The 72089-nt window shown below is 38.1% G+C and overlaps 1 protein-coding gene across 1 annotated transcript; it reads left to right on the top strand.

Annotated features, from left to right (window-relative positions):
- The first annotated feature begins 23297 nt into the window (after nt 1-23297).
- On the top strand, nt 23298-71470 carry Tmx4 (thioredoxin related transmembrane protein 4). The gene is made up of 8 exons (XM_052183716.1): nt 23298-23607; nt 30701-30816; nt 49966-50011; nt 50739-50867; nt 59582-59627; nt 65390-65491; nt 66294-66357; nt 67317-71470. The coding sequence occupies exons 1-8, from the start codon at nt 23444-23446 to the stop codon at nt 67655-67657; spliced, it is 1008 nt and encodes a 335-aa protein (XP_052039676.1). The 5' UTR covers nt 23298-23443; the 3' UTR covers nt 67658-71470.
- Nucleotides 71471-72089: the final 619 nt, after the last annotated feature.

Here is a 72089-nt window from a genome sequence, read left to right as displayed (position 1 = left end):
AGCAATAGCTTTTATCCACCCAGCTATCTCACTAGCCCTCTTTCTTTCCTTAACTGACTATTTCCATGTCTGAGTTCCCTTCAGCAACCAGCTGGGTATATCCGATTCAGCTCCGTGTTTCCATTTGTCCTGTGTCCCGACTCTTTTGTTCTTCTGGTGCCAGATTTTCATCTCCTCATCTCCTAGCTCAGTCCTTTCAGCATGGCCTCAGTCTTTCATATTTTCTAGAGAGTTTGGGTTCAAATAGTTTCCACTAGTGCCCCCATTTTATAGATGACGACTATACCAGGAAAATTTCAAAGAAACTGATTAAATGTGAAGTCCATTGGATAGTAAGTAGCCACATTCAACCCCATGTAACTCTATCAGACTTCCATCAGCCAGTAGTCCCGCATCTGAGTCAAAGATACAGTGTGTCTTGCTTGAGCAGTAAAGTGGCACAGGACTAGTTTGGTAATATCCTAAAACTTGACCATTATTTCAAGAAGAATACGGGAAAATGATATGTTTCACTAATACATTTTAGGAGATGGAAAGGGAAGTCTTGTATTAGGCAGGGCTCCAAAATCAATCATGAAGATCTGTGCTGTTCTTAGCTAAGAGTTTAAGCTAGTCACACTCTGTAACTAGATCTCAATCTTCCCCATGCTAAATACTCCATTATTAAAATTAAGTTGGCAAAATTTTTGTACAGCAAAAAAGCACTTGCCATGAATATAAAACATGAATCCAGAAGAATTATGTTCTTTTGGTTTTAAATTGCATGCTTTGTCCTCACTTTTTGCTAATTGTGTGTTTAAATTATTTTAAATTAGATAACCGATTCACATCATAGAACACAAAGATACTCAATTAAAAACCTCCACTATCCCCTGTTCTTTCCTATCCATCAAGCTGCCTTACATGCCATTGTGTTATCTTTCTAGGAGTATTGGTTCCTTGTGATCCTCTCACTCAGTTTGCAAGGAGCAGGTTGTTATCGGAAAGGCAGAGTGTCAAGTATCTGCTCAAGAATCTGATGTCATGAGGGTCTGATAAATTGATTTAGTGGTATATGTTCAGAGGAACAGGCATTGGCTTCAATTATTTTTGAACATATTTAATGGGTATTTTTTTTACTTCATGTTTAATGGGTATTTTTGCCTGCATGTATGTCTGTCACATGACTGCAGTACCCATGGATGCCAGAAGATGGCATCTGATCCTCTGGAACTGGACCTGAGTCCTCCAAGAACAGCAAGCGCTCATAACTGCTGAGCTACCTCTCCACTCACAGCCGCTAACCGACTCTCATGCACCTTCTAACACTTTTTATAAGAGTGACAATACTGCAACTTGAAAATCTTACAACAACAAGAAAAGACGAAGACTACTCAGCGTATCAGCAAAATATCTGAACCAGATTTGTGGGGGGAGGGTGGCAGCAAATATGAACTCAGTTGAGAGAGGAGTAGAAACAGCTTCTACCATATAGTGCTTCTGGAAGTATGTATTGAGAAAACTCCCTATGGAGGGTCATGGCTATAGGGCACCAGAGTAGCCCAGGTTGCAAATTCCCATTTCCTTCATCCCCAGTAAAAAGTTCCTCTCCAGATGAACTCATGTATATTTAACACAGGGTATAGTTGACATTGCTCACTGAAGCATTGTTTATGAGTATGCATTTCTAAATAATCAAATTCTATCTATAGAAATTTGCTCCTGTGTATCATGTATAGAATAGTATGCTTATATACATCAGAGCTGCTAAATAAGGACATACTGGGAATATTAGCACAGCTTCTGTTAGACATTGTAAGGCTTTATTAACCACTAGAAAATTACTGGTGTACAGACTTCAAATATTTCCTTCAAAAATACATACCCAGCCATGTATTTTTCCAATAGGTTATTTTATTTTAGTGTATTTTATTACTTTTCTAAGATTTTATACAATGCAATGTATAAAATGCAATGTATATAGTATATCATGTTAAGTATGCTATTTTATTATACTTCCAATACAGCTAGCCTGGGCATATGTTGGTAAACCACATTGAAATGCTCCAATTAAAGTAACAAGTGTTTATGAGGAAAAAATGGAGCCTGTGGCTTAATGAATCAGTACAAAGTAGAAAAACACACTTCTGAATGCCTAAGCCTGTCAGCCCACTCCCTCTGACATGTTAATGAATTCATCATAAGTTGTCTCTGAAACAGAATCCTATCAATACTTCATGTTTTCAAGACCACAATATATTTTTCCTTTAAAAAAAAAAACAGAGCTTTAGTATTTATGAAATCATTTATGTGAAACTGAAGCTATTCATGTCTACTTAAGCTCACATGTCTAAGGTCTCAAAGACTTCTACCCAATTAAAGCTACAATTTCTGGGGCTAAAGAGATGGCTTAGTAGTTAAAATACTTTCTTTTCTTGCAGAAGATACAGATTTGGTTCCCAGTATCCATACAGGGCATCTCAAAACCATTTGCAACACCAGCTCCAGGGGAATCCAACCTGTGACCTGTGTGGGCACCTGCACTCAGGTCCACAAATACATGTGCACATGCACACACACATACACACACACACACACAAGATAATTAAAATAGATCTTAAAATATTGAAGCTATAACTTCTGAATAGTTTTTGCATGTTTGATATTAGGACAAATACCAGGCTTAAAAGTGTTAAAAATTATTATTTATCATTTAGTAGACTTTTACACTTTCAACAAGAATATCTATATAAGTCACCATAAAGATGTCAACTTGAAAAAAATTGATGAAGAAAGGTGGTTAAGCAGGTATGGTGGTGAACCACATCTTTTAGTCCCAGCCGTCAGGTAGAAGCAGGTGGATCTCTGAGTCTGAGTACAGCCTGGTCTACAAAGCAAGTCCCAGGGACAGACATAGTTACATGATCCCTATCTCAAAAAACAAAAAACAAAAGAAGAAAGAGAGGTGGTTAAACATCAAGCAATGTCTTGAGAAAGAGCACATTTCTTTAAACTTACGTTTCTTGGAAACTCAGTTTCAAAACATTCCATAGAAATTGATACCCACATGTCTAAGTTAGGATCTCTATTGCTGTGATAAAACACCATGTTTGAAAAAAAAAAAAAAAGAAAGAAAAGGCAACTTAGGGAGCAAGGAGTTTATTTTACACTTCCAGGTAACAGTCCATCCCTGAGAGAAGTTGGAGCAGGAACACAAGTGAGAGACCCCAACTCAGTGTTTTTAGACCCCTAAACAACTAGCCCAGCACAGAGTAATTTGTTTTTCTGCTTTCAGCTTGAGAAAAATAGCCCACCCTGTTCTAGGTCCAATGTTTAACTATACAATGCCCCAAGGACAGTTGCTCCAGATAATCTCTAACCTTCCTTAAGGCATAAACTATTGCCTGACTTCCCCATTCTGTGCATGTTTTGTCCTCCACCCCTTGCTTTGTGACTTTTCCCCTTTAAATACCCTTGACTTCAGTTGCACAAGTTCCCACAGTCCTCTACCCCTGTGCAGTATATGACTGTGGACCCCAGAGCTCTGGAATAAAAAATCCTCTTGCTTATTGCATTGAGACTGTTTCTCGCGAGTGATATGGGTGTTGCCTTCTGAGGCATGGGGTGCTGGGCCACCCTCGTTTTTCGGGTCTTACACAAGCAGGGCAGGGACTGGAGGCAAGAACTAGAGAAGTCATGGAGGGTTGTTGATTACTGGCTTGATCATCAATGATTGCTCAGCCTCCTTTCTTTAGCACCCAGGCCCAGCAGCCAAGGGGTGGGATTGCCCGCAGTGAATTGTGCCAAGGACCAGCTTTGGCTTGGAGAGGGGTCCTGAAGAAGGGGTGTTTTGGAGAGCCAAAAGAAACAACTCAAAGTCAATGAGGTGGGAGCAATTTGACAGTCTTATGTTGTGTTCAACACAGCTCTCCAGAGATCACCAGACAGTTCTGCTCTTGTAAACCAAAGCCCAGTCTTTTATTTACATATCAACTCAATCTTCCACCCCAGGTTCCCTTTTGATTATTCCATAAATCAGCATTTTATGAGCTTAGCCTCTTGATTCTTAGAAAACACAACAAGTACATTGTTTTTTGTTTTTGTTTTGTTTTGCTTTTTTCTTTTTTTGGTATTTTTCAAGACAGGGTTTCTCTATGTAGCCCTGGCTGTCCTGGAACTCACTTTGTAGACCAGGCTGGCCTCAGACTCAGAAATCCACCTGCTTCTGCCTCCCAAGTGCTGGGATTAAAGGTATGTGCCACCACAGCCTGGCTAAGTACATTGTTTTTAAACACAGCAAATGAATTTAAAGATTTGCCTGCCTTTGTAAGCATAAACAGTAAGGTAAATGGGTGGGATCTTGCTCTGAAATCACTATTTCCACCATGCCTGCATCTCTGTCCCACGCTGATCTTGAACTCAGAATCTGTGTGCCTTTGTAAATACAAACAATAAATTTAGCTGGTGGGATCTTGCCCTTTGATAACCACTCCCTAAATCTCTTTATCTCCTTCCTTAATATCTTTCTGAAAGTGGCTCACAGTACTGCTACCTCTGTTCTTTTAGGTCTGAAAAGCCCCTCATGTAATTCATATTACATCCTTATATTTTGTATAGTTGAGAAATTATATATTCTTTTAACTACTGTTTTCAGAGTTTGTTCTCCCAGCTTTAAGGGCTGTCCTGAAGGTCATAGCATTTACCATTTTGCTATTAGATACACCCTTACCACCCAGACTCATGCTTTTTCTAATTATCATGGAGTCCTTAAATTTGGCAGGGAGAACAGTCCCTGTTAACCTTGGCAGGGAGAATATTTCGAAAAGGAGGAAGATACAGTAAATTATGTACATCATTGTATAAGCAAGCCTCACACTGTGCAACAGTCAACACTCATGGAGGTCCACGCCCTGTCAGATCTGCTCCAGGGGCAGGAACAATGTCACCCTGTGCCTTGCTCGGTCATGCAAAATTCAGCAGAACTGGGCTCTTCTGCATTAATCATCAATCAAGAAAATGAATAAACACAGGCCTTCCCACAGATCAATCTGATGGAGCCATTTTCTTAACTGAGATTCTCTTTTCTCGAATGAATCTAGTTGTATCAAATTGACATAAAATTATCCAGAACAGTATTACAAAATGTTCTTAGAAATGATCATATATATATATGTACATGCTCTTGTTGCTAAATTTGCCTTTTTAAATGGTGCAATCTAGCAATGCGTATGAAAGTCCAGGACTTGGAGGAGTCTTTGATTTCTTGCTGTGTTAAGGAAAAGTCAGTTTCCCCCTCCCACTCTTGAGAGGAAGCTAGGTTTGGGAAAAGTGGAAATAAAGTTATATTTTATAGATACATGCCTGTGGGAGAATAGGGAGTGTGTGTGTGTGTGTGTGTGTGTGTGTGTGTGTGTGAGAGAGAGAGAGAGAGAGAGAGAGAGAGAAAGAGAGAGAGAGAGAGAGAGCATGGGAGGGAGGAAGAGGAAAAGGGAGGGAGGATGGAAGAGAGGGATAATTTCTCCAAATACCCTAAGTATCCAAGTTATTCTCAAGATCTCTTTCTCTGTCTCTGTTTCTCTGTCTCTCTGTCTCTCTGTCTCTGTCTCTCTCTCTCTCTCTCTGTCTCTCTCTCTGTCTCTCTCTATCCAACCCCCTTTCTCTTTTCTTTCTCTCAGGTTAACAGTTCATTTAATGATATGTGAGATACAAGTTTGGTTGCTCAGCATGACTTTGAGTGTGGTATCCATAGTAGAACCATGTGATTTGTACTTTCCTGTGAATCATGAACACAAAAATCTGAGCTTTGATACCTAAGTAATTTACCACATTGGCTCAGTATGTATATGTCCTCTGCCTTAAGATTTAGTGTGTTTGAAACATTGTGATGTCTGAATTCTTTCTATGGGTCTTTTGTGGCTATTACTGTTGAGAGGTAGCGTGGTCTTAAACTTGCAATGCTGCCCAGGCTGGTCTTGAATTTTTGATTCTCTTAGCTCAGACTCCTGCATGATTAGATTTTGGGCATCTGTTACTATGTTGAGACTTTTCTTAGATCTTTTAAAGAAAAAGCATTGGGTTAACAAAGCATATTTTACTTCAAAAAGTAAACTTGAATATATTTAGAATTCAGACAAGTTTAATAATTCAAGTAAATTTTAGAATATTGTTCAATCAGTCTCTCTAGATAGGTTTCTACAGTGGCAAAGGACTGAGAGAACAAGTGTGATATATGCAGATCTATCATTCTTCTGAGTGTTAGCATAGTCACCATATTTATCTTGATTATGTGGAAGATGCTATATCCAAACTTGTGTGCTCCTTTAGATTTAAAGAGTTTTCCACTCACATCTAAGATATTTGGAAGGTAAATAATTCAATCTTGTACAACTCTTCCAGAGAAGCCATCTCATGAAGCAAGCATATTCTTGGTGTTTAAATAGAAAGAAAGAAAACAAAATTACAGACAGAAGCATTGTTCTCAGATACAAAAATCTTTATCTAATATTGTCATATTATATCAAGACACAATACTGTGACTAACTTGCTTTTTTCAGTCCTGCCTCAAAAATAAAAGTTTGCTTTATTTTAGAATAAAGTATCTGGAACTTAAATTATATATTTTTTTTTTAAAATTAAGTTACTTTTAAAAGGTGCAAAAATACTGCTTAAAAACCCACCCATTGAGGAGAAGAAGGACCTTGGTCCTATGAAGGCTTGATAGATGCCCCAGGGTAGGGGAATCAAGGGTGGGGAGGTCAGAGTGGGGTGGATGCGTGGGTGAGGGTACACCCTCATAGAAGCAGGGGGATGGAGGATGGGATGGGGGCTTCCAGGATGAGGGGGATGGGAAAGGGGATAACATTTGAAATGTAAATAAAGTATCCAATGAAAAAAATCCCACCCATCCCTGGCAAGAAGGCTCTGGGAAACTATATTCAATCTAATTAGTATTTATAAACATCTCTTATTTTATAACAATATTAAAATGTAGAAGTGACACTATGATAAAAGATAATCAATGACAAGGCCTACACTCTAAAACCACTCTACTCCTTCTGGTCAAGTGTGAACTGGCTGTCTAAAGGGGTGGAATAAAAATTAAGTTGTGCCAGGCAGTGGTGGCGCACGCCTTTGATCCCAGCACTTGGGAGGCAGAGGCAGGTGGATTTCTGAAGTTCGAAGCCGGCCTGGTCTACAGAGTGAGTTCCAGGACAGCCAGGGCTACACAGAGAAACCCTGTCTCGAAAAAAAAAAAAAAAGTTGTATTAAAACCAGCAGGCAAGATATAAATTCCTCGTTATTTATTTAGATTAAATGAATAGGCTTAACATGTACAAAATGTGTGTAGTAAATTAGCACAAATCCAGTGGCTTAAAATTACACATGTAACGAGTTCAGTTTCTGCGGCTGTGAGCCACAGAAGGGCAGGAACATTTGCTGCGGATGTTCTCAGTATTACAGGGGTTCTCACAGTCCTTTTCCAAGCTTCAGGGGTGTCAGAGACTGGATTGCTATGGCTGAGGACTGAAGCACTCAGCTGCCAGAAGCTCCATCATTCAGTGTGTGCTTGCTTTCTTCCTCCTGGCCAGCAGGAGAGTGTCTCCTCAGGGAAAGCCTAGTCTCTCTGCTTTCAAAATCATTCAAAGCCTTATCTGCACAAACTGAATTTTATTGATTTGTCCACTTTTTTGTGTGTTTATGTGTTAGGGACTGAACCCAGGGCATTGGATCTACTAGGCAATAACTCTACCACTTAGCTATGTTTCAGCCAATACATTTCAGCTTGATTAACTAAAAATCAAATAATTGTAACTGATAATAATAACTGAAAAATAATGTCACCTTTGAGCTATAGCTCTGCCTCAGGACAGGTGTTGTCTCATTCTGTTTGTTGGCCTGCTCATACTCAAGGGGTGTGTTAATACCCCGTGGGAAGTACGGGGCCTTTTTAGAACTCTTCCTGCCTCTGAGGCTCAGAGGTTAAAAGGGAAAAGAAAATCAATAATCATTTAGCCAGGTAAGGTACATACAAAATTTATGTTCCAGGTTATTTGTATTTTAAGAGCTAGAAAATGAATTTAAAAAATTAAAGGGATTGCTTAAAGTGTTTATTTAAGATGGGATGATTGTTATTAAATATGACAGAAATGATGATATCCCTGTGGAAAAAATAGAAAATTTGAGTAATATTAACATATTCAATAGGAATAGCCTAGAAATTCATAGAAAAGATAGATAATAAAATAGTTCCAAAATCTGTAAGAATATATAACAAAAATAGCTGACCAAAAATATGCCTTTACCCGCAGATTCAGAAAGTGGAAGCAAGAAGATGACCATAAATTGAAAGCCATCTTGGTCGGCAGTAAATTCCAGAGCTACATAGCAAAATACTGTTTCATAAAACCAATGTAACTAATTAAGCAAGTAAGAGAATAGTGTTAATGCCATGAAGAAAGGCTCCGCAAAACAGTAGAGTCTCAGAAAGTGCACACATCAGCACAAGCACCAGGACAGAAGAGTAAACCCCAACCATCCCAGGGAAAGCTGAGATCATTCATTAAGTATTCCAGGGACAATTTTGCTTCAGCAAATATTAAAAAAGAGAACCGCAAGTTCCCGCGCTAGTGCTGGCACCGCGCCGGGCCACAGGGCTTCAGCTGGTTGATCTCAACTTGGCTGTCTCTCTGCCCACCAACTCTCTGGCAGGACCAGAGCCACCAAGTTCCTTTGTGGATCCCTGCCACTAGCCCCTCTCTCTGCTGCCAGCTTCTCTCAGCCTGCCAATTCCTCAGCAGCTTCAGACTGGCAAACTTCCGGCAATGACCATCCACCATTAACCAAGTAAATTAAAACTCTTGAACCTCATAATTAACCAATTAGATTTATGTATCAATAAATTTTCAATTTACAAGATGCCAATACAATAATACAATAATTTCGGAACCATTTGATAATGATAAAAGCTTTATCCCAATCGTTCTAACCTTATGATGTTGCAACTACCTGTGGCTGGTTAAAACCATGCTGGTTCATGTCTGCAACCTTCTTCCAGTCTTCTCTCTCCCCAGAGACACTTCCTGTCTCTACAACTCTTAGCTCTGCCTCCCTTGTCCTTGTCCAATCACAGGCCTCCTGCTGCCCTGATGTAATTGGGCAGGGAAAATTTTGTGACACAATTGGGCACATATATACCACCACATTCCATAGTTTCACAAAGCACTTAAAGACTATAAAGGTAAAAATACTAAAGGCATTACTTAAACGCTTTTAGAGGACAGTACAGAAAATACATGTATAACCTAACATTAAGAGAAATAGCACTGATGATAAGAAAAATATAGGTGACTTTATATGCAAATTTTTACTAATTACAATGGTGCCATGAATGTGAATAAATAACTTATGTGTAACGCAAAGAATAAGTTTACAAATATATAAAGATTCCTTATAAATCACCTAGAAAATGTTTGATGCAGTGGTTTGAATCAGAATGGCTCCATAGGCTCATAACTTAGAATGCTTGTTTCCCTGTTGATGGACTATTGAGAAGGATTAGGAGGTGTGGCCTTCTTGGAAGAGGTGTGGCCTTTGAGATTTTCAAAGCCCAAACCAGGCCCAGTCTTTCTCTTTCTCTCTGTGTCTGTGTCTGTGTCTGTGTCTGTGTCTGTGTCTGTGTCTGTGTCTGTGTGTCTGTCTGTCTGTCTCCCTTATATTTGAGGATCAGGATGTAAAGTTCTCAGCTACTTCTCCCGCATCATGCTTGCTACCCACCATGATCATGATGATGAATGACTAAGACTCTAAAACTGTAAGCCAGTCTCCATTTAAAATGCTTTTCTTTATAGGAATGCTTTAAGTGGAGCTTAATGGTGTAAGACTCAGAGGAGTCTTAACTTACTGGAAAGGGGGAAGATAAAATCTCAGAGTTGTAATTTTATACCTAAGGATGTTGAAGATTTTAAAAAATATTTCTTAGACATTTATATTTCATCTTTTGAGAGCTTTCTATGAAGTTCCAATTTTTATTTGTTTCATGTTTGTTCATTAGTGTTTTCTTGATATTAAGATTTTTTGAATTCTCTGTATGAAAGCTACAACAAGGAGGCAAGATATGTCCTTTGATTCAATAGTGGCATAAATATTATGGGAGTAAACAACCATTTTCTGGTTGGATTTGAGCTCAGTTCCTCATGGTGGAACCTATACCTGGCATGATAATTGGTATAAAGAATCTGTGACTGAGCTGGGTCTTGGCACTGAGAGGGAGAAGAGGACAGGAGCTCCCATCCCTAACCAAGACATAATCACTGTTGACAACCACATGCAAAGGAGAAATCAGTTTCTCCATTGAAGTCTCACTGGGTATATAACACCCAAGCGTAAACCTTATTCCCAAGAGTAAGGGGCCAACACAAAACAAACTCATTGGTGTTTTTGTAGGGTTGTTTGTTCGCTTGTTTGTTTTTGATCTCATTGTTTTGTTTGAACTTTTTTTGTTGTTAAATGGCTTGATGTGTTTATAAAAAGAGAGAGGGAATATGTTCTATGAGGGTGTGGTGAGGTATGGGGGAAGAGGATGTCCAAGGCATCCTTTATCCCTGAGGGACTAGCCTGGTGGCCTTACCCTGGACTAGTAGGTCACTCTTTAGTGACAGGGTCTTGAGGAGGAAGGACCAGGAGATCAGAGACAAAGGAAATAGAACACGTGGGATCAGGGGTCTTGCACAAACTATGAACAAGCATATTATTATCAGCCAAGCAGTTGCTTAAGTAGTATACCATCTTATATACTATTTGCAGGGTGGGGGTAAGGGTGAGACAGAGTCAGCAAAAAGTTATCATACAATGGGATGAACTCAGCAGGAGGCTAATCAAGTGGCTTTGCACCAACAGGACACCGGATACAGAGACAGGGTACATAGTGACCTTGGGACTGATAACTCCCGAGTCTTCAGGGGTAAAGCCAAATTCCCAGACTTTGGAACCTTAGCTTCTCTGAGCCTGGAGCTGCAGCCTCCAACCAGGCCTTGCCAAGTCTGCCCCTGGGCAAGAACACAAACCTGGATTCCTTTTGTTCTTTCAACAGGGCCTTTGAGAAAGCCTTTAATTGGCTAGTTCTCAAGAACAGGGTTTGGGTGGGGTGTAAAATGTCTTATTCACTGCTGAGAAGCTATTATTATTGGTGAATGATGCTTGTCAAGAGAGGGACACTAAGCGCTCTTTAAAAAAATATAACCCCTAGTAGATCAACTACATTCTAATGGATAGCCCTGCCCCAAGCATAAATTAGAATCAATAGTTTCACAACAACAAAACAACAACCCACAAAGCAGATTGGTTAGGGAAGGTATGTGGGTCTTGGAGGAACAAGAGAGGGATGAATATTATCAAAATACTATGACAAAAAATTAATAAAATTATTTTTAAAATTTAAAAAATATAATATCTAACAAATGTATTATATTCATACAAAATTCCATATATAGGAAATTGAAGACAAGTAGAACATTTGGGCAGTGCTAAGGATTTCTACAAACTGTGAAGGCAAGCCCATTAAGTAATTGCCACATACTTAAAGACAAAGATCTCTTTCAGAAGGGACACAGGGCCTGGTGATTGGGAGAATATGGGGAACCTCAGTGGTGCTCTTGATGTTCAATGCCTTTACCCACATGTTCTCTGTGTGTGGAAATGTTGGTGTGCCATACAAAGTTCCATTGACTTTTTGTCTTTGTGTTCATTGATAGTGTTCTGTCATCATGGGATATTCTATGGCATCTTCGGCTTCTGCCCACTACATACCCATACTTCTTACTCTAGCTATCTCTCAAAATACTCCAGATATTGACAAATGCACTTCCACCCAGGAAGGGTAAAGTCATCTCCTTTTTAGTAGAGGGCCCTTGGTCCTATAGTTTTGTGGTTTTTTTTTTTTTAATTCGATATATTTTTTATTTACATTTCAAATGATTTCCCCGTTTCTGGCCCTCCACTCCCCGAAAGTCACATGCACCCCCTTGCCTCCCCCTGTTCTCCCATCCGCCCCTTCCCACTTCCCTGTTCTGGTTTTGCCCTATACTGCTACACTGAGTCTTTCCAGAACCAGGGGCCACTCCTCCGTTCTTCTTGTACCTCATTTGATGTGTGGATTATGTTTTGGGTATTCCAATTTTCTAGGCTAATATCCACTTATTAGTGAGTGCATACCATGATTGATCTTTTGAGACTGGGTTACCTCACTTAGTATGATGTTCTCCAGCTCCATCCATTTGTCTAAGAATTTCATGAATTCATTGTTTCTAATGGCTGAATAGTACTCCGTTGTGTATATATGTACAGAGCCATATTGGGGCAGTCATGCAGATGGTTTGAGTTTGACTTTGGTCAAGGACAATTCCTGGCTTTGGGCAGGAATCTGCCTTTAGGACATAATAGGGAAGTAGGTTAAAGCAGGAATTTTTATCCTTGGGTGGAGTGCTAAGAGTGTACTTGACTATGGTCTAGGTTAGCTTCTCCCAGATAGCCAGGATCCTGCTCCACCTAGGGTGGAGTGCTTGAAGTAAAGGTTAAGTTCGTTGTTCCTCCAAGTCTAGGAATTCCTGAATTAAGCAGGTGACCCACCCAGCTGCCGGAGCAGTCCAGATGAGGACATCCAAGAGAAGCTAGACAACTTCCACCAGAACTCAGCCCGGAGTCTGGGGGGGAAGGGTTTGCCCAAACTGTTAAAAGGTCTGGTGCCATTAAAGTTTCTGGCTTTGATCAGTGAATATTGTCTTGGCCCTTCTTTTTTTCCCGCCCCTTCCCTATCCGTCCCTCAGCTTCTGTTCCAGAAACCCACTTCGTAATAGCTGCAGGCAGCTATGGAATCCAACACCCTAAGAAGTCAGAAGTTTAGAATGCTGTCTTGCTCCAAAGAAGCTCTAACTCCAGTCTTCTAAGGAGCCCCAAACACCTCAAATTCCAGAGCCCACTCTTTTTTAGAAAGGTCACATTCCTTGAGCCTGCTCTTTGTTAAAAACTAGGTGAAAGGTCGCATTCCAGAGCCCATCCTTTGTTAGGAACTAGGCAAAAGGGCCTTGAGTGTGTGATCCTAGCTCCTTAGGTAATGGAGAATGAGCTAACTAGCTGTTTATCTTGCTTCTGTAAACCACTTACTCCATCACCCCCACCCAGGAGCTCACATAGCTATAGACCTCCAAGAAAATAGGAAACTGATTGGTCCACGGATCTCGGTAATTTAAACTGATTGGCCTAAAACCTATGGAGTGATACAAATCAATTGGCTCGCACTACATGGGCTCTCAAATGATCGGTTTGTGATGTGCGGGTTTTGTTGTAATCCATAAAAGCTGTCCCGATTCAGTCCTCTACCCCTGCTCAGTGTACCACTGTGAACCCCAGAGCTTCTGGAATAAAAATCCTCTTGCTGTTGCATCAAGACCGTTTCTTGCGAGTGATTTGGGTATCACCTTCCTAAGCATGGGGTGCTGGGGCACCCTCACTTTTTTCGGGTCTTTCATTACCCCTGTACAATGTGCACAATGTGCACAATGTATGCTATGTGCACCATCTTCTTACAGAGGTAAAGAGTGGTGTGTTCTTTCTCTCAGGAGGATTTTCTGTTGTTCATCCAAATCCCAGCAGTTATGTCACCTCTGTTTCCTAGCTCTTTTATACAATGGGGACTTTAGAAGCCATTTAATTTACAAAAGAGGAATTTTAATCATGTATTAAGTGATTTGATGAAAATTCTATTTTGTATGGCAGAAAATAAGATAAGTGATTATGAGAAAGTGATTATGTTTTTAAAATGAACATCACAGAAGCTATCTATTATTTCTGGGCCTTCGGCATAGGAAAATTGGAATTTTTAAGTATTGGCAGATTTATTTTTATTGTTTAAAACAGGGGTAGGCATTGAACTTGTCAACAAAACACGATTCATATTGCAGGTGCTGTTAATGCATGCTCTCTTTTACTCAGATATACCCGAGAAAAAAAGTAGTGTTGTGTTTCATCAGGGTTTAGGCACTGCTGTAAACCTGCTATGAAACAGAGAACATGATGTTATATTGGAAAGAGGATCATGTAACCTGTGTGTTCTTTGGTTATGCTTTTAATGACACTTTAAAAGAAATCAGTTTAGTGAGTACCACAAAAGCATAGGTTTGAATCAAGTATAGAATTGCATGTCCGGACATATGCGGCATCTGCAGCTCCATCACATGTTTTGTGAGGCAGGGGGACTATGAAAAGAAATGCAGGAGACATGAAGAAGGAAGGAAACTCTTCAGTTTGCCTTTCCTGTTGATAGTCAAGAAAAATGTCAACTCCACTGGGAAATCAAAATTGCCTACAGAAATAATGCAGATCTCCCCCCAAATATGTTGCAAATCAAGATGTTACAAATGGCTGCTCGTGCAGGGCTACGGTGTTTGCAAGTTTGTGTTCTTTCATTTTAACAATGCGCTTTCCTCTTTAATCTCAATAATATAGTTCATAATTTGTCATAACAACTTCATGTACCAAAGGAAAATATTTTAAATAAGAGTATTATACAATCCAGCTAATGCCATTTTACTCAACTTTTAAACATTACCTTATAAAATTATGCTCTTTATAAAGTGGAACTTTGAAAACCATAGGAGTATATACATAGCCATTGTAAAGAAGGTAAAAGAGACATGACTGTTTCCTTACAAGTCAAACTCACACTTCCTCTATTAACTCATTAAACTCATTCTTTCCTCTATTAACCTCTGTGCTTAAGACCTGAAGCAGTTTAAAGTTACTCTGCTCTAAATTCCTGGGGGGGGGGGGCAGTCCATGAATAAAAGACATGCTCATGTAGCCTTCTATTTGAATATGCCATGAACAGCACAATGGTTGGGCACTTCCAAACGTCCCCAAGGCTAACACACTCTCCCTTCAGATTTCTCTGAGTTATTATTTATGAAAACCTATTTTTCCATCTAGGCCTCCACAGACCTAGGGCTACAGCTCTCATGGGCTATGACCCCAGACTCTTACATCTTGGCAGTGTCTCTGTCTCTCTGTCCTACACTTCTGAGTCCAGGATTTTCTCCTCTCTGGCAATGGTGATCTTCTCTTCCCTCTGGGTTCTTGCCCAGAAACACCAAAATCCCACCTCTGCCTTTCTGCCCAGCCATTGGCCTCTGGCAACTTTATTTACCAATTAGAACCAGTTGGGGGCAGGTATCATCAGTCTCTCATTCACAGAATGAATTCTCCTGTAATTTTGGAACCTCATTAACATAATATAATCAATAAACGAAATCCACAATATCTCATCCTTTTTGTCCAGTCAAAAAGCCTTTTCTATCAGATATATATTGAACATAGTTATAACACTTATATCAACTATAAGGTATGACATACACTAATAATGTTCAGTCAGTCCATCAATTTTTTCAATTTAGGTACATTATTCTGACATCTATCCTAACTTAAAGAGTTTACAATTCTATGCCTGAATTATGTTCTGACTTGCATTGCCATTTGAAAACCATCTTTCCAAATCTATACCATCTTCCACAATGCTAAGCATCTTAAGTTTGATTATGAGATTATAGTTATTCTTCAACCCCATCAGAGATCTGAGAATGAATTAAATATTACCTGGATATATAGGAAACACAAAACCTAGTTTCCAAAACTTAACCAATTTACAGAGATAGCCAACTACCTGGATAGTCTCCTATTCCTCAGAATTTTGGAGCATCTGTATACAGTCTTCTTGCATAGAATCATTTTACGGACCTTAGAGGAGGCCAAAACTATGAAGGACTAGCTTATTCTGTCTTGGCAGGGCTAAGATGTCAACTATCCTGCATTTTGTGTTCTTTTCTGGACAGTATTTTTTTGTTTATAGATGAATTAGGGAAATTCATTCTCAGTGGCCACAACTAGAGCAACTCCATATAGAGGTTATGATGCTCAATATCTTCTCTGAACTGTGAAGGGGACATGTCAGAAGATGACATGTCTCTTAGTCAAAAATATAATAATAATGAAATGGTTCTGGGGATTTCTAATGTTTTTGAAGACTATTTATATAAGATATATCTGAACTGTTACACTTGGACTGCTCTTAGCTATTTCTGTTTAAATAATATTGAAAACACTTTATTATAATTAAATCATGTAGCCACCCGTGGCCATATGTGAACTGGATACCTGGAAAAGAATTCTGGGGATAAATGGGAAGGCGACGAAAGAGATTTGAGTCAAGATGACAGTTTGCCAATCGAGACTGCCTTTACTATTATTTAGCCAATATATATAGTTTTTAGAAAACAACCCTGCCCCTGCCCCCCCCCCCCCCCCATGGCTGCGAATTCCTTGGTTCTTCTTCTCAGCGGGTCGCCTGCTTCCAGTCAGGCAGGTTTCTGCTGGTCTCCAGGTGAGACTGCCCTGAGGCTGCCTTGGTTGTTAAGGTGAAAGCAGCTGTATTGTTCTCAATGGAACAAGGGCTGGAGATAACACCAGCAGAAGGGTGGAGGCTGCCAGCAAGGAATGTTGCAGTTTGAATAGGATGGGTTGAGAAGTCCAGCTCAATGCTGTGGGGGAAGGGACAAAATCAGAATCTAACAATCCCATGAGTTTACTCTCTGTTCTTATGTTAATCATCCTAAATAGTTTGTAATAGCAGCTATAGAAGGATTGGGCCATCACCTTATATTCTTTAATGAGTTACATAAGCGCAATGCCCATCTAAGAGAAACAATATTAGTTTCAAATTTTGTATCAATATTCAAAGATTAATACCAAAGAAAATCTTAAATCTGTATCACTTTATGAATTCTGTACCAATGTAAGAAATTATAACTTCAATTTTGTACCAGTTATAAAGATTTCTTTCAATGTAAGATTATAGCTATACAACACTTTGTTCAAGAATAAATTTAGTAATCAATCCCATCTATTTCCTCCCTCTTCAAAATTATGACCATTTCCAAATTATCCCTTAAAATGACAACCTATCTATAATTTATGAAGTAACAATAACCAGACACCCAAACCCAAGAGACTGGGATAATGACTATCCACAACTTCTTCCTGTTGAATTGGGGCTGGCCATGAAATTTTTTTAAAGGGTTGGGGTGTAGAAAAATTAGAAACATTGGTTAGACATAAGAAAGCTAGCTTCAGTATATATTATTCAGTCTCTGTATGCTTAGAAGGCTCAAGACTTGACTAAAGTCCTGAGTGGATCTGTCTGAAAGGCTGGATGAACTGAGTCCATAAGGAATCAGAAGTTATTCCTGAAGTTGTTCTAGAAGCAAGTTGTTGGAAACAGCTACAGGAGTCAGGTAGCTGGAACAGCAGGTCATCCCAGCATCCCAGCAGATGAATCTTGTCAGAGCTACACATTCTGCACAGAGCTGTAATATATGAGTCATACAACCCAAATTTTAGTACTATTAAGATCTTCATACACATTGTACAAGGTGCACAGATTAGTTTGATCAGGTAAAAGACAGCTATCCTTTTATGAGTTAATCTGATCAATAACCAATTGTAATAAATCTTCAGATTCTTGGCTACCAGTATGGAATATCCCTATTATTATCAGTGTCTAATATTGAATTTCAAATCATATGTAAAAACAAGGGGAGAGAAGGCTGCCCTAGGGACCAAAGGGTAAATTAGAAACTGAAAGTTTTCATTGTGAACGATTGTTTTCTATATTTATTGAAAGGTAAGGAAATGCATTCTTAAGTATGGCTTGAAATATTTGGATTAAATATCAAGGAATATGACCTAAAATAAGGTGTATAAAATAAAACCAAATAAAACCAAAACCAGCAAGTCCTTCAGTTACTGTATGTTGCAGCATTGGAGCATGCCAGTACACTCAATGGATAGATAATGTCCTTGTTTTATTTAATTTCTTCTCTTTAGTAAAAATAAATCCCAAATGAATGTGTTATATGAGTAAATACAGGTAATGAGTTCCTAACCTTCAAATGTTAAAAGACAAACAAGGATTGTTCATAAGAAACATGATTAACTTCCTTGTCCGTTGGCATTGCCAGTTTGTGGTAAATGCTGTGCTTCTTATGCAATTGTCTTATGTAATTTCTCCATCCAAAATGTTCTCTGCACTCCCTTTTATCTGCTCCTTAACTATATTAACATAGGCAGAAGTTCAGTAATTTCCGCTTTGTGCTCTCATTGTGAACTGCTCCAGGTCACTGAATGCTGAGGACTAAAGCCTGCATCTCAGCATCCCACACATCTCTCTCTCTGATGATATTGTTTTCTTGATATTTTAAACTTATTATTTAATGATGTTACTATGCACAGAGAATTGTATCACTGGTGTCTAACAGAGCCTAGCACAGGCCTGTGCACACTTTATGGTCCATAAATTTTTTCGCATTAGAAAAAGCAGTTAGTATCTTCTGGTATCAAGGACATGTTGATGGGAGTTAATGCATCAAACATAAATAATTTGTATATGATAGAGATTTTCATTCTATTCATATGTCATTCACAACATTTGCTTTTTTCCTTTTTATTTAGCTGAATTAAAAAAAAAATACACACATGACAGGTTCCAAAACATTATGCTGCCAGTGAGCATAATCATGGAGTGGGGGCGGGAAGTTGGACTGCTATGATGAGACTGCTGAGGATTTTACCCAAGGATGTCAGGTTCTGATGCAGTGGGATCTGTCCTGAACAGAATCACAGAGAATCAGTAAGTATTAGCAACTCTCAGATAAGCTTTTCTGGCTTGGGGTATGCAGAAGCAGCTCTCCGTGCCCATCTTCTACAGGAGTTTGTACTTCACAGCTCCTGGCTGGCTTTGGATTTTATGTCCCTGCATGATTTGTAGGAGTTCTTGATCTTCAGATTTATGATTCTCCTTTCTTATTTTTCATACTAGTTCATGGGTTTTAATCTGCATTATCCTTCTTCATTGTGTAGTAAACCTTTAGAGTTCCTTTATGTCTTCAGTCTATCATATAATACTTAGGAACGTTTGTCCAACAAAGGAATATAAAATTATCTAAAAGCTCTCAAAAGGAGCATTGTACATTTGTCAAAAGTGGATCTGGAGCTCCTTTGGAGAATAGATAGATAATGTAGAAACTGTGTTAACGCTGCTGTGGGTTAGTCCAATTTCCCACATGGATTTGAGATGATGTTATTTATGGACATCATTGTGTTTATTTATTAGTTTCCATGAAAAAGCATTGCTTTTTTTTCCAGTTAGGAGGAGTTTTGTGATTTATTTGACTAAAGAACTAACAAGCTGAACTGACATGTGTTCCTGTGAATTAGGAAAAAGCTGTTTGTGGTGTGGTTCATTTCTTAATCCCTACTTGGTCATGGAGAGAGAGAGAGAGAGAGAAAGAGAGAGAGAGAGAGAACAGAGAATGAACAGAGAGAGCACAAAGTGTATATGAAAGACCTAATAGTCCTTTTATAGCAAGCCAGGCTGATAGCTGGCTGTTGCTAGGTAACTGTTGGATGGAGCCTAGAAGAAATTCTAACATGTGAATAACTATTATTATTATTAAAATATGTATCTTGCCTATGTGAAACGCATGGAGGCTCCAGAAAGCCATCTGGGCAACTGTTCTCCAGAAGGGAGCTCATTCATTCAAACTACTCTTTTCTTGTAGACTATCAGGTCATGAACTTTCCTCTAAAGTTTCTGTAGCAGGCAAAGTAGGCATTTGTTAGGAATTGGTTCTAATGCTTTTTTTTTTTTAATTTGCCCCCGTAGTTGGGAATCAACATGTCTAAATGCTGAAGGTCCCTGTCCCCAATTGGCTTTTGATTGGTCAATAAGGAGCCAATGGCCAATGACTGGGCAGGATGAAAGAGGCTAGACTTCTAGGTTCCTGGGGGAAGAATACAGGGAGGAAAAAGAGAGGGCCACCAGGAGCCCGGATAGGACAGATCCTGCTGGGAAGGAACAGGAGGGAGTAATGGCTGAAATGTAGGTACAAGAAGGAAAATGGCCCCCGAAGAAGGGCCCAGAAAAGTCCTGGATAGTAAAGAAGTAGCCAGGGAAGCAAAGATAAAATATGGATTTAGGAGGCCTTAAGCCCAGAATACCAGAGGGGAGTGTTTGCTAGCTCTGGGGATATTTAGAAGTGCTTAGCCATCGGGCTAGTCAAGGCATATCAAAATTAAGCTGGTGTGTCTTTCATTCTCAAATCCAGAGAGCTCTTGGGCGGATTCACTTGTGGGACCTGTCGGGAGCCAAAGCAACTTAACTAATTTACCACTATAGACATTGTAAGGATATCTTACACATGTGTCTGAATGAATCAGTTAGAGAACAATACATTCACACTCCTATTTTAACTCTTTAATGGGAACTAGTCACACTGATTTGCATGACTTTAAAGGGATGGCAAAGTATATTGCCAAAGCATATACCCCTTTTTGGAAAAAGGAAATACATGAATACACACACACACACACACACACACACACACACACACTTCCATATTGGGAAGAGGAATAATGAGATCCAGTGAACTCCTTAAGTCTTTATTTGAGGTCCTGAAGTGAGATCAAAGTTTATATAGAAGGCCAAGAGCACACATTTCTAAGTGGTCTTCATTAAGGTGTTGACCTTCTCATCATTGACCCATCATTTTCTGGGGTTCAGTTGTATTCTGTAAGGTAGTCTGACAAATTGTAACAACTATGTGAAATCTCTTAGGAAGACGAGGTCCCCCTGCTGATGTCTTATCCTTCTCCAGCTTCACATTCCTAGGGAAATTCCCCCTTTGTCTGGGGAGAGGGGCATTGCTTTAATAATTGGATAGTCCCATTGAGAGACACACAGAGTCTCTTAGAGTATCTTCCTTTCTGCCAGGTGGGTTATAGTACAAACCTAGTCAAACAGTACCTGCAAAAGAAAATGACATGTGTTACAATTTATTCTAAATCTGAGTAGCTTAAAATTACATTGAATATCCCTCTTTCTTACATATAGGACCCACCTGATCTTCACCTTGAGGCTCTGGATCCCTTATCAGGCTGTGCCCTCACAAAAACTGGGGGGGGGGGGCAGGTTCCACATTTTGTTCATTTACATGGCTGTCCCTGAGGTTTAGTTTCCATCAGGCTATTGGACAGTAGCCTCTGTTCCTTGGGGGATGTTGGTTTGAGGCCTTCTTCTGTTGCCCCTAAACATGGTATCCAAGGAAGTAAGCAAAAAGAATAAGGAGCTTCAGCAGGATGGAAGTCCTTGGACTTTTGTGAACTTATTGAGGAAGATATAACATACAACTTCTGTTGTATTTTATGATTTAGGAGAGAGTCAGTAGCCCAACTCACACTCAAGAGGAGAGAAAGACACACGGTTCTGAAGTCATGCCAGAAACTGTGCCACACACTGCTGTAAAGTTGGAATCCACCATAGAGGAGACACAAAGTAACTCCATAACCTTGTACAGTTCCCAGTTGCCTTTGGAGAAGAGGAGACAATAGGGTGATAAGGAAGTGTCCTTGTTGCATAGGACAGAGGTGTGGTAGAGATAAACAGAAGAGCTATTGGTTTTGGAATTAGCAACTCCATTCTGCCTTGGCAGTTGGAGGTACATTGTGAGCTTTGTGATGGAGGCAGAAGAGTAATAGTAAGAAGAATGGAGACGTGAGGAAACAAAGTACATTGTGCACAGGGGCTTATGGGAATGTTGAGCAAAAACAAAACTGCATTATGAGGGAGACCGTGTGGCATCTAAATGATTTTGTCTTTGGGGAAAATACAGAGCCTTATCAATGTTATAGTATGCTGTTTCCTACAAATAGCAACCAGCTCCCCCGAGTCGTGCTGTGTACATTATACTTCTATCTCATCTGCACGGCTACCTGTCAGAGCAGGTTTTACCGTTATCTGTATTTAAACAGAGCTAGTCTTTTTCTCCTCCTAAATTTTGTGGCTAGGAAGCACAGGGACCGAGTTGTCAAGCCCCTACCCTCCGCTGTGCTTCCCTAGAGGGAAAGCCCCTCCCACAATCCTTGCTGAATCCTGAGTGTCCTTCTCTTTCAACAGAAATGCAAGAGATGCGGTTGTTTTGGAAACAATCTCTGCTAGAAATGAGAAATGTGTTAGCAATGTTTTCTTTTGTGCCTCTGTGCTTCTCTCATTGATTTTTCATTTCCAACTAATTTATACAAAAGCAAATAACAGGAAAAAGATGCAATTAGCTTCAACATTGACTAAACTTGCTCTTTGTACTTTCAGCCCCACAAATGCTCCAAAGCCAGGTAATTCTAAGTATAAGCATTCCATCCATTCCCCCCTTTCTGCCTTTGTCTCTGTTTCTCTATCTCTGTCTCCGTCTCTCTATCTCTGTCTCCATCTCTCTATCTCTGCCTCTGTGTGTGTGCTAAAAATGATACACTGAAAATGATAGACTTCCTGTTTAAGAATCTTTTATTAACACAGTAAAATGCTTTTTACTGACATTGTAGGCTCAATGTGCACACTGTAACATTTTATCCAAACAATAAGACGACATCTCTGCATGCAAAATTGATCTTTCCTATATTATTGACTAGAGGCTGACCTTAAATATTCTCAAGTACTTTGAATTGCATAACTGTATTTTACGCTAGGAACATAAACTACGTTTGTAAGCTATATTAATTGCACCACTGAATTTTACAATTTAGACACTTAAATAAGCTCATGGGTCCTCTAATAGTGTTACAAGCAAGGTGTGGTAGTTCCGGGGTACAGATTTGTCTAATGTGTATCTGTAAAGACACAAAAATCATGTATGACTCTGATTCCAGGTCTGACAAAATTGTAGCTGGGAGAAATGGGGTCCATTTCACTGCAAGTAGCAATAGTCACGAACAGATTCATTTTGTTAATACACGTATTTTAAAAGTTTACAAAATTAAAAAAAATATTTTTAAAAGACTGCATTATCTAGTTTTATCATTAATTTAGTTTTATCTCTTTGGACAAGGCTGCTCCAATAGTATGTGCATTCAGAGAGAGCTTTTAAATTGTCCCTCCCTCCAGTCGCCGTGGCCCACTCCACAATTCTCGGTTATTTGTGTTAACATGAAATGGGGGATGGGATTGTTTAGCCAATGTCCGCTTTTCTCTATAGAGAAACAGCAAGCAGTCGCTTAAACAGCGTTGGGTCATGTGTATATTTTCAGTCAGACAGTCAGCAGGAAGAGAAGGCCGTTGCCTTGGGAAACTGCAGACGGTTGCTTTGGCAACCGCCTTCCCGCATTGCGTTGGGGGCGTGGCCAGGGTGGCTGGGCGTGGCCTTGCCGGGAGGGCAGATAAGAGGCTGCGGGAGGCGCGGCAGGCGTGGCTGGGAGCGCGGCGTTGAGGCGGGTTGGCCTCTCCTCAGAGCTCTGTGAAGGCAGCTGCTTTGGGTGAGACGCCAAGTCACTGCTCCCCGCCCTCAGAGAGCCGAGCTACCTCACAGGCGCCACCATGACGGCCGGCTTCTGCGTCCCGGTACTCCTGGCCGCCTGGCTCGCGGTGGCAGCCGCCGAGGGCCTCGAGCAGGCCGCGCTGCCGGCCGAGGAGAGCCGCGTGCAGCCCATGACCGCCTCCAACTGGACGCTGGTGATGGAGGGCGAGTGGATGCTGAAATTGTGAGTGTCCCCACCCGCCCCGCACGTCGCTTGGCCCTCGCGGTGCCCGCCGTCCTAACCCGGGCTAGACCCGGGCCGCGACGTCCCAGCCTGGCTGCCAGCACCTGCAGTGGCGGGCTGCGGCCTTCGCAATGAGCATGCGCACACTGCCTGCCCTGCGCTGTCAGGCTGCGGATGAAGAAGCTCAGCCTGCATCCTTACCGCTTTCACCATTGCATTAGGCCAAGTGTTTTAATGGGGGAGACAGTTCACCAGGGGGCTTGGAAAGGGGGAAGAAAACCCTAATTCCTTAAAGGTATAGCCGTATTAGGAAAGGAGCAGCTATTCAGGGATGCATACACCTAGGTAAGGTGTGTTGAAATAAGCCATTGCAGCAGCAGCAGGGAAGGAAGACCAGTTTGTGTGAAATACCACTTTTCCTTTGGAAGACCTTGAGGTGTCATTGTACAGCAAAAGCTGAAACACCGATGGCTAAATTAAAAAGAGATTATATTTAAATTCCTATGCCATAATTCTTAGAGGTAGGATTTTTTGAGTCAGTATCATAATCAGATTGCGCCAGTGGCATAAAGGGCAATAACAAATACTCCCCCTTTGAACAACAGAAGTCTGTAAGTGGTGTTTGCTGCGTAGTGCCATGCTTGAAGGTTACATGAAGCTGTCAGGACAACGGGAAGAGATTTATGGTAATTATAATACCAGGGAAGGGGACAGTCATCTGAAAAGGCTTCATAGACTCATGGGTATCCAGGGAAAATGAAAGATGTCTGGGAACATAATTTATGAGACCACATTACCATAGCTGGTGGTCTCAGGTAATACAGATTTATCACTACCATTTGGTAATTAGTTTTATGTTGAGGATAAAGATATTCTCAAAATTGTATATTTTTAAAAATTTATCCAAGGCCACATTTTGATTTCCTTAGTTCTGATTGAAAGTAGATGCCTGAAATCGGTAAAAAAGCAAAAAACAAAAAACAAAAAACAAAAAAAAAAACTAAAGACCATAATGGGTATTTATCCCTGCAAACTATGGAGATATCTTAACTCCTGTTAAATCATCAAATCAGTGAAGCTATAAGGCTATGGATATGAATAACCTATTTGGATGGAAATAAGGTCATACTCTATTTGAGACAAACATCTTTTTTTTTGATAGAGTATTACTGTATTTTTGGCTGGACTGGAGCTGGCTAGACCTGATGGGTCTCCAAGTCACAGAGATCAGCCTGCCACTGCCTCTTGAGTGCTAGAGTTAAAGACAGTAAGCTTTATGTTAGCTTGCCAAGCTTGCAGTATTTTAGAACTTTGAGAAACAGCTTTTGTCAGCTATTTCTATAGATATTACTATCATTTCAAAGGTCCTTATTCAGGTGTTTATCTAGATGATTTTCTAGTTAGACTTAGTGTTTTTATGTCAAGTGTGAAACAGTCCCAGTAAAAAGGCCTCAGATCTGAAGCTGTTAACTCCTTAGTGGATTTTTTTTTAAATCTTCTTCTTCTTTTTTTTTTTTTTTTTTTGCTGTTTAAGGAAAAAAATTAAGAACAGTGAAACTGAGATGATTGTAATTCCGTAAGTCCCAGTAAGCTTCCAGTTTAGTGCTGGCTAACAACACCCTGGATGGTTCCTATTTTATTGTTTTAAAATGCCCCAACCTAGATAGTTATAATCCATTCCTGGGACTTGCTATGTGTTTACCTGCATTTTATACATACATACATACATACATACATACATATATACATACATACATACATATGCACACACATATATGTAAAATTGTTTCTTCTCTTTTTAAAATCAAGACTATCTTGATGCTTCAGAATTGGTAGGCAGGAAGTGAGGATGGAAAGGTAGGAACTTATGCTATTATATCCAGTTTCTCTCTGGATACAGAAACTGGTTCAGAAGAGCTACTGTGCCTCCTTTTTTTTTTTTTTTTTTTAATATATTTTTCTGTGTTACTGGTGACATTCCTCATTCTTTGGAAAACTCTTCTATTTGTATTCTCATAACCACTATAGGCCTACTATAAATACATTTTGGAGTGTTCTTTTGAAATAGCTACTCCGCCATGTATATAAAAGAGAAGCCACACAAGCATGAGGACCTGAGTTCATCTCCCCAACAACTGTGTAGAAACAAGGTACAGTTAACCATGTCTATAATTCTGACACTGGGGAGCTGGAGTAGGGGAACCTCTGATACTTGTTTCTCAGCTAGTCTATTAAACAGGTGAGCTGCAGGCTTAGGGAAAGATCCTGTTTCAAAAAAAAAAAAATTAATGTGGAGAGCAATTGAGAAAGACACCCAGTGTTGACCTTTGGCCTACACATATATACCCACATGCATATATATGGTACAACCACATATAAACATGCACACACACACAGAGACACACTAATATTAATATACTACACATGCTTATGTGACCTCTCAAGTCAGTGCTTTTTCAGATGGTCTGGTCTTATATTTTAAGATTATTAGGACTGCAGATAAAAAAAATTTGTTTTCTATAAAGAAGTAAGTTAGAAAGCTTTGTGATAATATTGGTAAAAATTTGACATCATTTTAAATTATTATTCATTTGTTCATACACTACCACTCTTTAGGAATCTGCTTTTGTATCTCAAGTTATACAAAGCTCTTGTGACACAGTTCATTGCCTATATTGGTATTAATCATTTGCTCTTAAATCTTAGTAATGTTTGGTGCTTCAAGACATGAAAAGCTATTATGAAATTTAATTAGTGAAATTTTCTTTGTATTTTAAAGAATCAGTGTTTGTGGTCCTTGGACTTGAATTTTCAGTTTTGAAAATTATTCTGTTTGAGAAATACCAGTTAAAATGAATTTGTGATAATTGACTATATTTATTTTGAAGCATTTTTAGAAAGCTGCAAAATGACTTTATTACTACTTGAATCTCTTTATGTTAGGGGTTTGTTATGTACTCTTCTTTCCTCTCATTGATTTTTATATATTTTATAGTGTTATTTCCCATTTCTTCTCTCACTATAATTGGTTGCTATCCTTAAACACGTTCTGATGCTGTATTTTCTTTCTTTGTGTTGGTTTATATATACTACCTTTCATTTAATTACTTCCTAACTTTTTTGTGGTTTTAACACTTGTCTCCTGTTATGTTTCTTTTAAATTTTTTTCATAATAATTTATATTTTTATTTAAAATTATTTTTTCATATATTTCAATTATATTCTTTTCCTCCTATCATCTCTTGCCATATCCTTTCCACTTTCCTACCCATCCAAATTTATATGTTCTCTTTATCTCTTAAAAAATCCTAAACAATAAAATCAACAAAAACTGAAAATAAATAAGTAAATAAAGTTATCAATTATGCAAATAAACCCAAGTAAACCAAAAGTACTCAAAAACAGACACCCAGAACCATGGAGTCTGTTTTGTATAGGGCTTTCCCTGGAATATGGTGACACTTGATTGGAGAAAACTGATTTTTGCCTTTCCCAGCAGCTATCAGCTAGATATAGGTTCTTGGTTAGAGGTGAGATTTTGTGTACACTTCTTCTCTAGGCTAGGGTTTTGCCTAGTTTGAACCTGTAAAGATCTTGCATACTCTTATAGTTTTTGTGAGTCCATATTTCTATCAGTCTGCTTGTTTTCAGCAGACACTGTTTCCTTGGAGTCTTCTCTGGCTGTTGCAGTTTTAGAGCTGAGTGTTTCAAAGTCTCTCGCTGTGAGTGTTGTCTTGTTGTAGGTCTCTGTTAATTTGCACCTACTGCAAGAAGCTTCTGTGATGAGCTATGAGTAGTGCTATGATTTACAGTTATAGCAATGTGTCATTAGGAGTCTTTTTATTGCTGTGTTCCTTTAGCATAGTAATAATAGTAGGTTTTCCCATAGAGCCTATGATTTATAAAGTCTCAGATTCTTGGCCACTTTAGAAATGTCAGGAATGGCTTCTGCTTCATGGAATGGGCCTTGAATACATTTAAAATATGGTTAGTTATTTCTATAATATTTGTTCCACTAGTGCACTAGTATATCTTGTAGGTGTCTTGCTTTGTAGGACTTGGGGTTTATGGCTGGGAGTTGATGATGGCTGTTCTCCAGTAGTATACAAAGTACTTCTAACACCATGATCATTGGTCAGTAGGGATGAAGCTTCTAATTGGACACTCCAGCTTGATTCCTTCCTTTTCAGTGTTATAAATAAGAGGTGTATTCAGCAGCAGGTTACAGAGGGTAACCAAAAGGTTTGGCAATAGTCTATGATGTTTGGAGGATCTCTGGAACCCTTTTGACCTGTGACTCAACAAGATGTAGCCCATTCCTGGCATTGGAGGTTTTACTTTTAGGTATAAGATGTTTAGGTGGGACATTTCCTCCCTCAATGTATGGTTACTTAATTTAAATTCCTTTCATGTATATATATTCTATAGTTTCTCATTTGGCTTTTCAAAAGGCCTTTAGTGTTATCTGTCCTTACCCATGTTTTATCCTTTGCTCTCCCACCCTCCTCCCTGATACTCCTATTCTAGTTCTGTTGATAATTTTGTTCTTTTGAAACCCAATATATGCAATGTTATTTATTTTCTGTAATGTTCTGGTGCCTCCCCCTCCTAATCCAAAGAAATGTCTAAGCTGTCTTGTTATCTATGTAGGATAATTTTAATTATTTCCTAGATAAAATATAATTTTAAGTGAGTTGGAGTTACTTCTATAAAGAAAGTTAATTTTTAATAAAGCATGACTTCTGACTTTGTTCTTAGGCTGCTTGCATATCAAAGCTGAGATTAGATATGTGGTTATGTGGCTATAGGCCTTTTATTCTACAGAATCTCAAAAGTTTTAGTATTTTTTTCCAGTGTTTTTCTTATACCTGTATGAAAAAATGTTGACTTGCTCATGTCAAACAGTTAAATTTCCTCCAGTTTATCAGCTTGTTGTGTTTTATTGTTTGCATGTTTAAGAGATAGTGACTAACTAAATGGTTGCTTTTTATGTGTTAAGTTTGGAGGCATGGATTTGGGAAAATGACGGTGAGTGAGGTACAACCTTGATTGGCTGGCTCTGGTTTAGGTTTAGCATCTCTACTGATCAGCATCACAGATGGCTCTTTTCCTCAGAAAGCAGGGACCCATCCATATTTTCATCATCTCTAGTTTCTGTAGATGACAAACATTATTGTTGTAAACTTATTTTTGATACTTCTTAACATTTGAATAAGTGCTCCACCTTTCCTACAGGAACCTCCCTTTTTATGATATCTTGTATATATAACATGGCTCTAACTATATCTGGTAAGTACAAATCTGGCTATATGCCTTTGTATTAGGTATTTTGTTTTATCTTTCCACTATACTACAACTTCATATAGAGGAATAAGATTTCTCTTTTTCCCTGTTTAATTCTAGAGCCTTCCTATTAAATAGTAAGTGCTTAAGATTATTTGACTAAATGAATGAATAACTAATACAATTTATCTCTTTATTGAGTCTTTTCAAAAATACCATTCAGAGAAGTTCTGTGTATTAGCTCCCATTTATTATTGCTGTTATGTTTTTTTGTTTTGTTTTCCTTTTTTTTTAATAGTTCAATCCTGCTAGTCTCTGTTCTAGGTACAAGCAATGAAACAGTCATTGCCTCTAGGGATTCATTTTGCCAGGGAACATACTGTTCCTTCACTCAAGCAGGTGTTGAGGGTTTTCATACAGCTACTATTTCTCTTCTTACACAGGTGATGTTAGGTAGTTGCCTTTGCCCTTGGTTGTCTCCCAGAACTTTAAGGTAACACTAGGCTGCTGAAAGCACCGCATACTTCAGATACAGGGTTGGGAAGAATAGAGTTGGAACTAGTCTGCGAGCCTCCTTCCTCTGAGCAGTAGTCCTCTTAGTGTCTGAAGGTGCTGTGCAAGCTGCCAGAGAGAAAAGCAATCAATAGTCCTGTAAAAACACAAGACTACAACAATGACCAGCCTGCCAAGATAGCCCTAAGGGTACAGTGGTAGCACTAATATCTGGAGAGTAACTAACACTTAGTCTAATTAGACTTAAGGTCTGCTCAGTAGGAGGGGATTTATGCTTAGAATTGTCAACCTAGCCAATTACCCTTGATTGGTGAGATTATAGATTTTAGAGGAAAGTATGTTACTGCCATTTCCTAAGACAGTATAATTTTTAACTGCATTCTAAATACTTATTTCTGTATCTACAGGTAAATGTAGCTTTCACCCTTTATGAAAAAGAAACTTCTTTTAGCCTCAGATGGAGATCATTACAGAAATCCAAAGAAATGTCTAAGCTGTCTTGTCATGTATGCAGCATAATTTTGATCTGCTTACCTATATTATCTCCTAGATAAAATATATTTTTAAGTGAATTGGATTTACTTCTATAATGAAAGTTAATTTTTATAAAGCACGGCTTTTGACTTATATTGGAACATTTGTTAACCTTTTCTTGGCTGATTGTTCTTTTTAGGTCTTAGCCCAGATGTTCATTTCTCTGTAGGCCCTTTTGAGATGTCATTCCTGTTTCTAGCTGTGCATGTAAAAGGCAGAGTTATGGCTTTAAGTTCCAGGTTCTCAATGTTTTCAGTTTTAAAAAGTATTGGGTAGTTCTTTTTCTTTAGAAAGGTTAAGAACTTCTCAGGTATTTATATACTTGGAAACATACTAGGGGACCTGGTATTGACAGGTCTTTGCCTATCATTTCTGTAGATTTGAGAGATCTGAAATTGGTTTGGCTAGTATTGGGACATCCTTAAAGGTTATTTTACTTTGGGTGCTTGGAACATATTCACCTCAAAGATCAAAGCTAGAGGATAAAACTTAATTCATTTATTTTAAAAAAAATTACATGAAGGAAATGTTTTATATGTAAAGATTATTTTGAAAATATTCTCAACATTTTAATGGAATTAATATTTGCATATAAAATCATAAGGGGGGGAAATACACTCTTATTTCTCTATATCAAATAACTTTGGAAAGCTTGCTTTTATTTTCCCCTTTAGTAAAGGATTTATCTTCAAATGTTCTATTAATTTTGTTTATAGATTTTACTCCACATATTTTGTGTTGATTAGTTCTTCTGGTCTTACAGTTATGCTCCGTGGTGTCCATCCTGCCAGCAGACTGATTCTGAATGGGAAACTTTTGCAAAGAATGGAGAAACACTTCAGATCAGTGTGGGAAAAGTGGATGTCATTCAGGAACCAGGTACTGTAAATGTGATCTATAGATGGGAACTTTTAGCAACTGCTTACTTAGAAATTTTCATGTAAGTAGAAAATTTGCCAATATGTTGAACATACCAACTAGAAGCATCAGACCACATTTTGGCATATTTGTGTATATGTATGTGGGTGTTTATGCTTTTACATACATATATACATACATGTTTATTACTATTATTAATAATAGTAATAAACATATTAATACACATATGTTTATTATTATTTGTTGATACATTAACAGTAAGTTTTAAATATCATGGTAGTTCATTCATCATGTTTTTAGCATGTTAAATCTGGTTTCCCATAGCTTTTTTGTATATTTTTTTTGAATCGTGACCCAATCAAGTTTCATAACTTGAATTTTGTTGTTTTTAGTTTCTCTATTTGGAATTATCTTCTCTTTTTAATGGCATTAAGAGAATAGACCATGATATACAGATATTTTCTTATGTAATAACTTATTCTCCTGTTTTCTATAAACTGGAAGTTTGTTGTAGAGATGTGATTCTTTTCAGGTTATAGAAAGAGTACTCCATAGGTAGTGCTATGACTTCATGTTGCATTTCATCAGAAGGCTCAGAGTGTCACCATCTGTGAAGTTAAGCTTGAGCACTTAGCAACACTAAATACATTACATATGAAGAAACAACCCCTCCTTTCTCTTTATGACATTCTTGCTTTAATAGATACATAATTTTGGGTTTTAGAATAGTAGCCCCTGAGTCATTCCATGTGACTATGTAAGCTATAATTTAAAAATAGAAAGAATTACTTTTCCTTCAGTGTGAGATATGAGGTCATTTTAAATTCTGAAAAGATAAACATAATAAGTTACTATTTTTAGTTTAAAAATAACTATTACACATAAAAACACAAAGACAGTTGGGTTTTGTGATAGAAAACTTTAAAATATAGATATTTTTCAAATTTTAGTAGTATTTTTTGTACTAGAATTCTGTTTTTAGCTACTGTATTCATTTATAAGAGGAACAAACTACCACAATTCATTTTCATTTTTTAGTGGATGGCATTCACTGTAAACTTGTGTAAGACCCATTAGACATAATTTATGATGAATTTCTTCAAAATGCAGCTATCCTGTTCACATTTCAGTCCCTTCGTATCCCCTCAATGAATTCAGTGTGATTTGAGTTAGATAAATAGCCTAGTGATAGATTCATAATTCCTTTTTTTTACCTTTATCTGTTTATTCTTTTCCAGATTGTCTGGTTTGTATTAGGGACATTGACAATTGCTGAGTTCTTTTGCACATTAACCCATGCTTGAGCTGGGTGACTCAGTTGATAAGTGCTAAGATATAGAGTGCTGATGTGACCATGGACATACTGTGTATGGTGTGTTGTCTTCTTTCTTTTTTCCCCTTTATTTTATTATTTTTAGTAGATATATTCTTTATTTACATTTCAAATGTTGTCCCCTTTCCTGGTTTCCCCCCTGAAAATCCCCTAACCCACCTCTCCCAGTTCACCAATCCACCCACTCCTGATTCCCTGTCCTGGCATTCTCCTGGGGCATCTAGCCTTTCAGGACCAAGGGCCTCTCCTCCCTTTGATGTCCAACAAGGCCATCCTCTGCTGCATATGTATTTGGAGACATGGATCCCTCCATTGGGGACCATGTGCTCAGTTCAATGGCTGGCTGAGAGTGTTCCCTTCTGTATTTCTCATGCACTGGCAGAGCCTCCCTACATTACAGCTATGTCAGGCTCCAGTCAGCAAGCAGTTGTCCTGATTTAACTTTGGTACTTGGTATCTGTCTAGAAAATTGTCCATTTCATCCAGGTTTTCCAGTTGTGTTGAGTATAGGCTTTTGTAGTAGGATCTGATGATTTTTTTAATTTCTTCAGTTTCTGTTATTATATTCATTTCTGATTTTGTTAATTTGAATACTGTCTCTGTGCCCTCTGATTAGTCTGGCTAAGGGTTTTTCTATTTTGTTGATTTTTTTCAAAGAACCAGCTCCTCCTTTTGTTGATTCTTTATATAGTTCTTTTTGTTTCTATTTGGTTGATTTCAGCCCTGAGTTTGATGATTTCCTGCTGTCTACTCCTCTTGGATGTATTAGCTTCTTTCTGTTCTAGAGCTTTCAGGTATGTTGTTAAGCTGCTAGTGTATGCTCTCTTCAGTTTCTTATTGGAGGCACTCAAAGCTATGAGTTTTCCTCTTAGCATTGCTTTCATTGTGTCCCATAAGCTTGGGTATGTTGTGCCTTCATTTTCATTAAACTCTAAAAAGGCTTTGACTTATTTCCTTATTTCTTCCTTGACCAAGGTATCGAGTACAGCATTGCTCAGCTTCCGTGTATATGTGAGATTTCTGTTATTTTTGTTGCTATTGAAGACCAGCCTTAATCCGTAGTGATCTGATAGGAAGCATGGGATTAGGTCAATCTTCTTATATCTGTTGAGGTCTGTTTTGTGACCAATTATATTGTCAATTTTGGAGTACCATGAGGTGCTGAAAAGAAAGTATATTCTTTTGATTTAGGATGAAATGTTCTATAGATATCTGTTAGATCCATTTGTTCCATAACTTCTGTTAGTTTCACTGTGTCTCTTTTTAGTTTGTGTTCCCCTGATCTGTTCATTGATGAGTGTGGAGTGTTAAAGTCACCCACAATTATTGTGTGAGGTGCGATTTGTGCTTTGAGCTTTAGTAAAGTTTCTTTTATGACTGTGGGTGCCCTTGCATTTGGAGCATAGATGTTCTTCTTGGTAGATTTTTCCTTTGATGAGTATGAAGTGTCCTTCTGTGCCTTTTTTGATGACTTTTGGTTGAAAGTTGATTTTATCTGATATTAGAATGGCTACTCCAGGTTGTTTCCTGTGACCATTTGCTTGGAAAATTGTTTTCTAGCCTTTTATTCTGATGTAGTGTTTGTCTTTGACACTGAGATGCATTTCCTGTATGCAGCAAAATGCTGGGAATTGTTTATATATCCAGTATGTTAGTCTATGTCTTTTTATTGGGGAATTGAGTCCATTGATGTTAAGAGATATTAAGGAATAGTGATTATTGCTTCCTGTTATTTTGATGTTATTTTTATGTTTGTGTGGTTATCCTTTTGTGGGTTTGTTGAAAGAAGATTACTTCCTTGCTTTTTCTAAGGTGTAGTTTCCCTCCTTGTGTTGGCTTTTTCCATCTATTATCCTTTGTAGGGCTGGATTTATGGAAAGATATTGTGTAATTTGGTTTTATCATGAAATATCTTGGTTTCTCCATCTATGGCGAATTAGAGTTTTGCTGGGTTTAGAATTCTGGGCTGGCATTTCTATGTCTTAGGGTCTGTATGAGATCTGCCCAGGATTTTCTAGCTTTCATGGTCTCTGATGAGAAGTAATGTATGACTCCTGATTTCCTTCCTAGATTTTCTATCTTCAGAGTTGTTTCCCTTTGTGATTTCTTTGTTGTTTCTACTTCCATTTTTAGATGCTGGATGGTTTTTTTTTTTCAGCTCCTTCACTTACTTATTTGTGTATTCCTGTAATTCTTTAGGGGAGTTATTTATGTCCTTCTTTTGAAGTACTCTATCAGAATCATGAGATGTGATTTTAAATCTAGATCTTGCTTTTCTGGTGTGTTGGGGTATCCAGGACTTGCTGTTGTGGGAGAAATGGGTTTGGATGGTGCTATGTTGCCTTGATTTCTGTTTGTAATGTTCTTGAATTTGCCTTTTGCCATCTTGTTATAACTAGTGTTGGCTGGTCGTGCTGTCTCTGAATGTGGCTTATGTGTCCTGCAAGCCTGTGTATCTGTATTCCTGGGAGACCTGTTCTGTCTGGGAGAAATTTAGGTATGGAGAGCTGTGATACAGGATCAGCTCAGATGTGCAGATAGAAACCAGAAGGCTCCTGTCCCTAGCTTATCCTTAGTTCCTATGTCCTGATGGCTCTGGGTAGGTCCCTCTTGGGCCAGGAATTTGAAGAGAAGTAGTGGTCTTACCTGTCCACACAGGTATGTTGGCACTCCTGGGAGACCAGCTGTCTTGTGGTATGTAGCTCTGTGGCCCAGGATCAGCTGTGGGTGCAGACAGAAATCTGAAGACTCCTGTCCCAGGCTGCTCCTGTGCTCTTGTGTCTACAGGGTTTCAGGCTGGTTCCTCTGGGCAGCAGGGGTGGTCCTACCTGTGGTCTCAGGCCTCTCCACACTACTGGGAGGTCAGCTATCTCTCTGTGCCACCTGGATATGGCGCTCTCTAAGTTCATAATTCTCATGTTGAATTTAATAGGTTTCCATCTAAAATATAGAATTTTTGCTATTTTTTTTCATTGCATATAGATCAAGGAAAAAGAAAATGGGTTATGAAATATTTTTAAAATGCTTATTTCTACTACAATGTTTTATGTAAATGTACTGACAGTGCTTGGAATACTTATCAAAGAAGGAAAAATAACTCTTCTTTGTGGCATCTGTAATATTAAAGAAACAATTGTTTGATGTTTTAGGATACATTTTAAGGGAAAATGCTTTAAGATTCCTTAAATTTTTTTTGATTATGTGTATGAATAGTTTGACTTCATACATATCTGTGCATTATGCACATGCCTGGTACCCTTTAAGGTCAAGAAGAGGCATCAGATCCATTGAAATTGGAAATAGAGATGTGTGGGCTATGATGTGGGTGCTAGGAATTGAACCTAGGTCTTCTGCAAGAGTAACACATGCTCTAAAATACTGAGCCATCTCTTCAGACCCATCCATGATTCTTTTAAATTATAAAAACTTAATTGCAATTACTAAATTAAAAATTGCAGAAGAGTCTAGAGAAATGACTTAGTTAAGAGTACTTATTGCATTTGCAGAGGATCAGTTAGTTCCAGCTACAAATGGTGGCTCACAACTGTCTATGTATCTAGTTCCATAGTAGCTCCAGTTCTATGGGATGTGATGCCCTCTTTATGACTTCCACAGGCATCAGACACTCTTATGGTGTTTGTACACACGTGTGGGTAAAACACTTATGCACATAAAATAGCTACATGTATATTTTTAAGTAGAGAACATAATTCTACATTCTTGATTGTCTAAATGGCTAAAGAATATGGTCATTAATACTAGGATTTTGGTTGATGAACTAAACATGATGGTCCTGTAAGATCTTACTGCCTAAGGGTGGGTAGTAGATATAGAAACCTTAGTTAGTGTAACTGGATTTTGTTATATTTACAAAACAACATGTCACCTGAAAATGGGTTTTGTACAACATGTCTCTATCTTTAAGTGATACATGATTTATGATGCTGGCTATGGTCTTTTAAATTTATAATTTTACTTTCAATTACTAGTTTAATGATTTTAGTAATGTTTTAATAGGGCTTAGCAATAATCCTGGATATTTGAGTTTAGGTACAAATGATTTAGAAATGGCTAAGGAAGACAGATATGACTCGTATTCAGCTTACATTCTAATGAAGAGAATAAATAATAATAAAAATAAAAGGGCAAATATCAAATAAAAATTCAGTAGTATAAGTGTCTCTCTACCTCCTTTCTTCCTTTGTTCATTTATTTCTTTATTTCTAAGATATAAAGTACAAGGAAGGTCTGCTTACTAACAGGAAGAGATCTTAATCAAGTGAGACAACAGACTTCAACAATCTTTGAGGGAAGAATGTTCCAGGCAGAGCAAATACCATGTGCCAGTTGGACTACCTTGAAAAATAGTATGGCCAGTGGTCTGAGGATAACCAGGAACCAAAGTAGTCTTGTTGGCCATGGCATCAAGTATGCATTTACAAAGTATAGTTGGAAGAATGGTGCTAGAGGATTTGCGGAGATACTTGGCATGACTTATATTTTAAAAGACTTCCTTTAGTTGATATGTGGGGAAAAAAATGATAGGGCTCAGAAATGGAAACAAGTAGTATAGTTGAGAGATTAATTCAGTAATCTACCGTTAAGAGCATGGTAAATTAGAAGCCGTAATGATTAAATTTTTGGATTTGAGACTAGGATTTTCTGATAGGCAAGTTATAAGATATATTGAGAAGATAAGAGTGAAGGATTAGGTTTGGGACAGAGGAAAAAAAATCTTTACCAGATATACATCTGTCTGAGTTAGTATGCAAAGAATTCAAGAAACAAAACAATGACAAAAAATCCAACTAAACACACACACATACACACACACATATACATCCTGGGGGAAGGGGAGAAGAGAGAGGGAAGAAGGGAGGGATGGAGGGAGGGAGGGAGGGGGAGAGAGAGAGAGTGTTGAGAGATTCAGTTTGGGTATGGAACTAAATAGTTCTTTAAAAAAAAAAAAAACAGAAATACAAATGGTTGAGAAACAGTTTTAAAAACATTCAACATCTTTAGTCACCAGAGAAGAAATGCAACTACTTTAAAATTTTATTTAATTATTCATACCGCCTGAGATCAAAACAATGATCCCTGAATGTTAGCATGGATATGGGGAAAAGGAGGTACTTATTCACTGCTGATGGAATGCAGACCTGTGTACCTACTGTCAGTATAGATTTCAAAGAGCTAGAAATAGATTTAACACAATCTAGCTATACCACTTGGGCATATAACCAGAGGACTCTGTCTTAATATAGAAATACTTGTTTACTCATGTTCACTGCTGTTCTAGTTATAGTAGTCAGGAACTTGAAAAAGCCTACTGTCTATCAACTGATGTAGAGAGGACATCTTACCTGAAATCATTTTTAATAGTTTATGCAAAATCAATATTCCAACTAAGCAATTAAAATAATACCACTCTTGAGAATATTACTAGATATTTTTATATAAATCTGTATTTGTTTCAGATCTCCATTTGTGTACTCTTATCTAGGCTGACTTCCACTCAGGAGTTGATTGCTCTTGTCTTTGCAATCACAGTATAGCTCCTGACATGATCTCGCCCTTCCTCTTAAGCTTTTAGTTCTTCTTTAAAATGAGTTTTAGATAAATCTTATGATATGAAATTAAGATCTTATATTTTCTGGATCAATACCCGTCCTTTTATTTTTTCTAAATTTAACTCAAAATTCTGTGGCGGAATTTTGGTTACGTTGTTTCCATTAGAAAGTATCTTGAAAACTAATAACTTGAAGTGGCCTCACACAAAAAGATTTATGTCCTTTTTAATGATTTGCTGTAGTAGTATTTTAAAGAAGAAGTTACAGTTGAAAAGGCATGCAGAAAATTTGGAAGATTATGTCCAAACTTTGTTTTCTGTTTGCAGGTTTGGGAGTGTACCTGCTTTTGTAATTTTTTACTTTTCCCTTTTTTCTCCTCTCTTCTCCTTTCCCCTCCCCTCCCCTTTTCCCTTCTCTCCCCTCCCCTCACCTCCTCTCCTCTTCTCTCCCCTCCCCTCTGCTCCTCTCCCCTCCTCTCCCCTCCTCTCTCCTCCCCTCTGCTCCTCTCCCCTCCTCTCCCCTCTCTTCCTCTCCCCTCCTCTCCCCATCCTTCCCCTTCCCTCCCCTCCCTTCCCCTCCCTCCCCTCCCTTCCCCTCCCCTCCCCTCCCCTCCCCTCCCCTCCCCTCCCCTCTCCTCTCCTCTCCTCTCCTCTCCTCTCCTCTCCTCTCCTCTCCTCTCCTCTCCTCTCATTCCCCTCCCCCTCTCTCCCCTCCCCTCCCCTCCTGTCTCCTCCCATCCCCTCCCTCCCCTCCCTTCCTTTCCTAAGGGGTGGTATCAGAGGAGAGTGGTATCCGTGGTTGAACCCAGTGCCTCACATGTGGTTAAACAAAATAAAACGAAACAAAATAAAACAAAAAACACTGCTTGAGCTATATCTCCAGCCATCCTTCTAAATTTTACATTTTAATCCTGAGAAAGCAGAGAAGTTTTGCTCCAGGGGGAGATTAGGGAAACTCTTCTTCTTCCTAAGGTACCAATGACTAATCAGAGTTTGATTCCACCAGAGTTTATCCTGAGGAACTACTGAGTTTATAGGCTTTCTTAAAGATCATGGGTATATTAGTTAAGAGTTTCTATTGCTGTGCTGAACCACCAAGGTAAAAGTAACTTCAGGAGGAAAGGGCTTTTTTCATCTTATGGCTTATTTGTCTATCACTCATGGAAGCTAGTGCAATAACTAGAGCAGAAGCTATGGGGGGCTTGTTCAGCCTTTCTTTTCTTTCTTTCTTTCTTTCTTTCTTTCTTTCTTTCTTTCTTTCTTTCTTTCTTTCTTTCTTTCTTTCTTTCTTCCTTTCTTTCTTTCTTCCTTTCTTTTTTTTTTTGTTTGTTTTTGTTTTTGTTTTTTTCGAGACAGGGTTTCTCTGAGTAGCCCTGGCTGTCCTGGAACTCACTCTGTAGACCAGGCTGGCCTCGAACTCAGAAATCCACCTGCCTCTGCCTCCCAAGTGCTGGGATTATAGGCATGCGCCACCACTACCCGTCTTCAGCCTAATTTCTTAAAGCACCCTGGACTATCAACCCACAGTGAGGTTGGTTCACCTCCCACATCAATTATATATATATCTTTTTGTGTTACCCACAAATTTTGTGTTACCACTGGGAATGTCTGCACTTCTTCATGGTTGGTAACTTCATTATGACTGTATTTCCCCAAGATCACATTCAAGCAGGCAGAGTTGTATATAACCTGTTGTGGGAAGTGGCTGGAGGGTCTCAGGATTCTCCTAGCCTTTCCTTCCATGGAGGAATATTAACAGTCACCAAGCAGTTTGGCATGGAAGTTACTCCAGCTTTTCCTTTGGTACTTAAATTTTTTTTTCTGTGCTTCTCTTACACAAGGTTCTCTGAGCCTTGGAAGGGGTAATATAGATGTCTGACTATTCCTCTCCAACTTCAGTGAGGCATTGAACCTCATGCTCTCTGTTAGTCCCTCTATCTCTGAAGCATGAGTTTTAGCAAGTCTTGGGGGGCGGTATTCCTCCTCCTAGAAAACATAAGCAAGGAAAAGTTTGAACAATGGGAAATGAAAACACTGAGTCAAGCAATAACCTGATTATTTACTGACACAAATGTTGGGCAGTACCTTAACTGGTACGTATTTATTTAGCAAAGAAATAGCATCTGCTTTTTCATGAGGGCCTGTAACTTCCTTGGCCACACAGATTTTTGTCTAAGTTCAAGTATCAGATGTGAATTTCTCCCTGTGGATCAGGCCTTAAGTCCAATCAGAACATTAGTTCTGCCTGTAACTACTTGCGTTACTATTTTAGGGTTTGGCACATATTGTCTAATACTTTGTCATGAAGCATCAAAGGATCCACAGCTGAGAAAGACTATGTCTTTCAGTGCTGTGAAAACTATTCTACAGGGAAGTAGACATTCTACCTCAGTCCTAGCCTTACTTAGAACTCTCCAAGTTCTAAAACATAAACTATGTGATGCTTTCAACATTAGTAGCTTACCTTCTGGAATGAAGCTGATAACAATGGCAGTAGCCTAGGAGCTTCTGGGGCCTCTATGGCTGACAACTTCTTAGGAGATAACTCACCCTACCACTAGGATTCCTAACTGATGACTTTATGGTTTCTAGAAGCTTCATTTTCATGCTCTCATACTTGGCAGAGTGTTTATCATGCAGGCATGGCACTCCATTGCACTTACAAGAATTCCAGCCTGGGTGATTCCCTTATGGATAGCTCTTGCTCAGGGGCCTCAAACCTTAATGATACACTTCTCTAACCTTCACACTGCCTATGCCACTACCATATTCGCAAAGGGCACATCAACCACATGCCACATGAAGACAGAAAATTACACTATCACCTGGGAGACTCTGCTAGTGCATGACAAATACAGAGGGGGGAATCTCTCAGCCAGCCATTGAACTGAGCACAGGGTCCGCAATGGATGAGATAGAGAAAGGACCAAAGGAGCTGAAGGGGTTGGCAGTGTCATAGGAGGAACAACAATATGAGTCACCAAGTACTCCCAGAGCTCCCAGGGACAAAACTATCAACCAAAGAGTACACTTGGAGTTATCCATGGTCCCAGACACATCAGCAGCAGAGGATGATCTTATTGGACACCAAATGGGGAGAGGCCCTTGGTCCTGGAAAGACTTGATACTATAGTGTAGAGGAATACCAGGACAGGGAAGGGGGGGGGGTGGTTGATTGGGGAAGGGGAGATGGCTTAGAGGATTTTCGGGGAAGGAAAGGGAGCAACATTTGAAATGTAAATAAAGAATATACCTAATAAAAACAATAGCCTCTGCAAATGTTCCAACCTCTGAACAGTATAGGTTCAGCTGTCTGACTACCCCTATCAGGAGCAACGGTGTTGCTCTTTCCAAACTCAACTCTGATTTGGTCGTAGTCTTTTGACTATATTAATGTGTCAGAATTTTTACCCTAGGTGGGACTAGGAAATTTCTACCCTTTATTGCCTTCTAAGATCCAAATGACCAAAGTTTTATTCTACAAAAGTTCACCATGGCGGAACTAATATAAGGCTTCTTTACAGAACAGTGAGTGAAGGAGTGAAGGGTTACAGACAAGTGTGGATGTCCCTAAAGCAGCCACACTAGATGGTCTACTCCAACAAGGATGACAGCTCCCTCATGGCTGTATAGATGGGGACTATTTCCTTAGACTTCCCTTGCCTATATCCTCTAGCCATTCCCTAAGGCCTATGCAGTTAGGGCAGAATTCTGTACAATTGGGAGGAGTGAATGGATATTCTACCCCTCATTCTGTGAGGAAGCATAAATAAGTCAGCAAGCCCAGCCGGGATAATAAGTATTATATAAATACATATTTATTTTATAAAAATGATGAAAACAGATTGTCAGTGCTTCAGTGTATCAAATTCCAAGTGACCCAAGAGATAAAAATATTCGAACATCTGATTTGCATAGATGCTTGATTTTGTTGGTATTGTTCAGCAAGAGAGGTAGGTAGAAATTAAATAAGTGTTAAAGGAATGTGTTATTTTCCCTACTAAGTAACCTTCTAAATATAATTGATTTGCAAGTCACATTTATAGGATAGAGAACTGTTTTGCAGTCATCGTGAGTTGGGTTTGCTACATTCGCTGTTTGTATAATGTCCCCATGAGGCCATGATTGTGATAAGTGAAACTCTCACCCTCTGTGAGAACACTACCTACTTTCTTCATTGAGTTATCTTCAGGAATTACCAGGGTTCCTCAAAGAAATTTCTTAGTAACTATTTGCTGAATGAAGGAGACCTTTATTCTATTTACCTTTACATATGGATAGTATGATGTCATATGTGCTTTATGTTTAGTAAAGAGTTGCAAAAACAATGAAAATAATTATGATTCATGTACAATATTTGGAAATTTTATAAATACACAAAATTATGTAAAACAACTAGGATATTAAGTCTTTTAAAAATATGAGTAGACTAGAAGAGTACAAGTATTTTTATATTATTTTATTTTTCATTTTATGAGATAGGGCATCACTTTAGTTTTAGACTGGCATGAAACTTGATATATAGACTAGGCATTCCTCAGATTTGTAGTATTGGGATGACCAGCCTCCCTGGGCCTGGCTTATATTTTAAACTTGTTTGTTTGTTTGTTTGCTTGCTTTTTCTGAGACAGAGTTTCTCTATGTAATAAATCCTGGCTGTCCTGGACTTTCTTGGTAGATCAGGCGGCCCTCAAATTCACAGAGATCACCTGCCTCTGCCTTCCAAGTACTGGAATTAAAGATTTGTTTGCTCTACCATGCCTGGCCAAATTTTTTTTTATTTTTATTTTTAAATGTTCTTTTAAGTTAAACATTTATTTTTAGGGACTTCCATATATTTATATAATGAAATATCACATCTACCCTTGGATTCCCTCCAGATCCTCAGCATACTATCCTGCTTTCAACTACATGTACCTATCTTTCTTTTATTCTTCCTCTCTGTCTTGCTAAGTTTACTTATTGCTACCCTTATGTACATGGATGTGGGGCCATCTACTGTAGTATGGAATGTGGAAAGAATTTATAATTCCAACAAGCCCATGTAAAAGGCAGACAATCTAGGTATTTTATTCACAAGCCATAAGCCTACATTGGGCAGGTCTAGTGCTATACTAACTTATTCCCCAGCTATAAAGTCCTTTGTTCCTTGCTATTTCTCCTGGCCCTGCAGTCCTGGTCTGCAGGGGACTTCCTGCTCCTCCTTCTTCCTCCTCTTCCCTGTACTTCCCTGTACCCTCTCACTTGAACCTCTAATCTCACCTTTCTTCCTCCACTGTCCTATACCAGGCTCTAGCCTTTTATTGACCAGTTAAATTGGGAAGAAGGTTCCCAATAGGTTTTCTATCTTAATTTGTATTACCATCCTAAAAACATCTTAGGCCTAGAACATCTTAAATACTAAACATCTTAAGCTTATACTGAGATTATATCTATCTAGTCTTCAACACCACCAGAGATGTGAGAATGAATAAATATTACCTCAGTATGCAGGAAGCACAGAAACACGGCTTCTAAAAATTATAGAAAGGATAAATTTAGCTGACTACCTGGACAATCCTCAATATTCTCTATGATGTTGGAGCATCTATCTTCAGCTTTCTGGCCCAGAATATCTGATAGACCTTTTGTAAAGCAGGGATTATGGAGAACTTGCTCACCTCATTTTGGCAGAGTTTGGCAGTCAGCGTCTCTGCATCCATTTGCCCTTTTTGGACAACAGTCTGACTGCCTATGAAGTTAGGGCATTTTCTTTGCCTAGTGGCTAGCCTGCCACAATTGAAGCAATGCCATATGGGGGCTTTTGTTGCCCATCATCTTCTTTGAAGTATAATGGGGTACTGCCAGGAGTTGACATGACTCAGTGTCAAAAAGTCCTTAAATTAATAAAAATGCCTTTAAATGCTGTATTCTATGAGTCTCTGCAATTATTGAAGACCATCTATGTATTCATAGCAATCTGAACAAGCAAACATTGCCTTTCTCTAGCTACCTATTTTCTATATAACCAAGGATGTATATTTCTATGATAATCCAGACTAGTGTCTAATATGGCCAGGAGTTTTATTGACTGGCTATTCACTTCCACCACTTAATTATCCTAAACCATCTGTAATAGCAGCTATTAAAGAACTGGGGCTACACCTTGTATTCTTAAATGAGTTGTATAAGCATAACACTTATACAAGAGTTGAAACATATATATATATATATATATTATGTTGTAACAAGTTAATCTTAAATCTTTTATCAATATATAAATATTTATGCCAATGAAAATTCAAACCTGTATCAATATAAAAATTCTGTACCAATGAAACAAAATATAACCTCAGTTTTGCATCAAAATACAAATATCTCTACCAATGTAAGATTATGACTATAAAATGATATTGTTGGGTTTTTTTTTGTTTTGTTTTGTTTTGTTTGGTTGGTTTTGGTTTTTGAGGGTTTTTTTTTTTTTTTTGGTTTAAGAGTAGATTTAAATAATCTCTCCCTATGTGTCTAATTTCTTGTAATATTTCTATATGCAGATTCAACCTCATTTGTCTAATTGCTTATAGTATTTTTATATACCACCCTTTTCAACCCTCTTTCTTACCTGAGGATGGAAGAAAGAAAGATAGAGAAAAGGAAGGGAAAGAGAAAAGAAATCCCTGAATCTAACCTATATTGTTTACTTCCTATTCAAGATCATAATTATTTGTAATCCCCTAAAATTACCACATATCTTTTAACTCATAAACAAACCCCTCCACCCCAATTTAAGGAACTCAACAATGATCTTTTTATAATTTCTTCCTGCTGAATTAGGGTGAAGAATTCCTTCACCCCAATTTCCAAAGAAAATTAGAAAAATGGTTAGTTATACGAAAGCTAGCTGTAGCATTTGTTGTCCAGTCTCTATATGTTGAGAAAGTACAGGCTTACATAAAGTCCCAACTGTAACAATCTGAGCTAGCTGTCCTGAAATTACTCAGGAAGCAACTCTTTAGAGGAAAAGCCTTGATACAGTTGAGATAGGATTAAGCAGGAAACTGGAACAGTAGGTCTCAGCATCTCAGCATCCTCGAGAATGAATCCTGTCAGGGCTGCCCTCCTGGTCTTCCATTTTACAATATAGAAAACTTTATAAGCAACATATAGTTCTATGAATGGGATGTGCAGGGTGCACAGATCAATTAAGTATAATTTTCCACACTATATTTGAGCAGATAAAAGACAACTGTCTTTCTTCAGAAGTTAGTTTAATCATATAATCAAACTGCAATATAAATATCCGTTCATGGCATCTGGAAAGATGGCATGTAATAATAAGTTATGAGAATTTTGTAGCCAATAAGGTTAAATAGCTGTATATAGACATAAAAGTTTTAGCTGGTCCCAGAGCTGTCTCCATGTACAAGGATTAGCATATGCATTACCTATTTTATTGATTGTGGAAATCTCCTTTTTTCTTGTCTGTAGCCAAGATCTTCAGGGAGGTTTCCTTCTGTCATGTATGATTTTTATCAATTTGGAAGGGAACCCATAGCTTTTCCTTTCCTGTGGAAATATATGCATAATCTCTCTCCCCCTAGTATAACATGTTTTCTGTTTTCTATCATGAGGTTGGGCATCTTTAAAATAAACAAGCTGATTTTGTTTAGCATTTTTTCCCATAATCCAATGTCTTCAGCAACTGTAGTTTTTTTGTTCATTAGAATTCAAAAATTTTTTTTGTTTTTCTATATATTTCTTGAATTTTATCAAAAATATTTTCCATGTAAATATTCTATTTTATCAGAAAATGTTTATAATTCCACTTGCAATTAACTTAGAAATATTTTTATGCTTACCATTTATTCATTTATTTATTTATTTATTTATTTATTTATTTTTATTTACATTGCAAATGATTTCCCCTTTTCTGGGTCCCCACTCCCCGCAAGTCCCATAAGCCCTCTTCCGTCCCCCTATTCTTCCATCTACCCCTTCCCACTTCCCTGTTCTGGAATTCCCTTATACTCTTGCACTGAGTCTTTTCAGAACCAGGGCCCACTCCTCCATTCTTTTTGGGCATCATTTAATTTGTGGATTATGTCCTGGGTATTCAAAGTTTCTAGGCTAATATCCACTTATCAGTGAGTGCATACCATGATTGATCTTTTGAGACTGGGTTACCTCACTTAGTATGATGTTCTCCAGCTCCATCCATTTGTCTAAGAATTTCATGAATTCATTGTTTCTAATGGCTGAATAGTACTCCATTGTATAAATATACCACATAGGTAATCTATACCTGAGGGTCTTTGTTACTCTTTTTGTTAAGCATCTCTTTTAAAGTATGATTAGATATCTCCATAATTTGCTTGATTTGTAGGGTTGTGAGGTATACCTATAACATGCTTTATATCATAATATGTAAAATAAATTACTTCTTCTTACTAGAGACATATGCTAGAACATTGTCAATCTTTAATTTGTATGGGTATCCCCATAATTGCCATAACTTCTACCAAATTAACAGAATCAGTCTTTTTTTTTTTTTATTGGATATTTTATTTACTTACATTTCAAATGTTATCCCCTTTCCAGGTTTCCCCTCTGCAAACCCCCTATTCTATACCCCTTCTCCTTCCTTCTATTGAGAGTGCTCCCCCACTCACCCAGCCACTCCCTCCTTACTGCCCTGGCATTCTCCTACACTGGGGAATCAAACCTTCGAGGACCAAGGGTTTCTCCTCCCATTGATAGCAGATAAGGCCATCCTCTGCTATATATGCAGCTGGAGCTATGGATCCTTCTATGTGTTCTCTTTGGTTGGTGATTAAGTCCCTGGGAGCTCTGGGCGGGGGGGGGGGGGGGGGGTCTGATTAGTTGACATTTGTTGTTCTTCCTATGGGGTTGCAAACCGCTTCAGCTCCTTCAGTCCTTTCCCAAACTCCTCCATTGGGGTCACCATGCTTAGTCTAATGGTTGGCTGCAAACATCTACATCTATATTTGTCAGGTTCTGGCAGAGCCTCTCAGGAGACAGCTATATCAGACTCCTGTCAGCAAGCACTTCTTGGCATCTGCAATAGTGTCTGGGTTTGGTGTCTGTATATAAGATGGATCTCCAGGTGGGGCACTCTCTGGATGGCCTTTCCTTCAGTCTTCAGTCTCTGATACTTTGTCCCTGTTATTTCCTTTTTCTTTCTTTCTTTCTTTCTTTCTTTCTTTCTTTCTTTCTTTCTTTCTTTCTTTCTTTCTTTCTTTCTTTCTTTCTTTCTTTCTTCCTTCCTTCCTTCCTTCCTTCCTTCCTCCCTCCCTCCCTCCCTCCTTCCCTGCCTCCCTCCCTCCCTCCCTTCCTTCCTTCCTTTCTTCCTTCCTTTCTTTCTTTTTGTCTTTTGAGGTATCTCTCCTTAAATTTTCTTTTTTGTTTTTTTTCAATAGTTATTTTCTTTATTTACATTTCAAATGTTATCCCCTTTCCTCATTTCCCCCTAAAAATCCCCTATTCCATTCTCCCCTCCCCCTGCTCTCTAACCCACCCACTCCAGCTTCTCTGTCCTTGTATTCTCCTACACTGGGGAATGAGCCTTCACAGGACTATTATTTCCTTTAGACAGGAGCAATTCTGGGATAAAAGTTTGGAGATGAGTTGGTGGCCTCATCCCCCAACTGGGGCCTTGCCTAGCCTCTGGTTATAGTCTCTACAGGTTTTCTCTCTCCTTTGTTGGGCATTTCAGTTCATGTCATCACTGTTGGGTCCTGGGAGCCTCTTGATTTACTAGCATCTGGGACTTTCTGGTGGCTGCCCCCAGGTCCCCATCCCCCATATACACCTCTGTTCAATTTCCTGAATCTCTGTATATCATTTCCATTTCCTCCCATATCTGATCCTGTCCCCCCCTTTCCCCCTCTTCTCTCTTCTCTTCCTCCCAAGTCCCCCCTCCCTCCTCTTCCTGTGAATATTTTGTTCCCCATTCTAAGAAGGACTGAAGCATTCTGGGCAGATGCCATATAGACACCAAGAGAGCACAAATTCTAGTCCAGGCTACTATACCCAGCAAATCTCTCAATTATCATAGATGGAGAAACCAAGATATGGCATGGTAAAACCAAATTTACACAATATCTTCCCACAAATCCAGCCCTTCAAAGGATAATAGATGGAAAATTCCCATACAAGGAGGGAAACTACATCCTAGAAAAAGCAAAAAAGTAATCTTCTTTCAGCAAAACCAAAAGAAGATAGCCAGCAAACATAATTCCCCCTCTAACAACAGAAATAATAGAACAATTACTGGTCCTTAATATCTCTTCACATTAATGGACTCTTTTTCCCAATAAAAAGACATAGGCCAACAGACTGGATAACAGTAACTGGTAAATAGGACCAAGGATTTTACTGCATACAGGAAACACACCTCAGTGACAAAGACAGACATTACCTCAGAGTAAAAGGAAGGAAATAATTTTCCAAGCAAATGTCTCAAGAAACAAGCTGGAATAGCTATTCTAATATTGAGTAAAATCGTCTTTCAACCAAAAGTTATCAAAAACAATAAAGAAAGACACTTCATACTCTTCAAAGGAAAAATCTGCCAAGATGAACTCTCAGTTCTGACCATCTGTGCTCCAAATGCAAGGGTACCCACATTCATTAAACTAACTTTACTAAAGCTCAAAACACACGTTGCACCTCACACAATAATAGTGGGAGACTTCAACACCCCACTCTCATCAATGGACTGATCATGGAAACAGAAACTAAAGAGAGTCACAGTGAAACTAACAGAAGTTATGAACTAAATGGATTTAACAGATATCTATAGAATATTTCATCCTAAAATAAAAGAATATACCTTCCTCTCAGCACCTCATGGTACCTTCTCCAAAACTGACCATATAATTAGTTACAAAACAGGCCTCAAGAGATACAAATCAGTCTTTTCAGAAGCTACAGTACTTGCTCATTGAAATACTTAATATGTGTCTATAGTATGGTGAACATATTTCAATTTACCAAACTCTGTAAAGTGAAACATCCATTTTCCAAATTTCATTTCTTTGGATACCCTTAGGTTTACTGCCTATAGGTAATGAAGTTTGGCTATATAAAGAACAAGAAGGACATTTCCTTTCAATCTCCTTGCCTTGTTGCCAGGTGATAGAAAATTCTTTCTTTAAAGCTTTACTGTTAACATTCTCTCTCTCTCTCTCTCTCTCTCTCTCTCTCTCTCTCTCTCTCTCTCTGTCTCTCTCTCTCTCTGTCTCTCTCTCTCTCTCTGTGTGTGTGTGTGTGTGTGTTTAAATGAAATTCTGAAACCTCTAGTACACTTATATCAATAGCTGATCAATTTCATTGTTACATGTGTCAATGTAACCTGGCCGACTTTTGTGGGATGTAATGTGTGTTATATACAATGAATGATTCTTACTTATGATCACTTGTTGTAGTTGTATAAACAGTGAAGTCAATTCAGAATCATTCTAAGTTCAGCAGTCTATATTAAACACAACTTTTTCTACGTTGAAAGTCAGTTACTATATTAAGAGAATCTTGAAAACCCTAATAACAAGATGAGAATTGGATTAGTTCTGACTTATGAACTTATTTATAAGGACTTTCAACCACCTTATATCTTCTGATTTATAACCTGCCTTTCCTGATTTATTTGCATAGTATAAAATGTAGGGACTGCAGATATTGGAGTCCTTTTTATTATACAAAGGAGAATTCAAAAGGACCCTCTTCCCAATAAATGATACCCTGTTCTTTTTAAGTGAGAGTTGGGGTAGTCAATACCTATACTTTGTTGAATCTTCACTATCTTAGGGACTTTGTTATGTTCTTCACATAATTTAACTGTAGAATAATTAAGTGTTAATATACCCATTATATAGATGAGACAGCTGAAACATAAAAAGGTTAAAGATTATCTAAAGGCACAAAAACTAGTAGGGAAAATTAGTATTAAACTTATGTCTATTTTTATATAATTTTTTTTTTAGCTTTCATACAATCTCAAGGAAAACAAAACAGAAAATTCTAGGGTAACACCTGAAACATGTCTCTGTTAGTGCCTGGAAAGTATTAGGAAATAAAAGTGACTAAAGTTTTTTCTTTAAGTCAAAAGATAATCAATAAATGTAATTTAGTAATTCCAGTGATGTTTGTTCATGTGGTCATAATAGCAGTCTTTAATTTACTACTTCCCAGTACTAAGTACTTGAGTTACTTGGAGTTTAACATTTAACTGTTTTTATGTTTTTCCTAGGTTTGAGTGGCCGCTTCTTTGTCACCACTCTCCCAGCATTTTTTCAGTAAGTTTTATTAATTTTATTATCTTATAAAGATTAAAATTCAGCACTGCAGGAGGATATGTTAAGTAGGTAGTAGTGAAGCATGCTCATAAGAGGTTGAAGGGAAAATGATAAAAAATGTTCTATGGATATAGCACTTGGGGTCATTCCAGATACTGGCCAAGCAGGATTGATGGAGTCAGTTTCACTCCGCAGTACAATAGAAATGGAGAGGAAAGAGAATGTGTAGACTCTTCCTGTGAATCGAATCTGGGCTGAGTAGGTGGAGAGGGAAGGGTTAGAAGTGAATGTGTGCTTTGCTCTTGATCATGAGCTAGAGACTTGGATGACATGAGTTTGAAAATGTGGATACAATATATAATACAATGTGATAACAGTGGCTATTTTGCTACAAAAAATTAAAAATAATTGGTTGCAAGCATGCTAGTAAATGAGTTGACTGATTAAATATTGCTGGAAATTTAGCTTAAAGTTGCAGATTATACAGTGATGAAAATAGAAAATTTAATGCTTCAAGTTTTAGAATTTCTCATTTGTATTAGATTAACAAGCCTTCTGGATTAATGTCTGGGTACAGTTTTTTCTTTATTTGAGCTAATTTAAAATTCAATCAGAATAAAAAAAATAAAATAAAATTCAATCAGAGTTTACATGCATGATAATAATTTATTATTATGTAATTCCTATTTTGATTTATATGATTTCTGCTTGATTTTATAATTTGTAGTGCAAAAGATGGGATATTTCGCCGTTACCGTGGTCCAGGAATATATGAAGATTTACAGAATTACATATTAGAGAAGAAATGGCAATCAGTTGAGCCTCTCACTGGCTGGAAGTCCCCAGCCTCTCTAACGTAAGTTATCAGTAGGTCGGATGTTAGTGTATAGACCTTAGAAGTCTAGACTTTTCTTCATAGTCCTTTTTATTTAAGACTTACTGATCCGTGTAGTGTTTCTTGTTTTGTGACCCACATGTACTTCAACTGGTTTTAGTGTAGTGGAAATTGAATAGCTAGATTGGAGGGAGGTGTTACAGAAAACCTCTCCTCCAACTTTTACAGCAAGCCATGTCAGCTGTTTCCTATTTACAAATGTGGTATTGAGTAATGATTGCCATTATCTGGAAGGATAAATGTTTCTTGCATTACAGTATTCAGGGATTCTTGGCACTTATTTTGAACATGGAACTGGTGTTTTTGGCTGTCTGGCACCATTTCTTGGGGATAGCTTTTGCTAGTATCTAAAAAGGTAGATAAGGCTGAACTGTATTAACTCATTCCTTATTTGGCTTTAATCTTTTTTTTTATTTGATATATTTTTATTTACATTTCAAATGATTTCCCCTTTCCTGGCTCCCCACTCCCCAAAAATCCCATAAGCCCTCTTCCTCCCCCTGTTCCCTCATCCACCCCTTCCCACTTCCCTGTTCGGGTATTGCCCTACACTGCTATACTGAACCTTTCCAGAACCAGAGGCCACTCCTCTGTTCTTGGACATCATTTGACATGTGGATTATGTCTTGGGTATTCCAAGTTTCTAGGCTAATATCCGCTTATCAGTGAGTGCATACCATGATTGATCTTTTGAGACTGGGTTACCTCATTTAGTATGATGTTCTCCAGCTCCATCCATTTGTCTAAGAATTTCATAAATTCATTGTTTCTGATGGCTGACTAGTACTCCATTGTGTATATTTACCACATTTTTTGGTACCCATTCCTCCGTTGAGGGACACCTGGGTTCTTTCCAGCTTCTGGCTATTATAAATAGGGCTGCTATGAACATAGTGGAACATGTATCCTTATTACATGCTGGAGAATCCTCTGGCTATATGCCCAGGAGTGGTATAGCATGGTTCTCTGGAAGTGACTTTCCCAGTTTTCTGAGGAACCGCCAGACTGATTTCCAGAGTGGTTGTACCAATTTGCAACCCCACCAGCAGTGGAGGAGTGTTCCTCTTTCTCCACATCCTCATCAGCACCTGTTTTCTCCTGAGGTTTTGATCTTAGCCATTCTGACTGGCGTGAGGTAAAATCTCAGGGCTGTTTTGATTTGCATTTCCCTAAAGATGCATTTCCCTAATGATGTTGAATATTTTTAAGATGCTTCTCAGCCATCCGAAGTTCTTCAGGTGAAAATTCTTTGTTTAGCTCTGTACTCAATTTTTTAATAGGGTTATTTGGTTTTCTGGGGTCTAACTTCTTGAGTTCTTTGTATATATTGGATATTAGCCCTCTTGTCAGATGTAGGGTTGGTGAAGATCTTTTCCCAACTTGTTGGTTGCTGATTTGTCCTTTTGATGGTGTCCTTTGCCTTACAGAAACTTTGTAATTTTATGAGGTCCCATTTGTCAATTTTTGATATTAGAGCATAGGCTATTGGTGTTCTGTTCAGGAACTTCTCCCCTGTGCCCATGTTCTAAAGGGTCTTTCCCAGTTTCTTTTTATTAGTTTCAGTCTGTCTGGTTTTATGTGGAGGTCAAAAAAACCACATGGTTATTTCATTGGATGCTGAAAAAGCATTTGACAGAATTCAGCATCCTTTCATGCTTAAAGTCTTAGAAAGAACAGGAATTCAAGGCCCATAGCTAAACAAAGTAAAAGCAATATACAGCAAGCCGGTAGCCAACATCAAACTAAATGGAGAGAAACTTGAAGCAATCCCACTAAAATCAGGGACTAGACAAGGCTGCCCCCTTTCTCCATATCTTTTCAATATTGTACTTGAGGTACTAGCTAGGGCAATTAGACAACATAAGGAGGTCAAAGGGATACAAATTGGAAAGGAAGAAGTCAAATTATCACTATTTGCAGATGATATGATAGTCTACTTAAGTGACCCAAAAAACTCTACCAGAGAACTCCTACAGCTGATAAACAAGTTCAGCAAAATGGCAGGTTATAAAATCAACTCAAGCAAATCAGTGGCCTTCCTATACTCAAAGGATAAGCAGGCTGAGAAAGAAATTAGGGAAATGATACTCTTCACAATAGCCACAAACAATATAAAGTACCTTGGTGTGACTCTGACCAAACAAGTGAAAGATCTGTATGACAAGAACTTCAAGACTCTGAAGAAGGAAATGGAAGAAGACCTCAGAAAATGGAAAAATCTGCCATGCTCGTGGATTGGCAGGATTAATATAGTTAAAATGGCCATCTTGCCAAAAGCAATCTACAGATTCAACGCAATCCCTATCAAAATCCCAACTCAGTTCTTTATAGAGTTAGAAAGAGCAATTCTCAAATTCATCTGGAATAACACAAAACCCAGGATAGCTAAAACTATTCTCAACAGTAAAAGAACTTCTGGGGGAATCAGTATCCCGGACCTCAAGCAATACTACAGAGCAATAGTGTTAAAAACTGCATGGTACTGGTACAATGACAGGCAGGCGGATCAACGGAATAGGGTGAAGATCCAGAAATGAACCCACACACCTATTGTCACTTGATCTTCGACAAAGGAGCTGAAAACATCCAGTGGAAAAAAGATAGCCTTTTCAACAAATGGTGCTGGTTCAATCGGAGGTCGGCATGCATAAGAATGGGAATTGATCCATTCTTATCTCCTTGTACTAAGCTCAACTCCAAGTGGATCAAGGACCTCCACATGAAACTAGACACACTGAAACTAATAGAAAAGAAATTGGCTTTAATATTGAATGGTCATATTAGTATATGGTTCTAGTTTGCACATATAGGTGTAAGAAATATCTGTAATACTATAGAAGCAATATAATGTCATGTTTCATCTAATACATGGCACATGTGTTAGTGCTTTGGAAACAGGAGCTTATCCTAAAATTAACTCACCTCTGGTGTTTCATTCTACAAGTAACTGGACACTGATTTTTATGTTAGATATTGTTCTAAGAACCAAGTATTTATGATCTCACTGCATAGGCTTGCTTTCTCCAGTCCTTTTATTAGGTAACTTAAAGCTAGTAAGACAGATTGCAAAACAAACTAGAGAGATAAGACCATTTGGATTGAGCTGCCAAAAAACGGCAGCTTATTTTCTATTAGGCTGGAAAAACAAGGGTCATGGGTCTACTTCAGATGGTTTTAAGAGAGGTTGCTCTGATGGGAGAATTGGGGTGTGATTTACAGGACAGGAGGGGCTGTGGCTCAGATAAGAGCAAGGCTGGCATAGTCTCAGGATGATTGTAGCCTACACAGAAACCTCAGTTTGAGAAAGAGCTTTGTGAAGTTCTTGGGAAGCAGCATGGTGGCAGACTGGAGCACTCTGAAAGGATGGAGCAGAGCCTAAGTTGAGTAAGAGGTAGGCTGAAGACAGATTGTGCATGGCCTGTAATCACAGTCAGGATTTATTTATTTGTTTGTTTGTTTGTTTTGTATAAGTACATGTAAAAAGAAATTGACTCTTAGGATGAAAGATTGGAGAGGACAAGAATAGCTGAAGCACAAGCTGCACATCTGCTACTTAATGTAGGCAGCTAGGTCAAGCCCTTGTATGCTCTTTGGTTGGTGGGTTAGTCTCTGGGAGTCCCCAGAGGGTCCAGATTAGTTGACTCTGTTGGTCTTCCTGTGGAGTTCCTATTCATTCTGGGTACCTCAACTCTTCCACAAGGCTGTCTGAACTCTGTCTAATGTTTGGCTGCGGATCTCTGCATCTGTTTTAGTCAGCTGCTGGGTCGAATGTCTCAGAGGGAAGTTATGCTAGGCTCCTGTGCAGCTTGGTCTTCATGCAGAACCCCAGCAATTGCAGCTAGGGCTGTCCCTGACTCAGTTTGCCTGTGGATCCTGTTCCCCTAACTGGACCACCTTGTCTGGTCTCAGTGGGAGAGGATGTGCTTAGTCTTGCAATGACATGATGTGCCAGTGTAGTTTGGAATCCGGTGGGGAGGGACTATATGAGGAGGTTACTTGGAGGAGAGGGGATATAAAGTGAATAAATAAATAAATTAGTTGAAAAAAAAGAAAAGGTGAAGAGAAAGCAGCTAGAAGGTTTTTATAGTATCCAGCCAAAAGAAAGGCAGCTTGTATCAGGGTATCATCAGTGGTGGAGATGGAGAAAGTTGGTACATTTAAAGTTGATTTTGAAGGTGGAATTGTTCAGCATGAGGTGGGGCATTTACGAGAAAAAAAATTTCTGGGATTCCTGTTCAATACTTGGTGAATCTTGTTATTTCTTACCATCAAGATTCTGCTAGACATTAAAAAAAAAAGAGGCCATAAATTGGAGAGGAAGTGAGGGGGCATTGTTTGGGTTGGAGGTGGAGGGAAGAGAGGGAAGGGGGAACTGATATAATTATATTTTAATTAAAATATTGAAAAAAATAAACCTCTGCTGGACAACTTCGGGGTATTTAAAATCTAGAGTATGGCTTTCAGTCACCATTCTAGCATGGAGGAGAAAGAATTTATGAGCCCCCACCTCTAAATTGAGCTATGGATGGTACTGGATTGTGTCAATCCAAAGAGTGAGTCAGTTTTCCTAAATGTGGCTTCTGGTATGTCAACTACCTCCACAGGATGGCCCCACACCTAGGAGTTTATGGCTAACACTAATTGGAGTTGATAGGTTAGGAAAAAGGAGAAGGAGGAAGGAAGATGACAATGAAAACATGAAGCTCAGGAACTTTCCCCTGTGCCCATGTCCTCAAGGGTCTTCCACAGTTTCTTTTCTATTAGTTTCAGTGTGTCAGGTTTTATGTGGAGGTCCTTGATCCACTTGGAGTTGAGCTTAGTACAAGGAGATAAGAATGGATCAATTCGTATTCTTCTGCATGCTGGTCTCCAATTGAACCCGCACCATTTGTTGAAAAGGCTATCTTTTTTCCACTGGATGTTTTCAGCTCCTTGTCGAAGATCAAGTGACCATAGGTGTGTGGGTTCATTTCTGGATCTTCACCCGTTCATTCCGTTGATCCACCTGCCTGTCATTGTACCAGTACCATGCAGTTTTTATCACTATTCCTCTGTACTAATGTTTAAAGTCTGGGATACTGAATCCCCCTGAAGTTCTTTTACTGTTGAGAATAGTTTTAGCTATCCTGGGTTTTTTGTTATTCCAGATGAATTTGAGAATTGCTCTTTCTAACTCTATGAAGAACTAAGTTGGGATTTTGATGGGGATTGCATTGAATCTATAGATTGCTTTTGGCAAGATGGCCATTTTAACTATATTAATCCTGCCAATAGCTTACGCTCTAAGATCAAGAAATGACAAATGGGACCTCATAAAATTACAAAGTTTCTGTAAGGAAAAGGACACTGTCAAAAGGACAAAGTGTCAATCAACAGATTGGGAAAGGATCTTCACCAACCCTAAATCCAACAGAGAGCTAATATCTAATATATACAAACAACTCAAGAAGGTAGACCGCAGAGAACCAAATAACCCCATTAAAAATGGGGTACGGAGCTAAACAAAGAATTTTCACATTAAGAACTTCAGATGGCTGAAAAGCACCTTAAGAAATGTGCAACATCATTGGTCATTAGGGAAATGCAAATCAAAACAACCCTGAGATTTCACCTCATACCAGTCAGAATGGCTAAGGTTAAAAACTCAGGAGACAGCAGGTGTTTGTGAGGATGTGGAGAAAGAGGAACACTCCTCCACTGCTGGTGGGATTGCAAGATGGTACAACCACTTTGGAATTCAGTCTGACAGTTCCTCAGAAATCTGGGCATGACACTTCTGGAGGACCCTGCTATACCACTCCTGGGCATATACCCAGAGGATTCCCTGGCATGCAATAAGGACACACACTCCACTATGTTCATAGCAGCCCTGTTTGTAATAGCCAGAAGCTGGAAAGAACCCAGGTGTCCCTCAACGGAGGAATGGATACAAAAAAAATGTGGTATATTTACACAATGGAGTACTATTCAGCCATCAGAAACAATGAATTCATGAAATTCTTAGACAAATGGATGAAGCTGGAGAACATCACACTAAGTGAGGTAACCCAGTCTCAAAAGATCAGTCATGGTATGCACTCAGTGATAAGCAGATATTAACCTAGAAATGTGGAATATCCAAGTCATAATCCACATATTAAATGATGTCCAAGAGGAACAGAGGAGTGGCCCCTGGTTGTGGAAAGACTCAGTGCAGCAGTATAGGGAATACCAGAACAGGGAAGTGGGAAGGGGTGGATGGGGGAATAGGGAGAGGGAAGAGGACTTATGGGACTTTTGGGGAGTAGGGAGCCAGAAAAGGGGAAATCATTTGAAATGTAAATAAAAATATATCGAATAAATAAAAAAAGGAAAAAAAGAATATAAAACATGAAGCAAGAGAGCAGGGAGGTGGGGATGGATCTGGGAAGGGTTGTGGTTGAATACGGTCAAAATTTATTGTGTGAAATTCTCAAACACTTAATAAAAATTATTAAAAAGGAAGAAGAGAAAAGATTGTTAAGATTGTTAGGCTTGATGTAGATATAGACTTTGTAAAGCTGTTAAGGTGAATGTGTATAGATACTTCCCTCTAGAGAATTGATGAACATGATTAGAGAAGATCTGAATAGTTTTTAAAGCCTTAGAATGAAAGGGAACATCTATGAAGTAAAAGAGTAGTGTTCTTGGGAATAATCTATGACTTTCCTCAAAGTTAACTACTCAGCAGTAAGTTATCAAAAGCAAGTAGACAAGTGACAAGGACACAAGAGGTAAAGATAACTTGCCACCAAGCCTAATGACCTGAGTTTGATCCCTGGGACTCATATGGCAGAAAGAGGGCACTGATTCAAGCAAGTTCTCTTATGGCCACCACATGTAGCCCAGTTGTGTATTTACATGTATATACAATAGGTGCATGTAATTAAAATTAATAAAGAAAATTGAAAAATTAGTACCAGTAAGGCAGAAGAAAAAATAAGAGTGAAACATTTTCTAGAAACTAAATAAAAGATACTAAAAAACAAATAGTAGTTACTTGTGTCCCATGATGCCAGGAGGCAAAGAAAGATAAACTTTGACATAGAATACAGCAGAGTGACATTGTTATAGCCTTGGCAAATGGTTGTTAGGCTGTAGCCAGATTTAAATGGTTTCAAGACATACCACTGAAGCAATTGCAAGAGAGTGCTGCTTCTTAGATAATTTCATTCTGAAGCTTAAGGGCATTGTGAAGGGAAGAGGTGCTTAGTTCAAAAGATGAAAGTCAGTGTGGCATGTCTTCATGCCAAAGAGACTGATTCTGGAGAAGTAGACTAATTGATAATGACGGAATCATGTCATCCACAAAACAAACAAGTTGATAAACTGGCCAGGTAGCCTTTGCTGTTGATACAAATGTGGTATGTTATACACCAGGTTCAAATTTGGTGATAGGAAGATGAAAGTGGTAATCTGCCACACCAACCCTAGTAGAATCTGTGTGACAAGTTGCACAGACTGAGGCAAAAACTTCAAGAGGAGGAGGCCTCCTAGACCTGCTTGTGGAACTCTTGGCTGGAACAAAATATTGACCCGTAGCTCTCATGGCAATTTATCTATTTTATCTTCTATATCTTTTCTTATTTATGAGATGTTCCTGATAGCCTAGGCTAAGATTTTAAGTAAGAAATATGGATAAGAAAACATTGCTTGGGATGGGGTCACTAGCCATGACCTTATCTCATGGAAAGCCAGTGCTTTGCTTCATAAATCATTTGCAAAACTAATTAATAGTATTATGATAGATAAAAAATTTCCCAACAATAAAATTTCTATGGCTACACGTGTGTCCTCAGAAGTGGGCTTTGGTATATGCTAAAGAAAGCCTTAAATGAAAAGAATTAAAATAATTTAAATTTACACCTTGATGATTCACAAAAAATTAGGAACTAGATGTTAAATAATAACTGATCATAAAAAGTTTATTAACTGGCTCTTGGAAATATGCCACTAGCCTTGGATGATTTTTGTGCTTTACTGTGTCAAATGACAATGATGTTATCTGTCCTGTCCATGATTGTTTCACTAAACACATCTTCTCAGAGTTGTAATACTTGTTTCTTTATGTATAAAAACCCTTACTTGAGAGCTGCAAAATACACTCAGATTCAAACTACCTCTGTGTTTCAATTTGTCACCACCCAAATCCTTACCCACCTAGCCTTCGAGGACCCTTGTCCCAGGGACCCCCATATCTGACTGGAGTGGTCCGTGGCAGTCACCTAAAGCCTTCTGATTTTACAATGACATACGAGGAGTGCTTGTTAGCTCACAGTGATTGTGGAGCAAGGATGTGTGGGATTAAAAAGAAGGAAAAGGAAACAAACATTTATGATAATTATGTCCTGAAAGTTACTAAACAATATTAAGCGTTTACTTTTGTCACCAGGGTATGTTGCCTTTCTTCATATATAATTTATTCATAGTTATTGGTTTTTGTATGATGAAAGGATAAGGGGTCAAAGATTTGGAATGTATTTACAGCAGAGTGGTCTAGTTAATGACAAGGAATTCTAACCTTTTCTATAACTGAAGTGAATGGGGGCGGGGGAGAGCAAGTACAGGCTCAGCAAGGCACACCTACAGGTCCCTGGCCTAAGCTTTGTGTGGATTTGTCTTTGTATCTGACCAGGATTCTTCTTTTAATTTCATAGGATGTCTGGAATGGCTGGTCTTTTTAGCATCTCTGGCAAGATATGGGTGAGTACTTTTAAACAATTATATTTGATGATATATATTTTTAAAGAGTAGAAATACAGCTTATAAGCAATGGGAAAAAGAAAATTGTAGGTACTTTTACAATTCTTAAGCCATAAAACTACTTTAATGTTTTGTTCATCATAGTAATATGTATTTATAGAAAGGAATAATTTGAAGATAGACTCATGGAAGCTTTGTTAGATGCATATTTTATTAGATTAATGATGAGTCCTTATAAAAGCAAGAAGGCTTATATGATGTGGTTCTATTTTATCTCATTTTCCCCTTGCAAAATCTCTTTATAGATCAAAGATTGTCTAGGCAGGCATGAAAGTTATTCTGTGTATCTAAAAGCAGAAAACTGTAGCCTGAGAAGGGCTTTCTGGTTTTAGAAACAAAGCTTTCTGTGAGCAGCCATTATTATTTTAGTATCTGGTATTTCTTGACTATTGTTGAACTACAGTGACGGAGTTGTATAGTAGTTACAATCACCAAAAGAATTGGGGCCCACTAGTGTAACACAGTATGTGCTTATATAATGACATGTAGTCACTTCAGAGTTACAACAATTATTTAGGCCAGTTATTTGAATTATTTCTTGGTTTTTAGTATGTACTTTGACCATTTGTTTTCTTCTCTGTAAAGAGAGCTTATTGCCATAGATTTAGTGTATATTTTGTTTGAATTGCTTGCTTCCTGGTTATAAACAACATAGTACTTTAAATATATATTTTTTGATCAAAGGCTAATAATACCAGACTTAAGATAAAAATCTATAGCAGTTCCTGTACATGCATGCATGCATATGTGTTCCCTATGATTTAGATGGGGACAGCTCTTTTCTCATAATTTTCTTCCATTTATCACAGTGTCTGCACATTTTCTTAGCAAGTTATATTGAGATGCTGTATATCCATAAGGTCCCTTTCTTGAAGCCTGTAGAAGGCTGTTAGAGTACATCTTGTAGATATTCAGACTATAAATGGAGACAAGAAACGTAGGCCTAGTGAGGCCTTACTGATTGCTTCCATGCAAGAATAGTATTAAGTGGATTGTAAAATATGTGTGAGAGGATTACGAGCTTGGTCCTGAATTCCTCAAGAGTGTACATCCTGTGATGCAGAGTCTCTATCCTTCTGGGACACAGCAGCTTTGAATCAGACCATGCAGTGCTGCCTGCAACAGTCTAGATGTCTAGAGTAAGGGATGGCCTTTCCTAGGCACAGAAGAATATACCTGTTCATGGAGGTCTTGATCTGACTACTGATAGAAATGATCTTATTTCTTTTATTTATTTCTTTCATTTAGTCCCTTCATGCAAGTGTATATGTAGCAAAAATTAGCTCTAACTTAGACTAATTGGTAAAATACTTCATACCATATATATTATATATAATGTATTCTTATATATTATATATTTTTAAGTAATTTTATATTGTTATATAATATATTTTAATTATATAGTTTTATATTATGTGTTTTATTTATGTATTATATTAAGTATATATTTTATAATATATTTATATATATTAAATAAAGTTCATGATCAGCAGACATTTTAAAATATTTTCAATAAAATAGAGTAGGAAACTTTTATGCAATGAAAACATATAACATTGAGCAAGTATTAGTATGTTGACCTAAGGAAACATAATTAAAGGAACAGAAACATAAAAATCTAAAGTTAAACTGTATCTCTTAAATAAACTACATATATAGCTTCATAATACCACAACTCCAATCTTTATAAGGATTTCTAAAGCTAATTGAACTCAAAGGAAACAGATGGAATTTTATGTCTGTAGTTATAAAAAAACTTCATTAATTTTAGTGCTTAGTAATAATTTAGTTATTAGTCTAATAATTACCTAAGAAAGTCACAGATTTTTTTTTTAAAGTTCAAATAGATTCCTTGAAGGATAAATTGAGACAAGAAACTTGAAGGTAAAACTTATTAAAATAAGAGAATGCTTTGAAATACTAAGCCGCCTTGGACCCAGAATGCAATGATTCAGAGACAAATAACATTTTTTTGTAGTTTAAAATTAACTTAAGACATTTCTTGAGTGTTTTAATCACTTGTTTTGGAGGAAAGATATTTGACACTTCCTAGCTACACATTATTAATCCACAGTTTCTTAATTATATCTTCATGAGTAAGGTAAAACAGCAGGTATTCATAAAGCAAGTTGAAAAGTATATCCATGAGTCAGGCCTAAGACAGAGTGGCTTTTGGTGTCCTCAGTCTTCTTGATATAACTCAAGGCTTAAGATCAGTAATGACAATTGCACACCAAGAAAAGCATAAGCTGTTCCATATACTTTTTTTTAACCTAAAGCCAGGACTGAATTAATATCTCTTAAAAGATTAAGAGCTAGAAACTGCTTTTTAAAACAACTTCATGGAAGAAGAATTTACTTCAGTTCACTGTTCCACTGAAGGGTAAGGTAGGCATGTTGGCTAGGAATCCAGCCATGGTTGTAGAGGTTTTCCAGCTAGTGACAAGGCAGAGGTGAATACAGAAATTGATTCATTGGGGTAGGAGATAGTAGGTTAGGGTAGAAGAGGGACTGCAGGGAAGGAGAGCTTACACTAAAGGCCTTTAGTATAGAAGGGTCCTAAAATATATGCATATTCATATGAAAAAAGAATTTAAAGGGAGTTAGTTACCCTATAAGATAGATACAGTAGAAGAACCATATGCAAAAAAAAAGAAAACCCTCAGTTATCTCCCTCTGAGTGATTGGCAGTGGGATCCCATAGACCTACAGCATATAGTCTATTGACATTTCTCTTGGCTATTCTCCAAAACTTGGTGATAATACCCTGCTGCTGAAGGTACCACAGACTTGAATCATGAATCATGGAGAACTAACCTAAAAGCTACATTCTATTTACTTGCTCTCATAGTGCTGAAAGGGTTATGCATACCACTGGAGGAGAAAGACTCATGATGAGTCTTTCCCAGCTGTATACTTTGTGAGCTACAAAGGTGACTGTTTTGGTAGTAGCACCAGTGTTACAGGAATGACCAGCCACTTCCTGATTGGTGTTAAGACCTTCTCCTTGAGATGGAGCCCATACCTGACAGTGTTATAAGGGATAGGTAGGTCATTGGCCCTAGGGGAAAACCTATTACTGTGGTTCTGATAAATAAGCACAATATTAAAATAACTTGTAATAATTTATTGCTATAAACAGTATTAGTACATTTTCAGCCCTTATCAAAGGCGCTTTTAGCAGTGAGACCCAAAACTGGTTAGTGTGCAGAGAATAGGTTACAAAATACTCAGTCTTAAATGTAGCATATCTAACATGCCTCTCCTTGGGGATCATTGAGGAAGAGGGGGCTGAACAGTATAAGAGTTAGAGGTGGTATATGACTACAAGGAACAATGTTTTCCAGACACAACAGGACAGTTGCACATATGAACAGACAGTGGCTATGACTACAAGTATAGGACTTGTGCAAACTCAAGCCAGACAAAATCTCAGCATGCAGTGGGAGAGGCCAGGTCCCACCCTGCAAAGTATTTGGGTAATAAATTTTAGTTTTTGTTTTGTGTTTATTTTATTTTATTTTATTTTATTTTATTTTAAAGAAAGAATGGTAAAAGAAAATAGGTTGGGTGAGTATTTGGTGAGGGTGATCATAAAGGATGTTGAGAGAGAGGTATTGAATATGCTCAAAATATATGAAATTATCAACTAATTAATAAGATATTAAGAGAGGAGAGAGGGTATGATAATGAGGGCAAGAGGAGAGAGGGAGGAAAGTGTAAATGTAACTTTTTTTCACTGAAAGTAGCTGTCATCTCACAGGCTTTCTGCTGAATATTCTTACCCTTTCTAGTTCTTTCTGAACTTTAGCTGGCTGGTTCAACTCAGTCATTCTGGCTCAAACTCCTCTCCAGACTGAATGATTCAATTTGGCTTCTCTCAGCTTCTCACTGAATTGCTCTGCTTGGCCTGAAACTGACTCTGTCAATTCATTCTAATCTTCTGGCCCCTTCTTATTCTCTGGTTTCAAGTGCCTCTGAATTTAATTCTCTATTAAAACAATTAGACATCATTGTTTTGCATTAATGGTGTATATTAAGGGCGTGTCTTTATTCTAGCCAGAGTAGCCATGTTGCTAGATTAAAATTCCTCTACAGGAACAAGTCAGAACTGAGGCCAGCCTCTAACTTTAGTGACCTACTTTCCCCAACGAGGCCTCTTTCCTTAAAGTTGTATAGCCACTGAAAACACTGCCATCAAGTGAATACCAAGTATTCAAACATGTGTCTGTGGGGTACATTTTCATAGTCAAGCTATATCTACTTTTGGTACCCATATGGCAAGAGGCATACAAGTCCTACTTTAAAAGTCCTCATAACTACTGTTCAGTGTTGTTCAAAAATTATCAAGTCTCTTCTAAGACTCAGGGAAGTCTCCTAACCCTGAGCATTTTATAAAGTAAAAGACCAAGTTTTGTATTTTTAGCATATGGTAAGAGATTCCATAAGTGCTGAAATGGTGGCATAGTAAGGAATGATTTGATCAAAGTGAGACAGATTCAGCAGATAAGCAACCACCATACCTTGCTACTCTAGTTCCTAGGTTTGGCACTCATGCTGACATTATTTGGGCTCTAAAGTGCTCCAATACTGTAAACATAGAGTACACATAATCTCTCTTTTGGGGTATCCACAACTTTCTTGGCTAATGAATCACATTTCTTTTTTACATCTTCAAAAATTCAGGATCTCCCTTGCCACTTGGCATTCACGTTCATGTCTTTATACAATAGACTGTTAGGGCCTCCTTTGCAGAGAATCCATATTATGTGGCCTCTACAGCTTTCTGAGACTTTGGCATCCATGATCCTTTCATGATGTTGTGTAGTACATGCCCATAAAACCAGCACTATAATGGTCTCTGCTGCCAGACTATATCAGCTCCAGATGTTCCTAAATGGTGAGTCTTTGGATTGTCAGATTGTTCTGGTCATTTAACAAATTTTTGTTTTGTTTACATGTCTTGCCTTCAGAACAGGCAAGAATAAAATATTTAATTTCTTAGCATAAACTAAAAAATTAATAGAAATGACTTAGATTTTGAGAAATATGAGATTAATTTAGAAACTTGTACTCATTTTCATCTGTTTTTGTTGAGTTTTAGGAAGATTATTCAGTAATTATTTTTATAAACTACTGATGTCTGGCTTTGGAGCCTTTTAATTCTGTGCTACCAAGCAATATGACTTGACATGAGAAAGTATGGACCTGGGAAGTCTACCTCTAAGTACACTTTGATTTGAAATGAACAGTTTATATCTGTAATTCACATATTGTTTTCATTAGAAAAAGTGTGGAAAATTTTAAATGGTTCATACTCTAAGGCATCAATCACTTTGCCTTACATAACAACTGATAAGGAACCAAGGGTTTTATATTTTAATAAATTTCATGTTAGTATTAAGTATTGAGGAAGAGGTAATGATTTCATAAAGGGTATTAGAAAATCTTTTGCTATGGAAGCAAGAACTGGCAAAGTAATTTGCCCAGACCTATATCAAGATCCTGAATTCTAAAGGATAATTGTAAATAGATATGCTTTTGATAACTACTGTTTCTCAGTGCTACAAAATTTGAAATGTTCTTTAGGAATCACTAGAGTATAACCTTTGGGCACATATGCACAGAGACAGTTTGTAGACTAGAGCTACATCTAGAGAATCCTGTACTTCAAGTAAATTTCATTTCTTTTCTTGTTGCAGCACCTTCACAACTATTTCACAGTGACTCTGGGAATTCCTGCATGGTGCTCTTATGTTTTTTTCGTCATCGCCACATTGGTGTTTGGCCTGTTCATGGGTCTGGTAAGACATTGCCAGTCTTTTTTTTTTTTTTCTTGTCCTTTAAATAGAGGATTTCATGTAAAATTAAAAGGTGGCCATAAAAGAACTACATAAATAGTATTTTCTGTCATTTAAGCAGTTAATTGGCTCTTTGGTTTCAGTGATAATGTGTCATATAATGAGAAATCCATTAATTATCACTCTCTAGTCCTCTTATATATTCTGAAGATTAATGCTGCAAACAATATACACAGTGACCACAGAAAGAATAAATAGTGTACTTGAATTGGTAATCATTTACCAAAACAACCAAGTTGTCTATGACTTCACATAAAGCTCCTTCTTTTGATCACTATGGTAAAAACAAAGAATATACCTAACAAGTTAGATGACAGACCATTTTCTTGTTCCTATCCTCCAGTTGAATATCTAATCCTGACTAGATTCTTTATTAGTTATATTTATTAATTTATTTATCATATTTACACCCCAACTACAGCTTCCCATCCCATCTTTTTCAGTGCTTTCCCATCTACTCCTCATACGTCAAGGTCAGAAGTGAAGCCAGCCAGTCTGTGGTTAAAATAGAATTTAGTTCTCAGTATTACAGAATTTTCTTATATATGACCAGTTATTTCTTTTGAAGTACTCAATAATTCTATACCCTGGATTGGTCTACCAGTCAAGTATACTTTTCTGAAAGCTTTGACTAGTTGCTAAGTGTCTGGTTAGAGAAATCTGGTAAAGGGACACACATCTGATGTTCAGGAGTCTTTGTAGTTTGTCTTCTCTACTTGTGTAAAATTAACTTTGTTTCCTCCAGATCCTGGTGGTGATCTCAGAATGCTTCTGTGTGCCTCTTCCAAGAGCTTCCTCTGAACGCTGTGGTAAGTCTGAGAAGTTCTCATGGGTAGAATTTTTAGAGTTTCATAAAATACCATATATTCTGTGGCTCAGCATTTTGGCTATAGCTTCCACTTCAACCTTCCAGTAACCTGCACTAAGTTCTATAAAGATGTGATCTTCATATAACTGAATAAAATTTACTTTCCTTTTTTTAAAATTAGAAAATATTTTATATTGAAGATTGCATTTTCTCTTTGGGCTTATCCCCGTATTTTTTCTGTGAACAACTTTTATTCTTGAAATGGAATGAAAGATTCTTAGAGGAACTGACATTGGTTGAGCTTCTCTGACAGTTGTCACTATGCCAAATCTGCAAATCTAGGCCTAACTGGCTCCAATATCCTTTATTTGTTGAATTTCTCAGGAGTTTAGATAAGGTTATATCTTTAGTTCTTGAAGATTTTAAGACTTTCCTTGTATGACCTTCAGCATTTTAGAGTGAAAAAGGCAGCCAGTGTAAACTTCTGCAGGAGTTCTCTGGTTTCAAGCCCAGCCCAGGTGACACTGTTTACGAAGTTCATTCAGTAACTATTAGTATTCCCAACTCATATTTTATCAATTTAACTTTGTGGTAAGAGGAGACCTTTTCTTCCTGATATTAGGCTCAAACTCCTGGGGATTGTGACTTTTATTGGCTTAACTTGTCTGAAATAGTTGCTATGACCATTGAGTCATGTAGTATTTTATACAACATTAAATACATACCATATACCATAAAACAAAACTTTGTACTCATTCCCATTTGCCTTACTGTACAGTGGTGCTCCTATAGGGGGATAAGACATTTTTAGATGAGGCTAAGCTGCAACTAGAAAACCTGTTCATGTGACAGCACTTTAAGAGCAGAAAACTCCCCATTTGAGTTAATTACTAAGTTGACATTGTTTATCCAGAGGTTTTTTTTTTTTTTTTTCTTTTTCTGTCTTTCTTCTCTCCATAGAGCAGGAGCAGAGGCCCCAGGAGGCTCAAGGAGCTGAGCAGTTACAGGATGCAGAGGAAGAAAAGGATGACTCAAATGAAGAAGAAAACAAAGACAGTCTTGTAGATGATGAGGAAGAGAAAGAGGACCTTGGAGATGAGGATGAAGCCGAAGATGATGAGGAAGAGGACAACTTGGCAGGCATCATGGATGAGGAGAGAAGTGACACCAATGAGCGATGCGTTGTGAAGGAGGGCAGTGTGTCCCCGAAGGATGATGAAGCTCATCCAGCTGATACTCAGGAGGTGGTGGAAGACTCCTTGAGGCAGCGCAAGAGTCAGAATGCCAACAAGGGATCTTAGGTTACATTATGCTATTTCTAAAAATATAGGCCAAAAAAACAAGTCTGTTTCCCTCTGGTCTGCAGTTTAAGCCAAATCCTTAGTTTTTGTTTTGTTTTGTCTTTCTGATTGAGCAGTGTTCGCTCAAAGATCATCTCTGACCCTGTGGTTACATGGTAGTAAGCCTCCGTGTGTTAGGACCTTTATGGGCACTTGTGTAGAACAAGTTGATGTGCTTGGAAGCCAAAGAGTAAATCAGAGGACTTCTCTGCAGTTCTCATTAGCACCTTTAGAAATGAGGCTGTTGCTTAATAAAGTGAGAGCAAAACCACCCCAGAGCATCTTTGAAGTACAGAACGCCTTTGCCTTCATTGTTAAACATGTGTTTTAGTCATGTCAGAAACATCAAGTACCACAAGCGCCCCAGCACTGTCTTGGGGCTAGAAATCGTGGAGACCTGGGTATAGATGCAACTTTAGAATGGAGCTAGGGAGTCATCTAAGCTCTTTTGGTCTCTGTTGTCTTTTGTTTCTTACCTTTAATCTCTGACTTTTCCACTTTGCACATGCAGACTCCCACATTTCACAGCTGTTCTGTAGTGAGACGAGCAGGCAGCAGTGATCTGCATGGATTACCCTTATTTGAAGTAAAGCTTGAGGTAATCAGTAACCACAGCTGATGAGACTAAGACTGCCAAGTGTCTCAAAGACATGCTGTACTCTGAAAATTCAAAAGGTAGTAGCAGTTTCACAGGACAGGTTTAAACATCTTGTTTGTGTCCTGTAGTTACAGGATAACTTCAACAGTTTCTTCAGCCACATTCTTTGTTTTTCTGAACCCAAAGTTCTTTGAGTCTTGTCACTATAAGGTAGTTTTATAAAGCTGACTTTAGGTCTGTGGTGTTTAGTTTCCATCTCAAGGAACTCTCTGGAACCACTTTAATAACATCTGAAAAGGCATGTCTGCTTTGGTTTTAGTGATGTGCTTTTGGTGAAAAATATTGATGAAAGTTAATATCAAGAGGTGAAAGATTTGATTTGTTTCTGTCTCCCTTGATCCTCAAGAGAATTGTATGGTTATAAATCTCTCCCTGCTCAATCAAATATCAGTATCAAGGAACACAGCTTCCTTAAAAAAATATCTCCATCTCCTCTCTTACCCTCTCATGTCTGAGAATAAATCTATAAAATTAGATTCTAGCTATATGAAAGATGACTAAAGTCAATCTTATTCCCCCTTGGGTTAAGTCAAAATCAGTATACAGGTTTGTGAAATTCAAAATGTATCATCATTTTTAAAAGGGATATGTAGTGTTACTTATCTCTGGCTGCTTAGATAATGTTTTCTTTGCATTAGCAGCCAACAGGAGGGTCATTGGTAGTGAGGTTCATAATCTGCCCTCCTGTACTGCATAAGGCTGTTACAAACCTTGCACAAAGGAAGATTTTATTGTGACAATCTATTCTTTATAAATGTTCTTATTTCATCTTTGTAACTTAGTTAACTGTCAGTTCAAGGCTGAGGCCATCACAGAACTGGAGACCTTACTTCTCTTCCATGTTCCTGCCCTTCTGATACATCCTTTGTTTTGTAGCACCTATTCATCTTCCTGCTAGAGCTGAGCTGAACCTTCTCTTCTGCCAGTGTATTTCCTTCCTTTCCTTGTAATCAGATGCATGGGGTGGTTAAGGAATAGTAAATCCGACTTCAGAGTGATGGGAAAGGGATGGTGTGCATTCCTGTTCTGTGAAGTACCCTCCTCCAAATTGACATACTGGGTTTTAATGGGATATTTGACAAGAGGGAAAGCTTGAAGGATTACAGTCTGCCTTGGCTTTGATAAATCTTTTTAAGCCAGGTTCCAATGGACCACAAATACTATCTAATAATATAATGAGATAATATATTTCCTTTCTTAATAATACTTAAGAGATATTGGAGGCTGGGAGAAAAAGCCATGGGGAAGAGGGTCCAATCCCTAAAATGATATTTATTTGTAGGAACTATTTTTTTCCTAGCTTTTCTGTTTTTAACATCCTGGCCAAAATTGGGTTTCTAATAAGTAGTCCACGAACTTAATTTCTTTCCATTTGAAACCTTTTACTTTATTTTCAATATGTTCATATAAAATGAAAGAAAAAATCAACTTAAGATTAGATAAACAATAACTACTACATTTTTTGTGTACATAATAAATTTAATTCAGAAGTTAAGTGCATGGAAACAAGATTTTATAAAACAAAAACTAACCATGCTTCCCCTCCATCACCATACCTGCTGTTTAATTGTAGACTGCTATTTTCTGTATGTTAAAACTAGGTGAATCAGATAGCAATTGTGGAATGAGGGTGTATAGTGCTTTGTGGACAGGTAGTTAGAGAAAGCTGCCTCGTTCTTCATTGGAATATCTGAAAATTCCATTACCTCATTTGATCTTTTTTTCTTAACGTTTCACCTCCTTAACCATGCTTGACCACACTGGCTTGCTTAGAATCTCATGGAAGCAATGCATAGGCAGTTCACTCTTTTGTTGTTGTTATTGTTTTGTTTTGAAGGCTAATCATGGAACATGGAAGAGATGGCTCATTCACTGCACAGGCCATTGTGCTGCATGACAGTCACTGCAGTCTCATCCTGTACATAGGATCTGTACCTGTCTCTATAGTAACTAGTTCAGTGGAAGGCAAACAAGCTTGACACAGATCAGCTTTGGACAGCTGAAGAGCTACACTCTCACTTTTTAGGGTCAACCCCTGGCTGATAATTAAGATATTGCCATGTGGTTTGAGTATATGTAAGCTTCAATAAGTGTACCTTGTAATATCTTTTGGGGAGGAGATTAAAATACTAGTTAAGGGAATATCTATTATGTGACTTTTTGTGCGTTGGGAAACAATGGAGGTCAAAGGGAAGATTTAAAGGATTGAAAGGGGTGAAAGATATTTCAGCATTAAAATCCTAAGCATGAAGTGAGAGAAAGGAGGAGAGAATGGTGCTTTTGCTGATGTATACAGGTTTCCTGTGTTCTTCCTCTTAGTGTCCCACTGTTATTCCTGCCAGTATTGTTTATGTGTGATTGACTAGCCTGTCAACTCTATCAACTGTTTGGAAAGTATTTGTGTAAATCTTTGTGCCAACAAGAACTCTCCCAGTGTTGTGTCTCTTTATCTCATTGATCTGGTCCTTGTGAAATTTTAGCTTGTCTGACAGAAGCCAAGGTAAAGTCTGATGAAACCTGTTGGGTCAGTTCTTTGAGCAGCTACCCAAAGCAGGCAATTCAACTGAGAAACCTGGGACATCTTCAGCCTAGCATGTGGACCTCAGAGGCATATTTTCTAAAGTATTGTTGTAGACTGTAATGTTCACCTGTGGCATTGACTCATTTCTAATGTGGTTTAATTTTATTTGTTTTTGGACAGCTTTATAGAAATGCAATTTTTATACTAAAGACACTGTTCATTTGTGAGTCAATACATTATAAAATGGTGTGTTTATTTTGTGTAATAGTTATGATTGTTTAGCCCAGCATATTTATTTTCCATTACCTGTGTATTCTGTGCTCTCAAATAGATGTGTAGCAATTGAAATTGAGAAATCAGTGCATCATTTCAAGTACTACATTGCCTGTATAACAGATTCCCTGATCACAGAATTGTATATAACCCTGAGCCTATGTACTGCCATTGTCAGGTTCCATTTGTGTCAAAACCTAAGGTAGTGATGACCAAGTGAAACTGTGGCGTATTGCTTTTTCATATGAATATTTTCACATAAAAGCATTTGTGAAAGCAGTTGAAAATACTACTTTGTTTAAAAAAATTTCTTCTGTGTTTATTCTCTTGAGTGTTCATTCTCCACTTTTTGTACCAAAACTTGGTGAAATCCATGCCATGTGCCACGTGCACAAGGTTAATACTAAAGCTATAAGGGCTTCTGAACACACCACAGCTCACTGTACTCTCTGTAAGAGCTCATTATACTTGCTGTGGCCAGGCTGGTGCATTTGCCAAATGACTCTGCTATGCCTCCAAGATTCCTGGACTTCCACAGTCTCCGAGGACTTTCAGAAGACTGTCTCAACTTACCTGTTCCCACCTCTGTAGCAGTAAAAAAGGAAAAAGGCAAGGTGGCTTCTTTGAACATACTTACACACTGACGTAATGGAGATTTGATTTAGCCCCTTTGAAAGATAATAGTAAGCTGTCTGGTTAAAAAAAAAAGATGCTATTAAGTTCACATTTTCCCAGTCTCTTTACCAAGGTAGAGGTCAGAATTCTGTCTGTGTGGATGAATCTTAGTGAAATTTCTTCACTAACCTAGCTCTCAGGTTGATTACTGTAATCTATAAGTATACTAAGTGTGATTCTGCTTAATCCTGGTAATTTAACATCAGTTGCCCATTGGAAAGTCTTTTGCCATCAGAATGTAGTGTTTGAATCTCCCTGGTGGGGCC

Source organism: Apodemus sylvaticus, chromosome 5, assembly GCF_947179515.1.
Source record: "Apodemus sylvaticus chromosome 5, mApoSyl1.1, whole genome shotgun sequence".
NCBI classification, from domain to species: Eukaryota; Metazoa; Chordata; class Mammalia; order Rodentia; family Muridae; genus Apodemus; species Apodemus sylvaticus.
The sequence above is the reverse complement of the archived record's forward strand: the minus strand, read 5'-3'. Positions and strand labels throughout refer to the sequence as shown.

What these genes read in the sequence shown, in the direction of transcription:
- Tmx4 (XM_052183716.1), top strand. Translation starts at nt 23,444, where the DNA reads ATGACGGCCGGCTTCTGCGTCCCGGTACTCCTGGCCGCCTGGCTCGCG. An exon ending in ACTCTCCCAGCATTTTTTCA is followed by an intron (nt 50,012 to 50,738) that starts GTAAGTTTTATT and finishes TATAATTTGTAG; the next exon opens with TGCAAAAGATGGGATATTTC. An exon ending in AGCTTCCTCTGAACGCTGTG is followed by an intron (nt 66,358 to 67,316) that starts GTAAGTCTGAGA and finishes TTCTCTCCATAG; the next exon opens with AGCAGGAGCAGAGGCCCCAG.